At 38.5% G+C, this 72,089-nt stretch overlaps 1 protein-coding gene across 1 annotated transcript; it reads left to right on the top strand.

Moving 5' to 3' along the window:
* Nucleotides 1-34,873: 34,873 nt before the first annotated feature.
* PLSCR4 (phospholipid scramblase 4) lies at nucleotides 34,874-63,522 on the top strand (the record flags this gene model as incomplete). The annotated part of the gene is made up of 9 exons (XM_079704489.1): nucleotides 34,874-34,943; nucleotides 45,948-45,974; nucleotides 47,134-47,238; nucleotides 54,536-54,771; nucleotides 57,940-57,982; nucleotides 58,911-59,137; nucleotides 60,920-61,081; nucleotides 62,439-62,597; nucleotides 63,469-63,522. The coding sequence occupies 9 exons, from the start codon at nucleotides 34,874-34,876 to the stop codon at nucleotides 63,520-63,522; spliced, it is 1,083 nt and encodes a 360-aa protein (XP_079560615.1).
* Nucleotides 63,523-72,089: the final 8,567 nt, after the last annotated feature.

Raw genomic sequence — 72,089 nt, 5'->3', positions numbered from 1 at the left:
CATACAATCTTCCAAGACTGAATCAAGAAGAAATAAATAATTTGAACAGACAGATTATTAGAATTAAAATTGAATCAGCAATCATAAAATTCCCCAAAAACAAAAGCTTAGGACCAGACCACTTTAGAGGGGAATTCTACCAAATATAAAGAAGTGTTAATACCTATCTGTCTCAAACTATTCCAAAAAATTCAAAAGGAGGGAACATTTGAAAACTCATTATATGAGGCCACCATTACCCTGGTACCAAAACCAGACAAAGACACTACAAAACAAGAAAATTACAGGCCAATATCTCTAATGAATATAGATGCAAAAATCCTCAACAAAATATTAGCTAGCTGAATTCAGCTATATTTTATAAAAGGATCATACACCACAATCAAGTGGGATTTATTCCAGGGAAGCAAGCATGGTTCAATATTCACAAATCAATCAATGTGATGCACCACATTAACAAAAGCAAGATAAAAATCACATGATCATCTCAGTAGATGCAGAAAAAGCACTTTACAAAATTCAGCATCGATTCATGACAAAAACTCTCATCAAAGTGGGCATAGAGGGAACACATCTCAACATAATAAAGGCCATCTATGACAAACCCACTGCTAACATCATACTCACTTGTGAAAACTAAAAGCTTTTCCTCTAAAATCAGGAACAAGGATGCACATTCTTGCTGTTTCTATTTAACATGTTATTGTAAGTCTATCCACAACAATAAGACAAGAAAAAGAAATAAACGGTATCCAAGTTGGAATGGAAAAAGTAAAACTTTCACTATTTATAGATGACATAACACTATATGTAAAATACCCTAATGTCTCCACACACACAAAAAAACTATTAGAACTAATAAATGAATTCAGTAAAGTTGCAGCATACAAGATTAATTACAAGAAATCCACTGCTTTTCTATACACTAATAATGAAATATTAAAAGTTTAATTTTAAATTTGCATCAAAAAGAATAAAACACCTAGGAATAAACTTAACCAAGGAGGTGAAAGGCCTGTACTCTGAAAACTATAAAACATTGATGAAGCAAACTGAAGATGATAAAAAGAAATGGAAAGATATTCCATGCTCTTGGATTGGAAGAATTAATATTATTAAAATGGCCATACTTCTCAAAGCAATCTACAGATTTAATGCAAACCCTATCAAAATACCCATGACATTATTCACAGAACTAGAAAAAGTAATTTTAAACTTTTTGGAACCACAAAGAACCCTAAATAGCCAAAGCAATCTTGAGAAAAAAGAACAAAGCCAGAGGTATCATGCTCCCTGACTTCTGACATACTACAAAGCTACAGTAATCAAAACAGCATGGCATTTGCAGAAAAACAGACATATAGATCAATGGAACAGAACAGAGAGCCCAGAAAGAAACCTATGCTCATGTGGTCAATTAATCTATGACAAAGGAGGCAAAAATATTCAATGAGGAAAAGATAGTCTCTTCAATATGTAGTGTTGGGGAAATTGGACAGCTACATGTAAAAGAATGAAATTAGAACTTTTTCTTACAATATATACAAACATAAACTCAAAATGGATTGAAGACCTAAATTTGAGACCAGAAACCAAAAAACTCCAAGAAGAAAACATAGGCACTACTTTCTTTGACAGAAATTATAACAATATTTTTTGGATCTGTCTCCTCAGGCAAGGGAATCAAAAGCAAAAATAAACAAATGGGACCAAATCAAACTTAAAAGCTTTTGCACATCAGAGGAAACCATCAACAAAATGAAAAGACAACTTACTGAATGGGAGAAGATGTTTGCAAATGATATACCTGCTAGGGTGTTTTAATATCTAAAATATAGAAAGGCTCATACAACACAATATCAAAAAACAAACAAAAACCTGACCAAAAACTGAGCAGAAAACCTGAAGAGACATTTTTCCAAAAAAGACACACAGATAGCCAACAGGCACATGAAAAGATGGTCATCATCACTAATCATCAGAGAAATGTAAATCAAAACCACAATATCACCTCACACCCGTCAGAATGGCTATCATCAAAATGTCTACAAATAACAAGTGTTGGCAAGGATATGGAGAAAAGAGAACACTTGTGAACTATTGGTGGGAATGTAAATTGGTAGAGCCACTATGGAAAACAGTATGGAGTTTCCTCAAAAAATTAAAAATATAACTACCATATGATCCAGCAATACCACTTCTGGATATTGTATTCTAAGGAAACAAAAACAGTAACACTAATGTTCATAGCAGCATTATTTACAATTGCCAAGATATGGAAGCAACCTAAGTGTCCATCAACAGAGGAATGAATAAAGAAGATGTGGTATAGGGAGTTCCCTGGCGGTCCAGTGGTTGGGACTTAGTGCTCTCACTGTGGTGGCCTAGGTTCAACACCTGGTCTGGGAACTAGGATCCCACAAGCCGCACAGCGCAACTGAATTAAAAAAAAAAAAAGGAAGAAGGAGTTGTGGTATATATATACATATATACAATGAAATATTACTCAGCCATAAAAGGAATGAAGTTTTGCCATTTGCATTGCAATAACATAGATGGATCTGGAAGGTGTTATGCTTAGTGAAGTAAGTCAGATACAAATAGTGTGTATTTTAACTTATATGTTGAATCTAAAAAAAGAAGAATGAATATAACAGAACAGAAACAGATTCACAGTTACAGAGAACAAACTAGTGGTTACCAGTGGGGAGATGGGTAGGTGAGGGGCACGATGGGGAAGGGGATTAAGAGGTACAAACCACTAGATATAAAATAAATAAGCTACAAGGATATAATGTACAGCACAGGGAATATGGCCAATATTTTATAGTAACTTTAAATGGAGTATAATCTATAAAAATATCAAATCACTATGTTGTACACCCAAAACATATAATAAATAAACTATACTTCAATAAAAAATATTAAAAAATAAGTAAAAGGATCTGGGTCAGAAAAAAAGGATAATGAATAAAGAAATTGTAATATATTCATAAATGGAAAACTTCATAGCAATAAAAGGAATGAACTACTGGTATATACAACAGCATGGACAAATCTCATAAATATTCTGCTGAGCGAAAAAATCTGCACACCTAGAGTACATACTGGTTCCGTTTATAGCATCTATAAACAGGCAAAAATTTCTATGGTAAGAAAAAAATCAGAACAGTTGTTGCCTATAATTAGTGGAGTGGGGGTTTGCTTGAAAGGGGCATGAGGAAGCTTTCTGGACTGCGGCTAGTATTTAGCATCTTGATAATGGGCTAGGTTACCATGTGGCATTCCAAGCAACTGCACTTTCTCTGAGGCCCTTGAGGCCAGCCCTGCCCAGCAGGCAGTATCACTTTACATATTGAAGCAAGCTAAATATTTTCCATTTCTGTCTGGTACTGGAAATTATTGGTTTACAATGTTGCAGATGCAGATGTGAGTCCTGGCTCTGTCATATATCACCTGTTGGATTTGGGGCAAGTTATTTTCAGTTTCCTCTCCGAAATGTGGCCATGCAAATTAAATTTCCATTGCGAGTTCCAACATCACATATGAATTACACATGTGAATTTTATTCTAGTGAATTTACATAACTGAATGTATTATAAAGGTTATAAAAATTAGTGACTTTAAAATCTTGCTATTAGTGTTAGAACAAGAATTACATTAATTAAAACAATCTTTTGCTTTTCTCCCCTACAATCCTTGGGGTCCCTTTTCCCAGTTGTGCACTATCAGTCATAAGTAAAGCTCATTTTAAAATCAGAAATGCTTATTATTTAAACAAAGTTATATATTTAGGATTAAGAACATAATATCGTGTGCACAATATAGTCAACATATGGTATTCTTCATTGTAATCTTTTGCCATGACTTTTTGGTATTCGTAAGTAGAATAATTTACATAGTGCTTAACAATTCTAAAAATCTGTTTACTTACATTTTATCTTTTACTCTTGTACTGAAAAACAGGAGTGCTGGTTCTTGACTGTGGACCTCTCTCTGTGGGTGGCCAGGTCACTTCCTTCACCATCTCCAGGTACTAGAGAGCTGGCTTTTTCCAGTACACCTTTAAAAAACTAGCATCAAAGCTCAAAGCGTCCGTTCCCCAAAGGCATATCACTGTTACGCACTCCCCATTAAAAAGAGAAAACAGGGGCTTCCCTGGTGGCGCAGTGGTTGAGAGTCCGCCTGCCGATGCAGGGGACGCGGGTTCATGCCCCGGTCCGGGAAGATCCCACATGCCGCGGAGCGGCTGGGCCCGTGAGCCATGGCCGCTGAGCCTGCGCGTCCAGAGCCTTGCTCCACAACGGGAGAGGCCACAACAGTGAGAGGCCCGCGTACTGCAAAAAAAAAAAGAGAGAGAGAGAGAAAACAGCAGGAGGAAAAGTACCTCTGCCAGCACCCAGCCCTATGCCCCAAACACATCTCTCCAGGAAATTGTAAAAGCAAGGGTCTCTTGCTCCTGCTGGCACTCACCTGTGAGTTCCTGCCTGCATTATGTGGTGCTTGCTGCTGTGTGCCCTGACCCTTTGCAAGATAACCTTTAAGTCATTGTAGGACAAATAGGGGCAGGAATTATTCACCTCATTTTACAGTAAGAAGCACAAAGTCAGATGGATAAAGTGAAATGCTCAAGGTCACATATCTTGATTGATGTGGAATTTGACCTTCCTATGCCAGGATAAGTCATCAGTGATGTAGGCTTCTTGATAATAATAGCTAACATATTACTTACTCTATACCAGATCCTCTCACAAGCACTTTATACTTATTGACACATTTAATCCTACAACAAACCTCTAGGATAGGGACCTATATTACCCCATTTTTACAGAGGGAGAAACTGAGGCAAGAGAAAGTTTGGTGTTTTCCTCGAGGTCTTAACTGATAGTAAGTTGCAAAGCTGTAGTTCAGATCTACACGGTCTGGGTGCAGAGTCCACGCTCTTATTCTGGCCCTGGAACACTTTCGCAGTGCTGGAGCTGTCCAACCATAGCTCTTCCTGGGCCTCATAACCAGCTTATTCTGAGAAAAAGGAAAAGAAATATCTCCCTGTCAGAGGTCAGGTTGGTGTTCAGGGCAGCCCCAGGAGGGCAGCGCAGGGTTTGTGGCCCATGTCACTGGTTAGGGCAGGGTGTAAGACCAAAGGCAGAGGACATGTAGAGAGCTGATGGGATAGGTCAGTAGTCTTCGCCCATTCAGACTCATTCAACACTTGATAACACCTATTTTTTCATGTCTCCCATTAGGCATTCAAAGTCATGAAGGACACTAAAAAATACTCTTTGTGCAGGGCTGCCCTATGTCCTGCAGGAAGTTCAACATCTATGGTCCCTGTCCTTTCAATGCCAGTAATGTCCCTATCAAAGTGACAGCCATAAATGCTCCCTCACATACTCTCCCACTCCCAATATGAACTCTGAGACGTGGTGCATTCTGTGCTGAGAATCACCCGTGTATATCTGTGCAAAGCCTTCAGGGATGATCTAGACTCAGGAGCCACAGCCAACTCATCTGCACCTCCCTGGGGTATATATACCTCATACCTTTATGTACCTGGCCTAGAAGCAATTCCCAATTCCTGGGGATGCCCTAAATTTCTCCTCAACAAGATCTCTACTTTTCTTCACCTCTTGTTTCACAAGCAGTATATATCAAGAGATTCTGGGCTCATCCATGTTGTTAGAGCTTCATTGAAGACAGAGTCCCAAGAAACAAAAATTGGAAGCAAAATGTTTGTATGACCCTCTTACAGGAAATAGTTAACTGGCTGGAGTGTTGGGGTGGGCTATAACCATGAACAGATTTTTAAAGAACAGCTAAGGCAGGAGCACCCCGGGAGGTAACCAAAATGAGAGAGCTGGTGAGTCGCTGTATGCCAAAGTTCTTGAAGACTGTCAGAAATCAGAGACAAAATATAAATGCCAAATCTCCAGGGCAGAAGCAAGCGTTACATGAGAAAAAGGATCAAAAAGTCAGGAAACAGATGGAGATGGAATTTAAGAGTGAGCAGGCCAGGAACATAAGAGTAGGGATGGTCTGGGATGGCAGCCAGACTATTGTGTGTTTTGGGCTCATTATTATTGCTTGGTGGTGATTGTTGCACAACTCTCTGAATATACCAAAAAATACTGAACAGTACATTTTGAAAGGGTAAGTGTTACTGTATGTGAATTATATCTAAATAAATCTGTTTTTTAAAAGTATATGATTGAAATAGATTTTTAAAAATCAAGAAGAAAGAATGTGGCAGGAAACTGTTTACCTAGTAATCCTAAAATCCTTAGATGTTAACACAAAATCTTTTGTGGATACATGGAACTGAAGGTGAAATGGCACCTCTAGCCAGGGCTTCTAGAAGTCACAAGTCATGACATCACAGATCTAAGAGAGCAGCAGAGGATTATGTGAACTAGTTTTCTTCATCTGAAAAGCAGGATGTTATCACCCTCTGGTATGTGAAAGTAAGGAGTTAATTTTCTACTCTGTGGTATTCAGAGTTATCAGGAATATCAAATAAGTATTAAAAATCATATTTTATGCAGTTAATGATATGATTCATATAAAATGCTTTCTTTAAATCATCTAAAATATGTTCTTATTCTACAATTATTTTTAAACACATATGTGGTATAGTTGATATCTCTCCATTGGCTTTTACTTTTTTCTTACCCGTATGAAAGTCAGTCATGTCTCAGTGTACTAAAGCCAATCATTTAAGACTTGGCTCAGGTCTAGCAGAGCACAAATAAATATTAAAATGTAAAATAAACACATAATGGATATTATTAGATCATGTTTAGCTCATGTCTAATTTTGCGGTACATTGTATCGTATTTGTTCTTGTGTCCAAGAACATTTTAAGTTTGTTGAAAACCTCTGCAGAGTAAAGGAATGGGAATGTGTAAACATGGATAAATAAAACAATGATTGTAACATCCTCTTTGGATGTGTACCAGTGAAATGGAGAAAAAATTACAACTGTCATCGAAACGTTTAATTTAACAAGTAGGTATTCAGTATATTATTAATTTGTTTTCAAGATGCATTTTCAAATGTTCTTGAATCTTAATATAATTCAAATTAGGTGAAAATCAGAAAAATAGAACAAACAATATGTCTTTGGCCAAAATGCCTGTGCTATTTTCCATTTAGTTGGCACTCTCTAAGGGACTATTCAAGAATTCTAGTAAAAGATACAATGCATTTGTCCATTAAAAATATGTATTGAATCCAATCACATGCCAACTACTGTGCTAAGACCTGGGGTTATACAGGTGCCAACTTGTACACAGTCTTTGCCCCCATTGGGCTGTTAGTCTGTTGGGAAGGCAATACATGAACCTACAAAGCTAATTGTAACATACTGTGTGAGGTTGATGATAGGGAGAGGCATTGGAAAGTCCATAGAAAGAGTATTTAACACAATGGGGTGAAAAAAGAATAGCAAGAAGACTTAGAAGGACTTTGGGAGTAAGGCCTGAGCCAAGTTTTACATAGGAATTACCCAGGTAAAGAGCAGATATGGGAGCTCACAACAGGAAAGGATTCCAGAACAAAGGGATGAAATTAAACAAGGAGCAGAAATGACAAATAGCATAATGAATGGGGAGTTTGCTAGCAACTGGATTATGATAAACACAGTGTTGGGAAGTGATGGGAGAGAGGGTGACAGAGGCAGAGGGGCCATGTGTGCACTCTAAGAGGTTGGGCTTTAGCCTGAATGTGTTAATAAGGGACTGAAAGATGTCAACAGTTGACTAATGTGGTTTGAATTGTATTTTGGTTACATCTTTATGACTGTGTATAGAAAGCAGATAGTTTAAGTACATTAGTGGTACTAAGGAAGAAAATAGGAAAATTATTTGAGAAATATTTGGGTTGTAAGATCTATACGTAGAGCAATTGATTAGAAGTGAGTTAGTGAAAGATATTTTTTATCTATGTCATTGGTACATCTTTTTATTTTTTCATTGCAGTATGGTTGATTTACATTATAATAGTTTCAATAATACAGCATAGTGATTCAGTATTTTAACAGATTGTACCCCATTAAAAGTTATTATAAGATAATGGCTATAATTCTCTGTGCTATACAACGTATCCTTGTTGCTTATCTATTTTATACATAGTAGTTTGTATCTTTTAATCCCATACCTCTAGCTTTCCCCTTGCTCCTTCCCTCTCCCCACTGGTAACCACAAGTTTGTTTTCTATATTCGTGACTCCTTCTGTTTTGCTATACACATCCCTCGTATTATTTTTAGATTCCACATATAAGTGTTATCATACAGTATTGTGTCTTTCTCTGTCTGACATTTCGTTAAGCATAATGTTCTCTAGGTCCACCCACATTGCTGCAAATGGCAAAATTTCATATATACACACATATGCACCACATCTTCTTAATCCATTTGTCTGTTTATGGATACTTGGGTTGCTTCCATATCTCAGCTATTGTAAATAGTGCTGAAATGAACGTTGGAGTGCATGTATATTTGCGAATAAGTGTTTTCATTTTTTTCTGTATATATACCAAGGAGTGAAATTGTTGGATCAGTTCTATATTTGTCTTTTTGAGAAACCTCCATACTGTTTTCCACATTGGCTGCACCAATTTACATTTTCACCAACAGTGTACAAGGGTTGCCTTTTTTCCACATCCTTGCCAACACTTGTTCTTTGTAGACTTTTTGATGATAGCCATTATGACAGGTGTGAGGTGATATCTAATTGTTTTGGTTTGCATTTCTCTAATAATTACTGATATTGAGCAACTTTTCATGTGCCTGTTAATCATTAGTATGTCTTTTTTGGAAAAATGTCTATTCAGGTCACTGACCAATTTTATGATTGGATTCTTTTTTTCATATTGAGTTGTTTGAGCTGTTTATATATTTTGGATATTAACCCCTTGTTGGTCATATCATTTGCAAATATTTTATCCCATTCTGGAAGTTGTCTTTTGATTTTGTCATTTGTTTCCTTTGCAGTGCAAAAGCATTTAAGTTTAATTAGGTCCCATTTGTTTATTTTTGCTTTTATTTCTTTTTCCTTAGGAGACAGATCAAAAAAAATATTGCTATAATTTATGTCAAAGAATGTCTTTCCTGTGTCCTTGTCTAGGATTTTTATGGTTTCATGTCTTACATTTAAGTCTTTACTCCATTTTGAGTTTATTTTTGTATATGGTGTGAGGAAATGTTCTAATCTCATTGTTTTACCCATAACTGTCCAGTTTTCCCAGTGCCACTTATTAAAGAGACTGTCTTTTCTCCATTGCATATTCTTGCCTCATTTATCATTGATTAATTGACCATAGGGTGCATGGGCTATTTCTGGGCTCTCTGTTCTGTTTCATTGATCTATATGTCTGTTTTTGTGCCAATACCATGCTGTTTTGATTACTGTAGCATTGTCATATAGTCTGACATCTGGAAATGTGATGTCTCTGGCTTTGTTCATTTTTCTCAGGATTGCTTTGGCAATTTGGGGTCTTTTGTGGTGCCATATGAATTTTACGATTATTTGTTCTAGTTCTGTGAATAATGTCATGGGTATTTTAATAGGGATTGCATTAAATCTGCAGACTGCTTTGGGAAGTATGGCCATTTTAATAATATTAATTCTTCCAATCCAAGAGCATGGAATATATTTCCATTTCTTTTTATCATCTTCAGTGTGCTTCATCAATGTTTTATTGTTTTCAGAGTATAGGCTTTTCACCTCCTTGATTACGTTTATTCCTAGGTATTTTATTCTTTATTGATGCAGTTTCAAATGGGATTGTTTTTTTCACTTTCTCTTTCTGTATTTCACTATTAGTGTATAGAAAAGTCATAAATTCTGTATATTAATCTTGTATTGTACAATTTTACTGAATTCATTTATTGGTTCTAATAGCTTTTTGTTAGAGGCTTTAGAGTTTTCTTTTTTTTTCCAGTTTCATATTTATTTATTATTTTTAAATTTATTTTTATTTATTTTTTGCCTGCGTCGGGTCTTTGTTGCTACACGTGGGCTTTCTCTAGTTGTGGTGAGCGGGGGCTACTCTTCATTGCGATGTGTGGGCTTCTCATTGAAGTAGCTTCTCTTGTTGTGGACCACAGGCTCTAGGCACACAGGCTTCAGTAGTTGTGGCACATGGGCTCAGTAGCTGCGGCTCATGGGCTCTAGAGCACAGGCTCAGCAGTTGTCGCACACAGACCCAGTTGCTCCACGGCACATGGGACCTTCCCAGACCAGGGCTCGAACCTGTGTCCCTGCACTGGCAGGTGGATTCTTAACCACTGTGCCACCAGAGAAGTCCCCTAGAGTTCTCTATATAAAGTATCATGAATCATGACATCTGCAAATAGTAATGGTTTTTCTTCTTCCCTTCCAATTTGGATGCCTTTTATTTCTTTTTCTTGTCTTATTGTTGTGGATAGGACTTTCAATACTATGTTAAATAGAAGTGGTGAGAGTGGACCTCCTTGTCATGTTCCTGAATTTAGAGGAAACACTTTCAGCTTTTCACTGTTGAGTATGATGTTAGCTGAGAGCTTGTTATAAATGGCCTTTATTATGTTGAGCTATGTTCCTTCTGTTCCCACTTTTATAAGAGTTTTTATCATGAATGGATGTTGAATTTTGTAAAATGCTTTTTCTGCATCTACTGAGATGATCATGTGAGTTTTATCCTGCTTTTGTTAATGTGGTGTATCACAATGATTGATTTGTGAATATTGAACCATTCTTGCGTTCTCGGAACAAAACCAACTTGATCGTGATGTATGATCCTTTTTATATATTGTTGGATTCTTTTTGTTGAGGAGTTTTGCATCTATATGCATCTAAGACGTTGGCCTGTGATTTTGTTTTGTAGTGTCTTTTTCTGGGTTTGTTATTAGGGTAGTACTGGACTCAGAGAATGAATTTGGGATTATTCCATCCTCTTCAATTTTGGGGAGTATTTTGAGAAGAATAGGTATTACTTCTTTATATGTTTGGGAGAATTCCCCAGTGAAGCCATCCAGTCCTGGACTTTTGCTTGCTGAGTCTTTTTTTCTTTTAATTACAAATTTAATTTCACTACTAGTGATCAGTCTGTTCAAATTGTCTGTTTCTTCTTGACTCAGTTTTAGCCAGTTGTATGTTTCTAGAAATTTCTTAATTTCTTCTAGGTTGTCCAATTTGTTGGCATATAACTGTTTGTAGTAATCTCACGATTTTTTTTGTATCTCTGTGGTATCGGTTGTTATTTCTTCTCTTTCCTTTCTTATTTTGTTTATTTGGGTCCTCTCTCTTTTCTTCTTGGTGAGCCTGGCCAAAGGATTATCACTTTTTTTACCTTTACAAAAAAATCAGCTCTTGATTTCATTGATCTTTTCTGTTTTTTAAAAATCTCCATTTCATTTATTTCCTCTCTGATCTTTATTGTTTCCTTCCTTCTGCTGAAGTTGAGCTTTGTTTGTTCTTTTTTTTCTAATTCTTTCAAGAGGTAGGTTAGAGTACTTATTTGACATTTTTCTTGTTTGTTGGTTGAGGAAGCCCTGTATTGCTATGAACTTTCCTTTTAAAACTGCTCCTGGGAGCCGGAGGAAGATGGCGGAAGAGTAAGACGCGGAGATCACCTTCCTCCCCACAGATACATCAGAAATTCATCTACACGTGGAACAACTCCAACAGAACACCTACTGAACGCTGACAGAAGACCTCAGACCCCCCAAAACGCAAGAAACTCCCCACATACCTGGGTAGGTCAAAAGAAAAAAGAATAAACAGAGACAATAGGATATGGACGGGACCTGCACCAGTGGGAGGGAGCCGTGAAGGAGGGAAGGTTTCTACACACTACAAGCCCCTTCGCGGGCGGAGACTGCAGGTGGCGGAGGGGGAAAGCTTCGGAGTAGCGGCGGAGAGCACAGCAACAGGGGTGCGGAGGGCAAAGCGGAGAGATTCTGGCACAGAGGATCGGTGCCCTCAGGCACACACCAGCCCGAGAGGCTTGTCTGCTCGGCCGCCGGGGCGGGCGGGGCTGGGAGCTGAGGCTCGGGTATCGGCTTTCAGTCAGAGCGTAGGGAGAGGACTGGGGCTGGCGGCAGGAAGAGAGCCTGAAGGGGTTAGTGCACCACGGCTAGCCCGGAGGGAGTCCGGGGAAAGGGTCTGGAGCTACCGGAGAGGCAAGAGACTTTTTTCCCTTTTGTTGCCTGGTGCGCGAGGAGAGGGCATTAAGAGGGCTGCTTGGGGAGGCGCCGGAGACAGGCGCGAGCCGCGGGTAAGGCACGGACCTCGGAGACGGGCGTGGGACGCTGGGGCTGCCGCCGCTGCCCGCCGGCCGCCGCCGCCCGCCGCCGCTGCCGCGGGGCCTATGTGCGAGCGCGGGTCACTGTCCGCCCCGCCTTCCGGGGGGCCTGTGCACCCCGCCACTGCCCGGGTCCCAGGACCCGGGGACGGCTTTCCCGGGAGGGCGCACGGAACGCCACGGGCTGCTGCAACGTCACGCCGGCCTCTGCCGCCGCAGGCCCGCCCCACACTGCGCGCCCCTCCCTCCCCTCTGCCTGACTGAGCCAGAGCCCCCGAATCAGCGGCTCCTTTAAACCCGTCCTGTCTGAGCGAAGAACGGACGCCCTCCGGCGACCTACGCGCAGAGGCGGGGCCAGGTCCAAGGCTGAGACCCAGGAGTTTTGAGAGCAGAGACAGGGAAATCTCTCTGTGCAGCCTCGGAGGCAGCGGATTAAAGCTCCACGGTCCATTTGATGTGCCCTGCGTCTGTGGAGTGCATGAATGGACAGCGAATCAACCCAAATTGAGGAAGTGGACTTTGAGGACAAGATTTAAGACTTTCCCCCCTTTTTCCTCTTTTTACAACGAATTATCCCAAATTAAGGAGGTGGACTTAGCAAGATTTCAGACTTCTCGCCCTTTTCCTCTTTTTACAATGAATTATCCCAAATTGAGGAGTTGGACTTGGAGAGCAAGATTTTTGATTTTTCCCCCTGCTCTCTTTTTGTGAATGTGTATGTGTAATCGTCTGTGTAAGATTCTCTCTGTATAGCTTTGCTTCCACCATATGTCTCAGGGTTCTATCGGTCCGTGTTTTTTTTCAATAATTACTTTTTAATTTTAATAACGCTACTATATTTCATACTTTATTCTATTTTACTTTACCTGCTCTTTCTTTTTTTCCTACCTTCCCTTCCTCCGTCCCTCCCTCCTCTCCTCCATTCCTTCTTTCTTTTTCTTTCCTCCATCCCTTCCTCCCACCCTTCTTCTTTCCACTTTCTTTTTCTTTACTTCCTCCCTCCCTCCCTCCTGTCTTTCTTTCTTTCTTTCCTTCCTCCCTCCCTCCCTCCCTTCTTCCATTCACTCTTCCTTTTGCTTTCATTCCTCCCTCCCTCCCTCCTTTCTTTCCTTCTTTCTTTCCATCCTTCCTCCCTCCCTCCCTCCTTTCTTTCTTTCTTCCTTCCTTCCTTCCTTTCTTCCCTTCTTCCTTTCTTTCCCTCTCTCTTTCTTTCTTCTACTAATTCTTTCTTTCTACTTTTTCTCACTGTTATTCTGAGCCAGGTGGATGAAAGGCTCTTGGTGCTGCAGCCAGGAGTCAGTGCTGTGCCTCTGAAGTGGGAGAGCCAACTTCAGGACACGGGTCCACAAGAGACCTCCCAGCTCCACATAATATCAAGCAGCGAAAATCTCCCAGGGATCTCCATCTCAACACCAGCACCCAGCTTCAGTCAACGACCAGCAAGCTACAGTGCTGGTCACCCTATGCCAAGCAACTAGCAAGGCAGGAACACAACCCCACCCATTAGCAGAGAGGATACCTAAAAACATAATAAGGCCACAGGCACCCCAAAACACACCACCAGACGTGGACCTGTCCACCAGAAAGACAAGATCGAGCCTCAACCACCAGAACACAGGCATTAGTCCCCCCCACCAGGAAGCCTACACAACCTACTGAAACAACCTTAGCCACGGGGGACAGACACCAAAAACAATGGGAACTACGAATCTGCAGCCTGCAAAAAGGAGACCCCAAACACAGTAACATAAGCAAAATGAGAAAGCAGAAAAACACACAGCAGGTGGAGGAGCAAGATAAAAACCTACCAGACCTAATAAATGAAGAGTTAATAGGCAGTCTACCTGAAAAAGAATTCAGAATAATGATAGTAAAGATGATCCAAGATTCTATTTCCAAGATCCAAAATCTTGGAAATAGGATAGACAATATGCAAGAAACAGTTAACAAGGACCTAGAAGAACTAAAGATGAATCAAGCATCGATTAAAAACACAATAAATGAAATAAAAAATACTCTAGATGGGATCAATAGCAGAATAACTGAGGCAGAAGAACGGATAAGAGAGGTGGAAGATAAAATAGTGGAAATAACCGATGCAGAGCAAAATAAAGAAAAAAGAATGAAAAGAACAGAGGACAGTCTCAGAGACCTCTGGGACAACATTAAATGCACCAACATTCGAATTATAGGGGTTCCAGAAGAAGAAGAGAAAAAGAAAGGGACTGAGAGAATATTTGAAGAGATTATAGTTGAAAACTTCCCTAATATGGGAAAGGAAATAGTTAATCAAGTCCAGGAGGCACAGAGAGTCCCATACAGAATAAATCCAAGGAGAAATACGCCAAGACACATATTAATCAAACTGTCAAAAATTAAACACAAAGAAATCATATTAAAAGCAGCAAGGGAAAAACAACAAATAACACATAAGGGAATCCCCATCAGGTTAACAGCTGATCTCTCAGCAGAAACTCTACAAGCCAAAAGGGAGTGGCAGGACATAATTAAAGTGATGAAGGAGAGAAACCTGCAACCAAGATTACTCTACACAGCAAGGATCTCATTCAGATTTGATGGAGAAATTAAAACGTTTACAGACAAGCAAAAGCTGAGAGAGTTCAGCACCACCAAACCAGCTTTACAACAAATGCTAAAGGAACTTCTCTAGGCAAGAAACACAACAGAAGGAATATACCTACAATAACGAACCCAAAGCAATTAAGGAAATGGGAATAGGAACATACATATCAATAATTACCTTAAATGTAAATGGACTAAATGCTCCCACCAAAAGACACAGAGTGGCTGAATGGATACAAAAACAAGACCCATATATATGCTGTCTACAAGAGACCCACTTCAGACCTAGAGACACATGCAGATTGAAAGTAAGGGGATGGAAAAAGATATTCCATGCAAATGGAAATCAAAAGAAAGCTGGAGTAGCAATTCTTATATCAGACAAAATAGACTTTAAAATAAAGACTATTAGAAGAGACAAAGAAGGACACTACATAACGATAAAGGGATCGATCCAAGAAGAAGATATAACAATTGTAAATATTTATGCACCCAACATAGGAGCACCTCAATACATAAGGCAAATAATAACAGCCATAAAAGGGGAAATCGACAGTAACACAATCATAGTAGGGGACTTTAACACCCCACTTTCACCAATGGACAGATCATCCAAAATGAAAATAAATAAGGAAACACAAGCTTTAAATGATACATTAAACAAGATGGACTTAGTTGATATTTATAGGACATTCCATCCAAAAACAACAGAATACACATTTTTCTCAAGTGCTTATGGAACATTCTTCAGGATAGATCATATCTTGGGTCACAAATCAAGCCTTGGTAAATTTAAGAAAATTGAAATTGTATCAAGTATCTTTTCCGACCACAATGCTATGAGACTAGACATCAATTACAGGAAAAGATCTGTAAAAAATACAAACACATGGAGGCTAAACAATACACTACTCAATAACGAAGTGATCACTGAAGAAATCAAAGAGGAAATTAAAAAATACCTAGAAACAAATGACAATGGAGACACGACGACCCAAAACCTATGGGACGCAGCAAAAGCAGTTCTAAGGGGGAAGTTTATAGCAATACAATCCCACCTTAAGAAACAGGAAACATTTCGAGTAAACAACCTGACCCTGCACCTAAAGCAATTAGATAAAGAAGAACAAAAAACCCCCAAAGTTAGCAGAAGGAAAGAAATCATAAAGATCAGATCAGAAATAAATGAAAAAGAAATGAAGGAAACGATAGCAAAGATCAACCAAACTAAAAGCTGGTTCTTTGAGAAGATAAACAAAATTGACAAACCATTAGCCAGACTCATCAAGAAAAGAAGGGAGAAGACTCAAATCAATAGAATTAGAAATGAAAAAGGAGAAGTAACAACTGACACTGCAGAAATACAAAAGATCATGAGAGATTACTATAAGCAACTCTATGCCAATAAAATGGACAACCTGGAAGAAATGGACAAATTCTTAGATATGCACAACCTGCCAAGAGTGACTCAGGAAGAAATAGAAAATATGAATAGACCAATCACAAGCACTGAAATTGAAACTGTGATTAAAAATCTTCCAACAAACAAAAGCCCTGGACCAGATGGCTTCACAGGCGAATTCTATCAAACATTTAGAGAAGAGCTAACACCCATCCTTCTCAAACACTTCCAAACAATATCAGAGGAAGGAACACTCCCAAACTCATTCTACGAGGCCACCATCACCTTGATACCAAAACCAGGCAAGGATGTCACAAAGAAAGAAAACTACAGGCCAATATCACTGATGAACATAGATGCAAAAATCCTCAACAAAATACTAGCAAACAGAATCCAACAGCACATTCAAAGGATCATACACCATGATCAAGTGGGGTTTATTCCAGGAATGCAAGGATTCTTCAATATACGCAAATCAATCAATGTGATACACCATATTAACAAGTTGAAGGAGAAAAACCATATGATCATCTCAATAGATGCAGAGAAAGCTTTCGAAAAATTCAACACCCAATTATGATAAAAACCCTGCAGAAAGTAGGCATAGAGGGAACTTTCCTCAACATAATAAAGGCCATATATGACAAACCCACAGCCAACATTGTCCTCAATGGTGAAAAACTGAAACCATTCCCACTAAGTTCAGGAACAAGACAAGGCTGCCCACTCTCACCACTCTTATTCAACATAGTTTTGGAAGTTTTAGCCACAACAATCAGAGAAGAAAAGGAAATAAAAGGAATCCAAATTGGAAAAGAAGAAGTAATGCTGTCACTGTTTGCAGATGACATGATACTATACATAGAGAATCCTAAAGATGCTACCGAAAAACTACTAGAGCTAATCAATGAATTTGGTAAAGTAGCAGGATACAAAATTAATGCACAGAAATCTCTGGCATTCCTGTACACTAATGATGAAAAATCTGAAAATGAAATCAAGAAAACACTCCCATTTACCATTGCAACAAAAAGAATAAAATATCTAGGAATAAACCTACCTAAGGAGACAAAAGACCTGTATGCAGAAAATTATAAGACACTGATGAAAGAAATTAAAGATGATACAAATAGATGGAGAGATATACCATGCTCCTGGATTGGAAGAATCAATATTGTGAAAATGACTCTACTACCCAAAGCAATCTACAGATTCAATGCAATCCCTATCAAACTACCACTGGCATTTTTCACAGAACTAGAACAAAAAATTTCAAAATTTGTTTGGAAAAACAAAAGACCCCGAATAGCCAAAGCAATCTTGAGAACGAAAAATGGAGCTGGAGGAATCAGGCTCCCTGACTTCAGACTATACTACAAAGCTACAGTAATTAAGACAGTGTGGTACTGGCATAAAAACAGAAAGATAGATCAGTGGATCAGGATAGAATTCCCAGAGATAAACCCACGCACATATGGCCAACTTATCTTTGATAAAGGAGGCAGGAATGTACAGTGGAGAAAGGACAGCCTCTTCAATAAGTGGTGCTGGGAAAACTGGACAGGGACATGTAAAAGTATGAGATTAGATCATTCCCTAACACCATACACAAAAATAAGCTCAAAATGGATTAAAGACCTTAATGTAAGGCCAGAAACTATCAAACTCTTAGAGGAAAACATAGGTAGATCACTCTATGACATAAATCACAGCAAGATCCTTTTGGACCCACCTCCTAGAGAAATGGAACTAAAAACAAAGATAAACAAATGGGACCTAATGAAACTTCAAAGCTTTTGCACAGCAAAGGAAACCATAAACAAGACCAAAAGACAACCCTCAGAATGGGAGAAAATATTTGCAAATGAAGCAACTGACAAAGGATTAATCTCCAAAATTTATAAACAGCTCATGCAGCTCAATAGCAAAAAAAAACCCAATCCAAAAATGGGCAGAAGACTTAAATAGGCATTTCTCCAAAGAAGATATACAGACTGCCAACAAACACATGAAAGAATGCTCAACATCATTAATCATTAGAGAAATGCAAATCAAAACTACAATGAGATATCATCTCACACCAGTCAGAATGGCCATCATCAAGAAATCTAGAAACAATAAATGCTGGATGGGGTGTGGAGAAAAGGGAACACTCTTGCACTGCTGGTGGGAATGTGCATTGGTACAGCCACTATGGAGAACAGTATGGAGGTTCCTTAAAAAACTAAAAATAGAACTACCATATGACCCAGCAATCCCACTACTAGGCATATACCCTGAGAAAACCATAATTCAAAAAGAGACATGTACCAAAATGTTCATTGCAGCTCTATTCACAATAGCCCGGAGCTGGAAACAACCTAAGTGTCCATCATCGGATGAATGGATAAAGAAGATGTGGCACATATATACAATGGAATATTACTCAGCCATAAAAAGAAATGAAACTGAGCTATTTGTAATGAGGTGGATAGACCTAGAGTCTGTCATACAGAGTGAAGTAAGTCAGAAAGAGAAAGACAAATACCATATGCTAACACATATATATGGAATTTAATTAAAAAAATGTCATGAAGAACCTAGGGGTAAAACGGGAATAAAGACACAGACGTACTTGAGAATGGACTTGAGGATATGGGGAGGGGGAAGGGTAAGCTGTGACAAAGCGAAAGAGAGGCATGGACATATATACACTACCAAACGTAAGGTAGATAGATAGTGGGAAGCAGCCGCAGAGCACAGGGAGATCAGCTCGGTGCTTTGTGACCGCCTGGAGGGGTGGGATGGGGAGGGTGGGAGGGAGGGAGATGCATGAGGGAAGGGATGTGGGAACAGATATATATGTATGACTGATTCACTTTGTTATAAAGCAGAAACTAATTAAAAAAAAAACTGCTTCTGCTGCATCCTATAGATTTTAGAGTGTTGTGTTTCCATTTTCATTTGTTGTGAGGTATTTTCTGATTTCTTCTTTGAATTTACTGTTGACCCTGTGGTTTTTTAGTATCATGTTGTTTAGTCTCCACGTGTTTGTTCTTTTTCCATTTTTCTTCCTGTAATTGATTTCTAGTTTCATACCATTGTGATCAGAAAAATGCTTGAAATAATTTGTCTTCTTAAATTTGTTGAGATGTGTTTTGCGGCATAGCATGTGATCTATCCTGTACAACAATCCAAGTGCACTTGAAAAGAATGTGTATTCTGCTTATTTTGGATGGAATGTCCTGTAGATATTTATTGTGCATTTAAGACCACTCTTTCATTATTGATTTTCTGTCTGAATTATCTGTCCATTGATGTAACTAGGGTGTTAAAGTCCCACACTATTATTGTATTATTGTCATTTTCTCCTTTCATGTCTGTTGATATCTCCTTTATATATTTAGGTGCTTCTGTACTGGGTGCAAATATGTTTACAAATGTTATAACCTCTTCTTATATTGATCCCTTTATCATTATATAATGCACTTCTTCATCTTTTGTTATAGCCTTTGTGTTAAAGTCTGTTTTGTCTGATATGAGTCTTGTACCTCCACTTTCTTCTTATTTCTGTTTGCATGATATATCTTTTTCTATCCCTCCATTTTCAGTCTGTGTGTGTCTTTAGCTCTGAAGTTAATATCTTGCAGGCAGCTTATATGTGGATCTTGTTTTTTATTCAATCCACCACCACATGTCTTTTGATTGGAGCATTTAATCATTGACATGTAAAGTAATTATTGATAGGTATGTACTTAATGCCATTTTATAACTTTCCAGTTGTTTTTGTTGTTCTTCTCTGTTTATTTATTCTTTCTGTTTCTTCCCTTGTGGTTCTACTAGTATGATTGTGTTCCTCTCTTTTTAGTTTTTGTGAACCTATTGTAGGTTTCTGACTTGCGTTTACCTTGGGGTTCATATATGTTGACCTATATTTACTTGTTTTAAACTGTTAGTCACATAAGTTCAAGCACATTCAGGAAGATCACATTTTTTACTCCTCTCCCCCACATTTTGTGTTTTTGATCTCATGTTTTACATCTTCATGTTTTTCCCTTAACTTTTAATCTTCATACTGGCTTGTTTAAGTGGTTGATCCTCAGTCATGACTATATATTTGCCTTTCCTAGTGGGATTTTCCATTTCCTATAGATTCTTGCTTCTTTTCCACTTAGAGAAGATGCTTTCATCTTTCCTTTAGGGTAGGTTTAGTACTGATGAACTCTTTTGTTTTTCTTTTTCTGAGAAGTTCATTATCTCTCCTTCCATTCTAAATAATAATCTTGCTAGGTAGAGCATCCTAGATTGCATGTTTTTCCCTTTTATCACTCTGAATATATCATGTCACTCCCTTCTTTCCTGCCAAGTTTCTGCAGAGAAATCAGCTGATAGCCTTATGGGGATTCCCTTGTATATGACTCTTTGTTTCTGTCTTGTTGTCTTTAAAATTCTCTTTAACTTTTGCTATTTTACTTATGATGTGTTTTGATGTGGGTCGGCCTGGGTTCATCTTGTTTGGGACCCTCTATGATTCCTGTACCTGAGTATCTGTTTCCTTCTTCAGGTTTGGGAAGTGTTCAGCTATACTTTATTCAAATACATTTTCATTCCCCTTCTCTCTCTTCTGGGAGAATGTTGAGTGTGAATTTTGAGTTGCGAATATTGGTACGATTAATGTTATCCCAGAGATCTCTAAATTGCTTTTATTTCTTAAAATTTGTTTTTCTTTTTGCTGTACCGATTGGGTGATTTCCATTATTCTATCCTCCAGATGACTTATGCATTCTTCTGTATCACTTAGTCTGCTGTTCATTCCTTCTAGTTTGTTTTTTATTTCAGCTACTGAATTCTTCATTTCTGATTAGGTCTTTTTATTTTCTAGTTCCTCATTAAAGTGTTCAATGTTTATATCAATTCTTTTCCCTAATCCAGTTAATGTTTTTTTATTACCAATGCTTTGAATTCTTTATCTGGTAAATTGTTTATTTCTGTTCCGTTATTTATTTTTTCAGATGTTTTTCTCTTGCTCTTTCAAACGTGAGTAGTTCCTCTGCCTTTTCATTTTGCTTAACTTTCTCTGCCTCTATGAATTTAGGTGAAACAGTTAAGTATTGCAGTCTTGAAGAGGTGATCTTATGTGGGTGCATCCCTATACAGGCTGAATGTGCCCAGTGCCTTTGGTGGGAGAGCTAATTTGATGAGGACTCTAGGAACATCTTTTCTCAGGGAGTGCTGCCAGCTATCACCTTTTTGGGAAGTGGGGCTGGAGCTGGAGAGGCTAGAGCTGGCACCAGGTATGACTCAGGTCTTCCCATCTGCTCAGTGGCCAGCACCACCCTATTGGAGGAAGAGTCTGATCCCAAGTTGCTAGAGCAGAAGCCCTGTGGGTTGGGACCAAGCTTGCTGTGTTCCCTTTAAGTGTGTGTTTTTCCTTCTCCCTGTACCAGGACCCTTGTCCTGGAGAGGGAGAGTGTTGAAGCAATTGGGGTCCATGTGCAGACAGAGTACCAGTGCTCTGCCTGTGCAAGAACCTGCAGCTCTGCTCGGATGCAGCCTTGGATGCAAGCCCCCTTTGTCCCCCACAGCCTATGAGTGCCCCAGCCTCTGCCATCCCTGCCCTGTTGTGGAACTGCTCCACAGGGCAGGTGGGGCCTGCATGGATTCTTGGCATGTATACAAGGTAAGCTATGGTGGAGTAGCCACCATCAGAGATCTGGGCTGCTTCTGAGGCACTGCTTGAGCAAACACAAGCAATGGCCACCACCACCCCATGCAGCCTCTTACAGGGGCCTGTACGTTAGCCAAGGACAAAACTGCTAATATTTATACTGATAGGAGATATGTTTTTGGAGTAGCTCATCATTTTGGGGTGTTGTGGAAGCAACGTGGCTTCAATACTTCCAACAGAAATAAAATTTAAAATGGCCCCTATGTTCAGAAATGTTTGGTTGCAATTCTTTTAGCCATTACTTTAGCTATTATTAAGATTATGGGCATTGTAAACTTGACTCTCTAGAAGATATGGGAAACCATCTTGCTGATATTTCTGCAAGGAATGCTGCCCTTATTGGGACCAACAGAAGTCAAACCTCTGCCATGGTACAATTACAGAAAATATTGATGATTGATTTTCTGTCATTCTGGAGATTGGTCTCTAGTAGTGACCTATTAGATTCTTTATTTATCCCAACATTTGTGTCAGTGACATGAATGTAGACATAAAAGAACAGGATTATCAAATTTCACATGACAAAATCTACACAAAAACTAACATGATAGGTTAACAGAATACAGATTGAAATTAACCCTAATAGGCTACCTCTGATTTTAGTCATAACGTTGAGAAGCTAAATGGGCTTAATAAATGTTGAACTAAAACAAATAGACTGCTAGATATTTCTCCAACAAAGATGGGTTTATTTGGGATCACCAGAGAATTGCAATTTGGGATCTGTTACCATGGTGAGCCATGTGCAATTTCCCACACAAGGGAAGGGAAAATTTTTACAGAGGGAAAAAGGAAGTTTGGAGGGCTATAGTAAACCTTTGGCTTTTCAGGCTGAGTCCTTGCCAGGAAAGAAAAGGTTTTAGATTGAGTGGTATGAATGTTAATACTGTGACTAAAGACCTAAGACTTGACCATTATTCTTAAATGTGGATAAACAATTAATTAACTTACTAACAGAGTCTCTTTTCGTACATTGTCTGTATGCAAAGTCAATTATTTGCTGATTTAAAATTTGGGGACTGAATCAGCTACTGGTATTTAATATATTCAGGAATGTGAATTTGTGGGGTAAGTTGCAGAGCTTTTTTTTTAATAAGACTTTTTTTTTAGAGCAGTTTTAGGTTTAAGAAGGAGATACAGAGATTTCCCATATGCCCTCTGCCTCCTCAGATGCATAGCCTCCCCCATTATCAACATCACTCATCAGAATGGTAAATTTTTTTTACTAAGAAGGATAAACCTATATTGACACATCATAATCATCCAAAGTCCATAGTTTACTTTAGGGTTCATTCCTGGTATTATACATTCTGTGGGTTTGGACAAATAAATAATGACATACATTCATCTTTATAGTATCATACAGACTATTTTCACTGTTCTAAAAATCCTCTGTGCCTCTGCCTATTTACCTCTCCCCACACTCCTACTCCTTCCCTCAGCAACCACTAATCTTTTTTACTCTTTCTGCAGTTTTGCCTCTTTAGGAATGCCATATATTTGTGTGCAAGAATATGTTTAGTTTTTTAAGTGTAGTGTAAGCCCTGAGAGTTGGCTTTTCTTTCTGTAATATAAGTGCCTGTATTAAGCTCTGATTAAGAGGCATCCACTTCAAAGAGGCTATCTGGAATAAACATATTGCCAGCCACAAGACTAGTATTATTTTTAATAGCAAAACATTATAAAGATCTGAGGATTCATCAGTAGAGAGATGTAGAAATAAAGTGTGGTATAATATATCCACAAAATAGAATGGATGTTATAAAAATGTACTGACTTAGAAACTGCCTACTATAAATAAAGAAAAAAATAGCAAATTACAGAATGGTCTTATAAAAAAGAGGAAGCAAATAAACAAACACCCCTTCTCCCTAAGAAAACAAAAACAAGAACAAAAAACTCCTAAATTACACATATGTATACTTGTTTGTATAAACATAGAGAAAATTTTGGAAGAATATGATTAACTACTGGGGGATAGAATTGGAGGGAGGAAGAAACTTAATCCTTATATACCTTCGTATCGTTTAAATTTATTTTAACAAGAATTTGTTGCTTTTTATTACATGTAATAATATTTTTTTAAATGCTGGTACAAAGGTTAAGGAAAGCAAGCATTACAATTACTTTTTAGTAAACAGTTGTTATTTGCAAAAAGAGCTCCCTGAGCTGAGGAATGTCAGAGCTCCACTTAGCAAGAACACTCTAGGCACAGATGAACAAAACATTCCTTTTTCTATATGAGTTCAGCCAGGGAGTGAGGTAGCGTGAATCCTCCATGAGGAAAAGTGGAGTCATCAAGCCCTCCTGGCCTTTGAAGTCGAGAGGGGAACTGGCATATTTCTCTGAAATACAACTTTCTGGCCCCCATTTCAGTGAACTTTGAACTTCCTCATAATTCACAATCATTTATAATCTATAACTTCCATGTGAGGGGTAAAATTTTCTGTTTTACTGCCTAGTCTGAACTAGTTATAGAATGACTCCACTTTAAACCCAAGGTCTCATTTACATCTTGAAGCCCTAGCCTTTAAAACGGACAGACACTGGCAGAAAGAGAGAGAAGCCTAGGAAAGCATCCAGGATGGTGTGGAGTCTGGGGCGCCAGTCACTGCTCTCCCCATCCGGCTCATATTGTAAGGGTTGTATCAGGAGTGTGGAAGTCCTCTGTCTGCCTAGTACCTAACAGTTGACAAGACATCCCAGGTTTGCAAAGCTCTTCTGCCACGATATCTCAGCTGTCTCCCACAACAAGCCTGGGGGCCTAGGAGAGCTATATCAACCTCAGTTTACTGAAGAGGAAACCAAGACTTAGAGACACTAAAGCGATGACCCTCAAGTCACTCAGCAATTTGGTCACAAAGCTCAGGACAGAATCATGTCTCTTTATTCTGCTGTCTCCTTCAGCCAGAACTTCATTTTTATCTCTTTCACTGCTTCTGTTTCCAACGTAGATTTTGTTTGATAAAAAGAGGTCTGCTGCTTTAAAAAGTTTGAAAGCTAGGGCTTCCCTGGTGGCGCAGTGGTTGGGAGTTCGCCTGCCAATGCAGGGGACACAGGTTCGTGCCCCGGCCCGGGAGGATCCCACATGCCGCGGAGCGGCTGGGCCCGTGAGCCATGGCCGCTGAGCCTGCGCGTCCGGAGCCTGTGCTCTGCAACGGGAGAGGCCACAACAGTGAGAGGCCCGCGTACCGCAAAAAAAAAAAAAAAAAAAAAAAGTTTAAAAGCTAATGATCCAGGATGATGCTTCTCCCCAACTGACATTAACATTCATCATTCAGGAATGACAAATTGGAATTTCCAGAAATTCTCAGAAATTCCTGAAATAAAAAATTATTCCATATTTTTCGTAACATTTTATTAACATGCTTTCAAATAGTAAGTGGCCCTAGTAATAGTGAATAATTTTCTGTGGTGGTATGATGCTAAAAGTTTCAGCTGTTTTCAGTAAAAAGAATATGTTTTTATTATCTATTATTATTATGAACCAATATATCATGACAAGATTATTTCAATAGCATGTAAAAATGATCTCTATTTGATATGACACCAGATATAGAAAACATTTAAAAGAAGGGAATATTAACACAAAATAAATGCCAAATGAAATCACTTAAAACTTGAAAAAGAATACCACAAGTTTTTTATATTTAAAAGTTATTATTTTTAAATGAACTTTAAAAACACAAAGCATTAAATCGCTCCATCTGATAGCCTTGATCTTTGCTTTGTAACAAATATTCAAGACAGAAAACTTTCACTTTGCATTGATGGTTGAATTAAGAGTGTGCCCCTCACATCTTCAAGTTGGGTGTTAGGGTACTTGCTTCATAGAAGCTCAGGTCCTTTGAAACAAGTCTTGAACTGCTCTGCTTTGCTGTCTTAACAGGTCAACTGGAACTGAGGGTTTTGTAATATAGCTTTGGAAATGTTCTGTATAATTTAGATTTGGGTACTTCCACCCTTTTGGGTGTTTTTGTAAACAGCAAGTAGATGTTAGGTCCCCTGGATTTGGAGTCAGACGACCAGCCCTGCCACTTGACATATGTATATGTCTTCCTCAGTAATAATAAAATATTAGTAAAGCTTACCATCCTAAGTTGTTTGAAGGATTGAGGTAACCATACACATAAAGGATTTAACATAATACACAGTAAATAATAAGTGCCAAAAAGATATTAGTTGTTTTGATTATATTCATACTCATTGTTTCAAGCAAGTTATGTTTCCATAGTCATGGATAGCTCTGTGAAGAGTCCAACGACAGCTTTGTGGTATATAGCTAAGACTTTTTGGATTGTTGGTTTGTCAACTGTCTACAATAAAATATTGTTCTTTGAAAAATATCATCTGTTACACAAAATCAATTGTAAAATATATTAATGCTTGTAATAAATGCTATCTATTGGGATATAGAAATAGCTTCATTTTAATTTGTGAATTTTTATTTTATTATTTTCTTTGAGATATGGCAAAGTGAGAATGAAGAGATACTGTGGAATTTGACCAAGAAAAGTACAGTTTTGGCTTGTGGAGCAAGAATTCTGGGAAGCTGATGACAGGGAGATAGCTCTCTATCCTCCACCAATGACTCCTATGTGTCTGTTTCTCCTGAGTCAAATAGATGCTGATTCCCACAGGAGTCTGTGTGCAGGTGAGGCCACTGTGTTCCATGGTGGCCATGGTGTGGACAACTGATGCAGAACCATGAACTCTTGGGCTGGATTGGTCCCTGGAAGCCAGAATTCACATAGTGAAGCCAAGAAGAAACTGAACAGATCCTTCCTGCTCTATGTAGAAGTGATTAGGAGTATACTGGGTCATCAAGAGGTTTTCTCTAGCTGCCGCATTAAAGAACTATTGACTTGCTTGCTTTTATTCTATCAGTCTTCTCAGAGTCAAAGCCAACGACCTACGTGATCTGGCAACTCTGACTTCATCTCCCATTGCTCTCTCACTCTCTTGTTTTTACTCCAGTCACTGGCATCATTCTGATTCCTGAATATCAGTCACACTCCTACCTCAGGATCTTTGTAACTGTTGTACCCTCTATCTTTTTCAAGTACTATGGAATTACTTATTTTAACTTCTTATATCTATGAATGCATTTATTACATTTATTTTCTGCCTCTCTCAAGCAATATCATCTCCATCAGTCCTTAAAAAGGAAAGAGTTAAAAAAAAAATACTATGCACAGTGGAGACAACTTTGAAATTTAAGAATAAATTTAACAAAAAAATCGATAGGGCCTTCATGAAAAAGACTGAAATTTTAATGAATTCTGTAAAATATAGGATATATAAGCAATGCTTTTGGATGAGAAGAATCAATATTTTTAAAAATCAATACATTAAAAATTAATATATTAACAATACCAGACAATTTCTAACTTTCAAACAATTGGCTAAAATAATCTTTCAATATACAGGGGAAAAATAAATGTCCATGAATATATAAGGAAAATACTGGAAATGCATTATAATTTAGTATATAATTCACAGTAACAGGGCCATTGAATATTTTTTCCAATGATCCAATATGAAAAATGATTTTGCCAACCATGTCCATTAGCTTTCAAATCTGATTTATTTGTCAGCAACTCAATTATATATACTCACAAACATAATTATTAAAAGTCTTGCTAATCTATTTCTAGTCTTGTTTAAACCTCATAGTATATTTCTTCCTATCATAATTATACTGTGATGACTTTTAAATCTTAGGGACATAAGACTACCAGAAATAGGTTCTAAAAACAAATAATAAAGCATTTAAAAAATAAGTCTGGTAATTTCTAGTCAATATGTAGAATTAGTTTGCTTTCAATGTTTGTATATATTTTTTCTAAGTATGATACCTGTGGGTCTAGTACCTTCTTTTTTTTTTTTTTTTTTTTTTTTTGGTACGCGGGCCTCTCACTGTTGTGGCCTCTCCCGTTGCGGAGCACAGGCTCCGGACGCGCAGGCTCAACAGCCATGGCTCACGGGCCCAGCCGCTCCGCAGCATGTGGGATCTTCGCGGACCAGGGCACGAACCCGTGTCCCCTGCATCGGCAGGCGGACTCTCAACCACTGCGCCACCAGGGAAGCCCTCTAGTACCTTCTGAGTTAATGTAACAAGAAAGGAATTCTGTCCATTCCCCTCTCATTGAATTTAGTCAGATGTTTTCCTTCAATTTCTCTAGCCCATTGATTCTTGTTATGTTCATGGTAGCAACATTCTTAACATTTTTCTGATTGTGAAAATGATCCATATATATATTATGAAGACTCAAACATTACAGAAGAGAAGAAACACATACTCAAACACACACAAGTGCAGGATAGAAGAGAAAGTTAAATTCATTCTTAATTTCAATATTGTACTTACTGAATACAAAACAATTCCAGTCTGGGAATATGTGAAATTTAGGTGTGGTAGCCTGGTCTAGACAAATCCATCTTAACTAACCAACCTGTGTTGATGCACTGCCAACCTCTGGACCCTGAGCATATAGATATTTCCTTTCTGGATTGATAACATGAAACAGAAACCATCTGTCTTCCTCTTATCTCCTTTTCTTCTTCCTGGCAATTCCTCTGAATTTTCCACTCCTATCCCTTTGAAATGTCTACCTCCTATATCTTCAACTACTTTCTTTTTTGTTTTCTTTCCCTTAGCCAAAATTTAGGCTTATCCCTCCCATCCGAAAAAGTCAACTGTTGTCTCTACTTTTCCCTATATCCACTATAGAGTCTAAAAGCATTTCTACTATCTTATTTTCCATTTATTTCTCAATTACTTGCAATCTGGCTTGCTTTATCAACTCTCTATGGAAGTGATTCTGGCATAGTTCACCAATGACCTCTTTCACAATTCAGTGGAATTTCCAAATTCAGTGGAAACAACTTAGCTTTTATTTATTGATCCTCCATGGCTCTCTACTCCCTGATATCACATCCTTCTGGTTCTCATGCTTTTGCAGATATTTGTCTCTTTCACAACTTATATTTCCCACATAAACCTTAAATATCCTTGTTGCATAGGATACATTATGTAGCAAATCCTTATTTGCTAAAATGAGATGGATAATCTCATCTTTTAAAATGTTTTCAATGATTACCCACATATACAAAATTCCCCAAACTCTAGTTCCCACAGAGATCTCTGTCCTCAGCTACAGATTCACAAACTCAGTTCCCTACTGGACGTTTCCATCTGGGTATGACAGTGGCATCCCAAATTCAACAGATTTAAAACAAAACTGATTTTACCTTAGGCACCTTCTCGTATGCTCCCTGTCTTAACTGGTAGTACCACAATCCACTTAGCCAGAAACCAGTTTTTCTCAAAATGTCTCTGTCTTTCAGGGTTCAAATCAAGATGGCAGGGTAAGAGAACATGGAGCTCACCTAACAGTAAATTTTTCATCCCCTGAAGGATTTGAGTAGGAACATCACCAGATCAGGAATTTCATAGACCTAGGTTTGATCATTATTCTTCTCCTCAAAACTTGGGATTTGGGGCATATGAAATACTTTCAATCGTTTCTTTATCCCTCCCCAAAGCAATATGTTTCACAAGCCATGTTTTGCTCCTGAATTATTGGGGATCATTCATGTGATCATTTTGGATGTTTGCATTCATAAATTCAATCTCTGAATCACTCTCATGAATTTAAAACAAAGCTAATAAATAGTATCATATTTAGCTATAGTTTCGGCACTACTTCGTCTTATGCTTTCAATATAACATTATTTCAGTATTTGGGTAATGTCCCATGCAATTACTACTGAGACATGCAATATGAATTTTTAAAATCTATTTCACATACACAGTAGCAGATAGCATTCATAAGGGGAAAATGGAATATTCCAGAACTCCACTCCCATACGCCTTCCCCTATCCAAACTTCTCCCATAGTGGGGCACTGCCAAGTACTCTTCAGAACTTAATCTAATTTACTTCTGTCCAGTTCTGATTCTTTATAAGGTCAGAGATATCTAGATTCCCTCAGTTCCTGTCAGTGGGTTGTGTTCCTTCCCATGGACCACAGATCTAAACTTCATTAGTTTGAAATCAATACTTGTGCCTAACAACAGTAATTAACAAATGCCATTTTTCTCTCAGAAAACACAGGCAACCCAGCTCCCCGACTCCTCTTTTCTGGCACCCCTTCCTCCCTCCCTCCCTCCAACATCAAACTGGCCTCCTCCAATCCAGTGGAAAGGAAAACAAATGCCTGGGCCCCGCGCCTGAGTGTTTCCAGCCCGCATTGCAACGCCAACGCCCATTCTCCAAGCCAAGGGTCTGGGGGGTGGGACAGAGGCAAATTAACAGGGCTCTTACGAAAGGCTGGTTTCTTCTTTTCCTTTCTGGGCTCTTTAATCTCTGCCACGAAGCCCTGCCTCACAGGCTCTATAAAGTGCCTTTAGGATTAGAGGCAACCGTCGACTTGCTTTTATCTTTTTCTTCACCTCACATATGAGCGGTGACAACTAGTTTTCCCTCTTTTCCTGTCTCCTGTGCATTTTTACTGGAAAGCCGGCTTCAGCGGCGGCCCGCGCCTCCAGGGGCAGCGGACCCGCGGCGGCGGAGCTCCCAGCGCGGGGGCGGGGCGGGGAGACGGCGCCCCGGGGAGGGTCCCCGCCCGCGGGACCACGCCCCCGACCCTCCTCCCCCTCGCTCGCGGGGTTCTGTGTGGTTTTTCGTTGCAAAATCCTCATCTTCCTTCTCCATTTCCCCGCCCCGCCCCTTTCTCTTTCCTCCCTGGATAAACTCAGACCCCAGGCCTGGCGTCGCGGGCGCCGAGTGGACGGCTGGCCGGGCGGTGAGTGGGGCCGGGCGGTGAGTGGGGCCGGGCGGGCGGAGAGCCGGGTCGCGGGCGCCTCGAGGAGAGGCCCGAGGCCGGCGGACGCGGGGGCACGCGGTGTCCTGGGCTGGCTGCTCCCCGGCCCGCCGCGCCCCGCGCCGCATCCCCAGGTGGTTTCCGAAGTTTTGGGGCGCTCGGCGCACGTCTGCCAGGTGGACGCGTGGGCCTGGCTGGCAGCGAGCCGTCTCCGGCGCTGGGTGAGGTGTAGGGGCCCCCTGGATCTGAAGTCGGCGGTCGTGGCCCCGGGACGGAGGCTGTGTTGGGGAGAGCGTTCCGGCCGCGGAGAAGCGCGCCCCGGGGAGCGGGCTGCGCTGCCCGGCCGCGCTGCGCACCTTTCCCGCGTCTCCTGCCCCGGAGGCGGCTCCGCTGGCGTTTCTGGCGGGCGCTCGCTCAGCGCAGCTTTGCGGACCCGGGCCTGGCCGACTCGCAGGTAAAAGGGTTTGCAGCCACTTCTTGACGTGCTTTGCTGGCAGAGAGACGGGGGTTACAGGAGAGAACCCAACTCTCGCTTTAGCATTCAGGCAGACTTGGGAGGCGGGTGGTAATTTATTTCGGCGTACAGTTGGTTGGTTTCTATAAAATAAAACGTTTATGTTTTAAGACTTAGAATTTTCTTTCATTTGTTTTCTGGTCTTAGGACCTTCAATTTAGCTGAGTTTTTACTTTGTTGCGTATTTAGTGTGTTATCTACCCAAACTAGTACAGAGATGAAGATATGCACTAAGGTCCATTTCCCACCTAAAAGGGTAAAGCTTTAATATTTTATATTGGGTGTTACTACATTATGAGTAGGATACCCTCCATCTATCTTGCTCTCACGGTAAATCTTGGAACACTAGCATCACTTCCAGGAAATTTGGAAAAGCCAAGAATGCTCATCATCATACTCTATGACGTTGTTGAGTTGTATAGGCCAGTGAGGTAGGCAGGAGGAGACGTTAACATTCTGATTAGAAAAGAAGACACAACATTATCACTTTTTACACATAATACAATCGTGTACCTTGAGTATCAACAGAAAACAACTGAAAATCTCATAGAAAAAATAAGAGAATTTAGTGAAGTGTCTAATTGCATCTAACTGCAATTTACAGTTATCAATAGATGTTATATATATATATAAACTGGAAAACAGAACAAAAGAAACCATTCCGTTTGGCATGAAATAACTTGCAAAACGTATTTTAAAAAAGACGTAAAGCTCTAGGGACATAGATGAAAATATACTATATATGAGAACGTATAGATAAAAATACAATGAAATACATAACATTCTTCTAGACAAAGGTATCATTTCTCTAAAAGAACATATAAATTAAACAGAATTCTAACCGATTTTTTTTTGTTTGTTTTTAAAGCAACTGTTTAGCTCAAGTGGAAAAATAACTACTTGCCAGGAAGATTTCAATTCAAAGAAAAATGTACATATGTATACATATATATGGGGATTTTGCAATATAGTAAAAGGTCTTATAAAGCTGTAGTGATTAAAAGGCCACTAGGGAATAGATCTACTACCAGACAAATCAAAGAAACTGAAGAGACATTTAAGAATAAAAGGAAAGCTGACATTTGATAAGCATGCATTTAAAATAGGGAATGGAGAATAAATAACATTTAATCCATCATGTATGGACAATCAGGTGTTTATTTGGGAAACCTAATAATAAAACTTAAACTTTCCCTCACTCTTAACATACAAATGAAATCTAGATGATTTACTAATTAAGTTGAAATATATGAAACCTAAAAAAGAAGAAAAGCTGAATGAATGTGAGTGTACCATGTGGGAAAGCATTTTTGAGGTTGATAGAAAACCCTAAAGCCCATGTGGGGGCATGATTCTTAATATTTGCATGCAAGAAAAACAAAACAAAACAGATACAAATGGAAATCGTTAACAGAAAAAGAGCTAATTTTCTAATATGCCTAGAACTCTCATTAAGGACTTTTAAGATCAACCGTCCAATTTGAGAATAAAAAGTGTCAATTCAAAGTAAGAGAAACACAAATGATAAGAGGAATGAAGACTCAGCCACATTTTTAGAAAAATGCAATTAAAGTAAGACCATTTTTGCCTGTTTTACTGATTTTGAAAATGTGATAATGCTCAGTATTGTTGATAGTGTGGTGAGAGAAATATACTCTTACAAACTCTTAGTGGAAATGTATTGGTAAAACTTTTTTATGGTGATAACTTAAAAATTTTAATATTCATTCACTTAATGGAATTCATCACGCTCCTAAGCATGCAAATAAAAATCTGTGTCAAAGATGGTCACAGTAGGATTGTTTGTAATAGAAAACTTGGGAATAGTTTTGTAACCATTGATTGGAATTTGGTTACGTAATTAATTTGTACATCTACAATGGAATAATAATAGTTTAAAACATTTGATAGTTCTAAATGTTCTAAAGTGGAAGTATGTCCGAAGTATATTATAAATTGAAATGAAAACAAACAGAAACAAAAAACAAGTTGAACCACAGTATGTATAAATGTTTATGTATATAGGTGTGTATATATACATATATTTATATGTATATATGTGTATTTGCTTTATTGTGGTCTGGAACTGAACATGCAATAGCTCTGAGGTATGTATATACTATTATGTATATTCATGTTTTGTTCTTTAAATATATGCATATTTGTAAATAAAAAGTGATGTTTTTATAATAGGAAAAATAAAATAATAAATAATAAAGATCTTGAGATTGTAATTAGTAATTTAGGTATGTAATTCCTTTCTGGATATATTAGTTATCATTTCAGTGTAGAAGAAATATATTTTCTTTCACAGAGCTTTTCATATTGTTCACTTCATTTACTTTCTCTTTGAATGTTCTCTTTCAGCTTCTTTCTTTGAAAATCCCTTACTTTATCTACTTCCTTAGTATTGATTGCTATGATGTTTCCTATAGGCACACGACTGAAGTTTTGCTTGAGGGATTTCACAGCCTGTTAACTTTTTTATAAACAGAAAATACAGTGGTTTTTATACTCTTTATATATTTCAGTAACACTGTCCTAAAATCACTTTTATAGTACTCGTTCTTCAGGATGAGGGAGATGTTGTACTTCAAAAAGTTTGTAAGAGTATATTTCTCTCATCACATTATCAACACTACTGAGTATTATCACATTTTCAAAATCAGTAAAACAGGCAAAAATTAGACTACAAAAAAATCAAAAAGAATGCGTGGCAAAAATGTAAACATTCTTGACAAATTTGAGCAAAAATTCTTAACATAAAATGAAATTTTTTCTTATACAGCAGGTTCTTATTAGTTATACATTTTATACATATTAGTGTATATATGTCAATCCCAATTGCCCAATTCATCACACCACCATCCCCACCCCCCTGCCGCTTTCCCCCCTTGGTGTCCATACATTTGTTCCCTACATCTGTGTCTCAATTTCTGCCCTGCAAACTGGTTCATCTGTACCATTTTTCTAGGTTCCACATATATGCATTAATATACGATTTTGTTTTTCTCTTTCTGACTTACTTCACTCTGTATGACAGTCTGTGGATCCAGCCACATCTCTACAAATGACCCAGTTTTGTTCCTTTTTATGGCTGAGTAATATTCCATTGTATATATGTGCCACATCTTCTTTATCCATTCGTCTGTCAATGGACATTTAGGTTGCTTCCATGACCTGGCTATTGTAAATAGTGCTGCAATGAACATTGGGGTGCATGTGTCTTTTTCAATTATGGTTTTCTCTGGGTATATGCTCAGTAGTGAGATTGCTGGGTCATATGGTAATTCTATTTTTAGGTTTTTAAGGAACCTCCTTACTGTTCTCCATAGTGGCTATATCAATTTACATTCCCACCAACAGTGCAAGAGGGTTCCCTTTTCTCCACACCCTCTCCAGCATTTGTTGTTTGTAGATTTTCTGATGATGCCTATTCTAACTGGTGTGAGGTGATACCTCATTGTAGTTTTGATTTGCATTTCTAATAATTAGTGATGTTGAGCAGCTTGAAAAGAAACTTTTTAAAAAACCTAGCAAACAGAAAAATGGGCACATGACAAACAGGCAGTTCACAGAAATGGAGCTGAAAATGACTTTTAAGCAAAGAGTAAAAACTGCTCAAGGTATGGAAAATAAAACTGAAATGTTTTCACTTTTCAGATTGACAATGACAAAATTTTGATAAAACATAGTGTTAGGAATGTAACACATTTTTGTCTGGTATGTGAGTTGATTCAGATTCTTGGCGAAGAGTTTGACAATATATGTCAAAATAAAAATGTTCAAAACTTTTATCCAGCAATTCTGCTTCCAGGGATGAAATACACTGGTGCATAAAATATGTAAATTTATTTCAGCATCGTTTGTAATGGCATACATTTGGGAACAATTTAAATTTTCATCAAGCAGCCAGTTGAACTGTGGTGCAGCCTTTAAAAATAATAAGGTTATATGAACTGAAATGTAATCAACATCAAAGAATTTTAATAAATGAAAAAACAAGATACAAAACAGTATATAGGAAACTGCCGTTTGTATTAAAAGGCATATATGTTAGTTTGTGTTTGCTTAGAAAACCTCTTGAAAGACAAAAAATCTAGTATCTGTGGCTGCCTTTTGAGAAGGGAAATGGGGATCTAGGTAGGAAGGATCCTTTCTGTGATATAAATATATGTACTTTTGCAGATAACACATTTTAAAATGTAAGGTTTCTTATCAAAATGATTTAATTGTAGGTCACCTGACATCCTGTTTACAGTTTTTTTTTTTGCTGCACGCGGGCCTCTCACTGTCGTGGCCTCTCCCGTTGCGGAGCACAGGCTCCAGACGCGCAGGCTCAGCGGCCATGGCTCACGGGCCCAGCCGCTCCGCGGCATGTGGGATCCTCCCAGACCGGGGCATGAACCCGCGTCCCCTGCATCGGCAGGGGGACTCTCAACCACTGTGCCACCAGGGAAGCCCCTGTTACAGTTTTTAATACTAGAAGACTAGCCAGAAAATGACACAATAAGGCATTATCTGGCAATCTTTTAGATATCATGATTGTCATGGTAGTGTTTCCTAAAATGTATTATATAAGCATCATGATTGTATTATTCTTCTGGAATTTTTTGTACTCCAGGTAACAAAAACATGCCTCCTCTGAAAGCTAAAATGGAGAGACCTGATATTCTCTTTTAAAAAATTAAGCTAATGCGTTTAATAAAAGTTATCTATCAACTGTGACTATCAGTTTGCTCCCATTTAATCTAATTCTTTTGTTTTTAAGTAAAACTGAATAACCAACCTCCTGCTAAAAAGAAGGAAATGTCCCACCATAGACCTTTTGTTTGGAAGGAACCATAGTGTGACTAAAATAAGAAAAATGTTTATATAAATTATAAAAACAATATAAATTGATTAGATTTTGCCAACATTTTCATTTGTTCATAGTGAAAATTAGTCACCATTTCTCTCAACTTTCTTATAGGAATAATTTCATGCAAATATATAATTAAATATATATTCCATGTATTGTTCTAATGAAAGATTCCATGTGTCTCTGGGTTACTTCTACTGCATGTTTTATTTCAAAGTAACAGACCTAAATTTATCTTGTTAGTGCAGGCCTCTGTAATTGCTTTTTGAGTAGCATAGTTTCTTAATTCCAGCCCATGTAACAGCAACCTATTAAGTTGCCAAGGTGTGGAACAGGAATGACAGAATCCTTCACAATCATCAGACTTTAATCCATTCATACTGAGCCCACTCAACTATCTAGTTCCCTGGTGACTAGGAAACCCATAAAACTAACACAATACACCACAGGAGCCAAGATTTTGGCTTCAAGTCTGTAAAGAGAATTGTGCTTGGAAGGGTGTGTAAAGTTTTCATCTTTTATAGACCTCAGGTCTTTTTAGTTAAATTCACTATAAGAGTCTAGATTGTCAGTTCTATTTCTATTATTTTTTTCATTTCAGATTATAAAATCTATTATACTTTTTTTTTTTTTTTTTTTTTTGCGGTACGCGGGCCTCTCACTGTTGTGGCCTCTCCCGTTGGGGAACACAGGCTCCGGATACGCAGGCTCAGCGGCCATGGCTCACGGGCCCAGCCGCTCCGCGGCATCTGGGATCTTCCCAGACCGGGGCAGGAACCCGTGTCGCTTGCATAGGCAGGCGGACTCTCAACCACTGCGCCACCAGGGAAGCCCTATTATACATTTCTTATAGAAAATTTGAAAAGGAAATATTATTTATACTTTAGCATATTCTCTAGGTTTTAAATACTTTTAAAAACAAAACGTTCCATATTATAATTATGCAGATTATTGTAAGCATTTTAATTATTTTTACAAAATTATTGTGACCATATTTTTAAAGGAATATGATTTTATAACATTTCACTATAATGTGTTTTCTTATATGTGTTAGATATTTATGTAGTTTACAGTTACTACTGTTTCATTCTGTACTCCTTCTCTGAGAATGAGAATGTATCACTTAAAACAAAAATCTTACAACGTATTTTGGATTTCTCTTGAACTTTAGAGGAAGTTTACCTTGGTTTACAAATGAGGTTTGAGGAAAAAATTTAGGTAGGTATTATATTAGTAAATTGAAGGTTTAATTGAATTTATTAAGATAAGGTTCTTTTATAAGTCAGAAGGAGAAAAATACCGTATGCTAATGCATATATATGGAATCTGTAAAAATGGTACTGATGGACCTAGTGGCAGGGCAGGAATAAAGACACAGATGTAGAGAACAGACTTGAGGACACAGCAGGGGAGGGGAAGCTGGGACGAAGTGAGAGAGCAGCACTGACATATATACACTACCAGATGTAAAATAGCTAGCTAGTGGGAAGCTGCTGCATAGCACAGGGAGATCAACTCCATGCTTTGTGATGACCTAGAGGGATGGGATAGAGAGGGTGGGAGGGAGACGCAAGAGGGAGGGGATATGGGATATATGCATACATATAGCTGATTCACTTTGTTATACAGCAGAAATTAACACAACACTAAAGCAATTATTCTCCAATAAAGATGCAAAAAAGAAAAAGATGTGATTCTTTTAGAAGATGGCTTTTTTTTGAGTGAGGAATGGATGTTATCCGAGGTTGGGCGTGTGTTGGGGGGGTGAGGGGTATGTCAGAATTGCTTGGAAAATGGTTTCAAACCTCATAAACTTTGTGAAAGAAGTTCTCTAGACTAGTGGTTCTCAGAGTGAACTAGCAGCATCAGCCTCACCTGGTCTGATATGCTCTAAGTCCTATTTGGAATAGTTCTAGATTTCTTTTATACAACTACCCGCCTCCTCCTTGAGAATCATCATATTTGATTGCTGAGCTGTAGGATTTTTGTGCAGGAAGGAGCTTTGGAAATCAATTTGTTCAAACTTTTATGCAGGTATACTTAACGTATACTTGTCTGGGTGTGTTCTGTGTGTGACTGAAACTCTCTATGAAACTTATGCGTTGTTTTTCTTCAGTGTCAACGTGATGAAAATTTCATAATTTTTACACTCATGAGAACAAACTGAACCATATTATTTAGTAATATATGTAGCAAATTGACTTTCTTAAATATTCTTGGTAAGAGTGGAGTGTTAAAGACATATCTACAATCATTTTGGAAGTGGTAACATCAAATGATGAGCTAATATTTGGAAAATCCTTGTAGGAACATTGCATATCCTATTAATCATTCTTTTGCAAATTTCTGCTATGCTAAGTACCCTTGAATAGTACTATAACAGAAAATTTTTAAAAGACACCTGATTTAATGTCATAATCTAAAAAATATTTATGTATTAAAAAAAATCCTTTAGCAACTTGATCCAATTTAAAAATCTATACGAAATAACCCCTTCAGATTTGGCTACAGAAGGTGTTAATTTTTATTTTAAATTTATTGTCTCAGTTGTTTTTGAATTGTTTTAATGTTGGACATTTATGTACTTATAAAAGTTTTCAGAGAAGTTTTCTCAATAGAAAAGAAGTAAAACATCTGCAAATTTGATCATGTTCCTGATTTTTGGAATCATTTTCTTAGTTCTTTATAATAGGTACATAAATATATGTTTCAGTACTTGAATAATTAAATATGCACAGTAGAAAAAATATTTAATTCCTTTACTTAAAAACTGTATTTTCTTCCCCAACATGAGGGAGTGGAGAAAATGAGAAAATATTGGGGAATTCTGCAACTCTTTCTGAGCTGCAGGGATTCCCCTTTCCCTCTGCTTAAGCCAGGACCAGAGGGCTTCTCCTGATCGCTCTGCGTCTGGCACTTGCTACTGTGTGTCAGGCTGCCTTGAAATAGTGTCATGCTAGAGATACCAGAGAAAAATTAGGAAACTGATTCAGGTTTGATAGTGTTTCCTATTCTGGACTTCTTCTCCCATGCTCTTGCTACTGTTTAATTTTCAGGTCCTTCAGATGCCCAATCATTTTTTCTACATTAATTGCATTCAGTTGTGTAGATTTACTGAATCTGACTCAGAACTGGAACCTGTGACCTCTTATGAATTTTTTTCCTCCTGGTTCATGGATAATTTCTCTCCCAATTATACATATATTTCAAAAATCTTACAAAAGGGAAGTTGAAAGGGAGTTCAGTAGAAAAGTCTATTTTCATTTTAGAGGATAGAGTACAGTAATAATAGTGGGGAGAGCTGGAGAGGGCAGCAAGGTGCAGAAGGTAATTTTCAGTGGCATTTAGAATACTAACCTGGCCTCTGCTGATGGTGTTTTGAACTACTCTTTCCCCAGTTTATAGAACTGTGACCTTGAACAGATTATTTAAACTCTGTGGGCTTCTGTTTCCTTACCTGTGTAATGAAAATTGTAATATCCACCTCAATCAACATATACAAAGTTCCAGGAACCTCATAGATAATTAATAATTGATATCTAAAACTGAAATCCAATGACATTGAGTGTTTTATGCATATTATATCAGTTCATTTGAAAAATTAATTCATTAATTAATCAGTAGGTAACTCCTCAGCTCTTTATAGCTAACTGCTCCTTTAAAAAATACTTTAGGGCTTCCCTGGTGGCGCAGTGGTTGAGAGTCCGCCGATGCAGGGGACACGGGTTCGTGCCCCGGTCCAGGAGGATCCCACATGCCGCGGAGTGGCTGGGCCCGTGAGCCATGACCACTGAGCCTGCGCGTCCGGAGCCTGTGCTCCGCAACGGGAGAGGCCACAACAGTGAGAGGCCCGCGTACCGCAAAAAAAAAAAAGTTATCTGTAAACTGGGCATTGTGATTTAAATGGGGTGAGGGTAGGGACGGATCAGTGGGTTGGGCAGGAGGTGTAGCTTAGGTGGTCTTCCCACCCCCTTGGTGGTGCTGTGTGCAGGGACCATGCACAGGACCCTGCTTTTACTCTCGGCACCTCAGAAATGGCAGTTGGTTTGTGACCTTGTATCTTATTGCTCATAATTGCCCCACTGTGCATGCGTGTAGTTATTTTCAGTCCCTTATAGTTTCTTTGTATTATGTTGCTCGAGGAGACGAGGGTCCCAGGTCCCAGCCCATCTCTTGGTGTCAGCTTGGAACCCAGCATAAAGTCTTACACATAGATGCTCAGTAATACATGTTAAATGACTGGCAGCATTTTTTCTAATACTACATTTGAATACCCAAATAGCGAACTGTGGTAGATGGACTGGGACTTTGCAAGAACTAGCTGTATTTCCTGCCCCTGCTAAGGAGCTGAAGGAATTATATGGACAGGGACCTCTTGCTTTCTTTTCTCTCCTCTCACAGCTGAAGGCACTGGAAACAGGCAGAGCCCAAGGTTTGAGATTTCACATGCAGGTTTCCAAGCCTTGTGCCTAAAGAACGGCAAGATTCTCATGTGCCCAGAGTCTCTCTTGCCAAGAGACCAGGACAGATTCTAGTAAATATTCAACTGCAAAGAGCTGATCGTCATTTTCAGTTTTGTGATTGAATATCCATGGTATGGTTCAAGGACTTGCGGTTTTATTGAACTTTGCTAGTGTGTCACTATTTACAAAGGTGAAATTGCAGCTTGAGCATATAACACAGCTGCAATGTTTGTTGCAGCAAGTGGTATCCGGGTAAATGCTCTCTTGCTGTGGGATGCCGTTTAAGATACCAGGGCTGCCTTGCACAGCCACAAACCACAGCTTCCCCAACCTCATGCTATCTCGCCCATGTCTCCCTTCCCTCTTAATTACACTTCAGTTGGCTTAGATTCCCCTGTATGTAGCCTAAGCCTTGAAAATGCGAAGGCCTCTGCAATTGAGTTCTCTAGACCATGTGATGCTAACCTATTACGGAGACACAGCTCAGTTTTCTATCTGATTTCCCTTTGATAGAGAGCCAAAAGTCAGTCTTTCTTCAATGTATGGCACTTTCTGGCCTTGCTGAGTGAATGAGAAATCTGAAACAATCCATGAATGTTAAGGGAAGATTAAGTTAGAACATTCACGACTGTACCAATTGGACATTATCCTGCCTTATATAACATTTGTTGATAAAGCTATATTGTAAAATTTTTAAGAACGGGGAGAGAATTTAGAGTGGTGAAAAAAAAAAGAAACCAGTGGCTCAAAGGAGGGAGGACTAAACAAATTCCATGAGCACCTGCAGCTTGTTAGGCAATGTGTAGGTGCATTTTACTTTAAATTCATTGATATTAGTTACTTTAAAAAACATTCTTATAGATTTAAAATTTTTTCAAAATTGTTTTATTTTTTTCAAGGTGTTTTTCAATTGCTGGAATCACATTTGAATGCTAATTTCTGCCTGGCATGGTTGAGAACTGTTATTTTTCTTTACACTATATCAGTCCAAACATGCCTGATCAAAATCATCACCTGGGACTGTGTTAAAAGTATAGATTTCCAGGCCAGGACCCCAGTGGTATTATTTCACTTTTGGGGTCCAGAATTATGTACTTGTTTTCCTTCAAGTTTTTTTTTTTTGTAATAAAAATATTCAAATCTGTCTTCACTTAGCTTCAGCAGTTGTTAGCATTTGCCACTTTTGCACTATGCTGTACCATTTGCCACTCTAGATAGTTGGATGGATATATGGATGGATGAATGAATAGATGGATGGATAGATTGATAATTCGGCCCGTTTTTACTAAGGCACTCAATAATCTGTTCTAGTTACTTTCCATCACAGTTATTTGACAGTTTGCAATTCCCAGGCTTGATGTAGAAAGGAACAATAGATGTTTAGTTAGAAAGTTACACTAAACATAACTGTCAGATGGTTCTTTTTTATTGTGAAACAATGTCATACATATAAATATGCAGATATAAACATATATGTGCTCTTTAAAAACTAGTAACAACCCGTCACCCCTGTTTCACCACCCTATTAGAACTAGAACATTAGCAGGAACTTCAGGCCCCTTGAGGGCCAGAGCTAAACACTTTACCCACATCACTTCCACAGGTAACCATTTCCCTAAATTTTGTGTTATTAATTACCTAATTTTATTCTTTAAAGTTTCCCCCATACATGTATCAGAAAAAAAGCGTTTTGTCTCATTTCCTGCCTTTGAACATTCTTAAATGGACTCATATGTGTTCTCCTATGACTGCTTTTTTTTGGTACAGTGTTGTAATTTCGAGATTCATCTCTGTTGATGGGTATGGCTGTACTTTGTTTTCACTACAGTATGCTATTATATCATATAAATATACCAGAATATATTTATCCAGTGTACCACTGATGGGCACTGGAAATGTTTTTAGTTTCTTTTAGTATGAACAGTGTGTCAAGAACATTCTCGTATATAACCTGTGTGTACACATGCAGTCACTTGAGGGTACATTCCTAGGAATGTCCAGAATTTAAGGTTCTAGAAAGGTAGGGGCATTTTCCTAAACACCAGATATTACCATCATTAAAGGAATAGGACCAGTTCCTGGAACTCTTAGTTGGCCTGCAGTTGGGTCTGGATTTGTGGTGTGCTCCAGGGAGCTGTTTTTACTTTTAAGACACATAGGACGTTGTACAACTAACTCCAGCTCCAGAGAGGGAGAGGAAATGGTCCAAGACTGACGCAGGCTTGGCAGGAGGCTAGAATCTACATACTGGCTTATGCCATGGTGACATTCGCTGGGTCAACTCAGTCTGTATTGACTACTCACTCATATAGTGTTCTAGTGCTTCTTTGGCATACCTACCCTGTATTGGTGATTTCTACCCTACTGGAGCAACACAAATGACCACATTCTGTACTCTGATAAGCAGGACGACTCATTGGAAAGAACATGGACTGGGAATTTAGAAGTACCTGAGTTTAGCAGCATTGGCCATTTACGTATTAGATGTTTTTGTTTGTTTTTTTCACTATTACATTGTTTTATTTACTTTTTTCCAGTTTATTTACTTACTTATTTATTTATTTTTGGCTGCGTTGGGTCTTTGTTGCTGTGCGTGGGTTTTCTCTAGTTGTAGCGAGTGGGGGCTACTCTTCATTGAGGTGCATGGGCTTCTCATTGCGGTGGCTTCTCTTGTTGTGGAGCACAGGCTCTAGGCGTCCAGGCTCAGCAGTTGTGGCTCATTGGCTCTAGAGCGCAGGCTCAGTAGTTGTGGCACACAGGCCCAGTTGCCCCATGGCATGTGGGATCTTCCCGGACCAGGGCTCAAACCTGTGTCCCCTGCATTGGCAGGTGGATTCTTAAGCACTGCACTACCAGGGAAGTCCCTGTTTATTTTTTTGTGTGTGGTTTGTTTTTAATTTTTATTTTATATTGGAGTATAGTTGATTAACAATGTTGTGTTAGTTTCAGGTATACAGCAGAGTGATTCAGTTATACATATACATGTGTCTATTCTTTTTCAAATTCGTTTCTCATTTAGGTTATTACAGAGTATTAAGCAGAGGTCCCTGTGCTATACAGTAGGTCCTTGTTGGTTATCTACTTTAAATATAACAGTGTGTACATGTCAGTCCCAAACTTGCAATCTGTCTCTTCCCCCACCTTTCCCCCCCCGGTAGCCATACGTTCGTTCTCTATGTCTGTGAGTCTGTTTCTGTTTTGTAAATAACTTCATTTGTATCATTTTTTTTTCAGATTCCACATATAAGCGATACCATATTTGTCTTTCTCTGTCTGACCTACTTCACTTAGTATGATAATCTCCAGGTCCATCCATGTTGCTGCAAATGACATTATTTCATTTTTTTTAATAGTTGAATAATATTCCATTGTATATATGTACCACATCTTTTTTATCCATTCATCTGTCAATGAACATTTAGATTGCTTCCATGTCTTGGCTATTGTAAACAGTGCTGCAGTGAACATTGGGGTGCATGTATCCTTTCGAACCATGTTTTTCTCCAGATATATGCCCAGTAGTAGGATGGCTGGATCGTATGGTAGCTCTGTTTTTAGTTTTTTAAGGAACCTCCATACTCTTGTCTATAGGGGCTACACCAATTTACATTCCCACCAACAGTGTAGGAGGGTTCCCTTTTCTCCACACCCTCTTCAGCATTTATGGTTTGTAGACATCTTGATGATGGCCATTCTGACTGGTGTGAGGTGATATCTCATTGTAGTTTTGATTTGCATTTCTCTAATAATTAGTGATGTTGAGCATCTTTTCATGTGCCTCTTGGTCATCTGCATGTCTTCTTTGGATAAATGCCGATTTAGCTCTTTTGCCCATTTTTTGACTGGGTTGTTTGTTTTTTTGATATTGAGCTGCATGAGCTGTTTGTAAATTTTGGAGGTTAATCCCTTCTTGGTCGTATCATTTGCAAATATTTTCTCCCATTCTGCGGGTCATCTTTTCATTTTGTTCATGGTTACTTTGCTGTGCAAATTGGAGATAATATATGAAAAGTGCTGTGCCTTTTCCTGGCATTTGGTGAGCATTCAGTATATTATAGCTTTTGCTGATGTTTTCTCCTTGTTATTTGTCATCGCCCAGAACTCAGAAACCTGAAATACTGAAATTCCTTTCTCTAATAATCTTTTCCCCTTGTTTGAATTAATGAAATCAATGAACTCTCTCCCCAACCTCCACCCCTTGTTTCAAATATCATCCCAACTTCTAGATTACTTCTCTGAGTTACTCTCATAATGTTCACATATACATGTTTTTTATTTAAATGTTTAACATGTCTTCTCTTGGACTCTTCTTAAACATAACATGTCCCGATTTAAACTTTTGATTCCTGCCCTCCCCAGTCCCAACATTTTCCCACCATCTTCCTCTCTAGTTCAGCTAATGGCATCACCATCAGCTCGGGTACCCTGGCTTAAAAAGTGAGACTCATCCTCGACTCCTCTCTTTACTTAGTCCATCAGCAACTCCTGTGGGTTCTGCTTCCAAATCTTGTTAGGCATCTGACAGCATCTGACCCTCTCTCGTGTCACCTCCCCAGTCTAAGCCAGCGTCAGCTCCCACTGGGATTACTGCTGTCAGACCTCCCCCACTGCTTCTACTCCCGCCCCTCAAGATAAAGTTTCAATCAGATCTGGTCACTCCACTGATTAAAATCTTCCAAAGACCCCCAGCTGCAATTACAACAGATTCCAAACATTTTGCCTTGAGTTTCAGGTATGATCAGACCTATGTCTCCATCTCTGACCTCAGTTCTCTTCTTTCCCTGTGTTCCAGTCACACCTGACCTCTTTCTCTCCCTTGCTCATTGCCCAAGCTCATTGCCATCTCAAGGCCTTTACACTTACTTTCTTGTCTTTTGGGAACTCTCTTCCTGCATTTTTAGTATAATGCTTTCTGTCATAGTTCACATAGCTGAAAGCTCACCTCCTGAGAGAGCCTTTCCCTGACCCTCCTCGAGCTCCTCATCCATGTTTTTCTTAATCTTCAACTTTGTTTTCTTCATAACTGTACTATCTAAATTTAATCTTAAATATTTCTTGATATGTTTCACTCCACTAGAATGTAATCCCCAGCAGAGTGTCCATCTGGTTTACTGCTGTATTTTCAACACCTATAATAGTCCCTGATACATAATAGATGCTCAGGAAATATTTGTTGAATTAATGAAGGAATGGAAGAAAGGTAACTGGGGACTAAAAGAATCACAGGACTTGCTACATGTATCACTAAGTAATAATACTAACTATATAAATATATTTTTAAAGGTATAAAATGTGTTTTTTTTCAGGATTAATTAGAATTCTTCAAATGTCAGGTAAGTTTTTGTGAATAAATTTTAATATGCTTTATTTTCAAATGTGAACTGTGTGATTCCTTTCCTTAAAAAATTGGAGTTTATTTCACTTTGAAGTCACTTGTTTAATATTTGAAGAATATATATATATATATATATACACTCATTTGTTCATTTATATATATGAACATTCCTCTTTATCTTTGACAGAAAAGGATTAAAAGGGTTTTATACTGGCATATAGGTACTGCAAAAATCTCTAAAGTGTGTGGGGGAAAGTTAGGTAAAGGAAAAATACAGGTAGGAGAGTAAATCTGCAAAGAGAGGTAATAGTAATAAAAAGCCTGTGATGGCAGCTTGCCTTTACAGAAGAAGGCTCAAAAGTAGCCCTGCTTTTTCAAGCAATGTAGGAGATGATACAAGGAGAGAAACACCACATCTGTGGGATTTGTGTTTCTTATGAGATAAAAGTCAACCAGTTAAGAGATTCAGGACTACCTTCTAGTGAGTAATTTCTCTAATTTCAACAAGAGGATAAGCTATAACATAACAAAAGTGACTTCAGTACCTCCCTTGCAGCAATTACAATGATCTAGGTTGCTTTTAGGCAGAATATGGTAAAAATGTGACTCACTGGAGATGAAGACTGAACCACCTCCAGCTGAGTTGTGTGTAGCATTACTGCTGTTTAAAGTATTAAGTATTCATTGTTATGTCTTAAATTTATTAAGTATTTATCGTGTTGTGCTTTGAATTTATTTAAACACAGCCATTTTCCAAAAAGGATTCGGGAATAAATCAGATGCACTCTATAAATGACTGTACTCTCCCTATTATATAATAGGAGAAAGAAGTTTTGCTACTGTGCAAGGAGTTTATGTAGGTAGGAATGAGCATCAAGTCAGCTGAACACTAGCATGAAAGCTTGTTGCTTTGATCATAACAATATAACTGCTTAGTTTTATTTTTAAGTCCATATTCAGGCTAAAAATTCATCAAATATATTAATAGACTGATGTCTAATATACATAATGAATTGTTTTTTTTTATAAAAAATGAGTGTATGTCATGTTGGTTATATTCATTGATGCATACCAAAATTTAAAAAATGAATATCTTCTGTAATCATATTATCATTCCTATTGTAAATCAGGTCCCCTTTCTCTCCCCCAAAATATAGTCCCCACAGGCCCTGAACAACCTGCAGATGAAATGGAGAATCAAATAAAATCACCTGATCCAAGGCCTGTTGCCCCTCCTGAGTACAATTCCCATTTTGTACCAGGTAGGTTAAATATTCAGAAAGAATCTTTCCCCTCTCCAGAAAACCATACTCATAGTTAAGATTGCTTTTAAAATTAACTAATTAATTAATGCAATGATTCAGTAAATAAATACTGGATGCCTGCAGCGTGCCGAGTAGTTTACTAGATGTTAATTAGAATGATATTCCTGTCTTAGGAAGGAAGTTGTGCAAACATTGATGGCATTCTCTTTGCTTGAATGTGAAGAGATCCTTGTCCTGTGAAGAGCACAGAGGGCAGTAACTGTCTCTACTGGGGATTTGAGGGAAGCACTAACTGAGGAAATCAAGTTTCACTGGCACGTGAGGAATTTATCGCTCGAAGGAAAGGGGGAAAGGGCCATACCTTGCAGAAAGAATAATATGTCCAAAAGCTCGGGGTCATGAAAGTCTGGTTGGGACAAACGGCAGGAGACGTGCAGAAAAATGGAAGTGAATGGCTTTGAGTTCTGATTCAGGAGCTTGTAGTAAGGCAAATATTTTTTGAAGTCTGAATACACAACTCATACTGTACTCAGGGACTCAGGAAAAGAAATACTCCTACGTATTGGGGCAATATGTAAGTTCTTTAAAATTAAAAATACTCTTACTTTTTCACTTGGTCATGGCTAAAAATAAACAAACACAGTATTTTTCTCGAATGAACATGCTTATGATAGATTTCTTTTTTTCCCAGAGAACAGCAAAACATCCACAGCAAAGCCAAGCTGTTGAAACTTAACCTTAATCCTGACTTGAAGTGGAAGCTTTTAAAAAATCTTCTCTTGCTTTTCTACTAAGTTCTAGCTACTGTTGTCTTTGCTGCTGCTTTTTCTGCCTAGATCTCATATTCAAAGATGCCTATGGGTTTAATTATATGCAAATTGCAGGTTATTATTTTTAGAGACACACAGACACACAGCATGGAGGGTGGGTGGAGCCCTCTAGGTGCTGAATTTGGATCCTTTGCAAGATGACAGCAGTGGGGTCTTCTGGATTCTGCAGCCTTTAAGTCAGGTCACCACCGACCGTGTTGTGATGTTCCAGACTAAAAGGCAAACTGGAGATATTTCTTTATACTGTTATTCTCATAAAGAGATAAAAGTGACATACTATATGTTTATATAGCAAGGTCTGTTTTTAATAGCAAATAGTTTCTATCTCTATGCATTTATATCTCTGTGCCTTTGTATTTCTAATAATACGGTTCTTGTTGGTATATATATGTTGAGACTTTGAGAATGTTAGGATCCTTGACCTTGTGCATTAGAGTGTTACGTTCTCAACAGCTGTGCGCCTCCCCTTCCCCCACCCCTCTCCCTTTTTAAGCTGCTTCACAAGATTTGGAGGCTCCCTGATTCACTTATACTTTCCTTTCAGTGGGTAGAAGAACAGTTGGTTGGTTGGTTGCTTGCTTGCTTACTTGGTTGGTTCTTTGTTTTTCAGTTATGCTGTTAAACTAAAAATCTCTGTTAAACTCCCTTACTGTTCATGTGACTGTTCTCTTTACGGTGTCTTTGTTTTTGTTTTTGTTTTCTCTCAAGAGGTAGATTGGAGTCACCTTTTTTTTTTTTTACAACTTTATTGGAGTATAATTGCTTCACAGTGGGTGTTAGTTTCTGCTTTATAACAAAGTGAATCAGTCATACATATACATCTGTTCCCATATCCCTTCCCTCTTGCGTCTCCCTCCCTCCAACCCTCTCTATCCCACCCCTCCAGGCGGTCACAAAACACCGATTTGATCTCCCTGTACTATGCGGCTGCTTCCCACTAGCTATCTACCTTACGTTTGGTAGTGTATATATGTCCATGCCTCTCTCTCTTTATGGTGTTTGACCAGTGATGCCGTGAGTTCAGGAAGAACTTCGCTGAACAGTCTTTTCCCCTATTGTTCATCCATTGTCAGTGTTTTATGTTGACCGTGTGAAGGACATTAAAGTCCTAAAACATCTTAAAAAAAAAAAAAACTCTTACTTTTGACTAAGGAAATAGTTTTAATCAGGATTATATTCAAATACATTTTAGTGATTTAGAAAATGATAAAGTGTAGTCATATTTCTTTAAATATATATTTAAGTGTTTGTTTAGAGGCAGAAACCAGTGAGTTAGGCTGTGAAAGAGCAGAAGAAACCCCAGTATCCACAGGATGATGGCAAGGATGTTGTCTTGGCTCCAGACATATGATTCATGGAGCTCAGGTAGCCTTTGGCCGTGCAGTGTTTTCTGAAAACAGGGCTTCCTTTTCCTCTTTCCCTCATGTGTATGCATGTTGTGTGAATCTGATCCAGTATGACCCCTCATTATGGCTTAACCCCTGCTAAATCCAAGTTTTTGACAACCCTACATTGTAATATCACTATATATACATTTCTCTATGTTTTACTTCAGTGGCTATCAACATTATCTACGTAATCTATCTTAGATCCACCAATCACTCTATATCTAAGAACCTAGGTTCCAGTAGAACAGAAACTCCACCGTTTCTAAGAAGTAAACATTGGTTATAAATCATGTTCTGCTCATCTGGGAAAGTGTCTGTCTCTTCCTTTCTGTATCAAAAAAATAGCACAACTAATGAATTTTCAGTTATGAAAATCAGCAACAAAAATTCACTGTGATCACCATCTAGTGGCTGAACTATATACTTATTTATACTGATGCAAATTGTGTGCCCTTGATTCACATTAAGGAACTTGAAATACTATACTTGAAATTTTAGCTTTAATGAATTTCTTTAAATTCAATTATATAATTCCATTTGCATTACATTACTGGATATTTGTTACCATTGAAAATAATTTTGGGCCAAATATGTTTAAAAACATAGTTAATAAAGAAACCTTTGTTATATGTAGTTTATTTAAAGAGGAAAATGACATACTTTTTTGAAATAAAAAAGGATGATAATATTCAAAATAACTAAGAAAACACAAATCCCATAAAGCAGTATTTCTCACACTAGCATTGGTAGGAAAATGCTCCATAACAGAGTTCTTTATTTAAATAAGTGTGGGATACTATAGTTACACAAAGTTAAACATGTTTCGTTGTGTTTTCCTGCAGAACAATCAGAACCCTTAACGGCAATTTTAAAGCTTAAAAGAGAGTATAAAACATACACCATTTCCCACACGTAATTAGATTATGTTTTTTTCTTCACTTCTCTTAACATCTCTGAATAATACATACTTATAATAAAAATCATTTGATTACATACATTTGTATGCAATTTTTTTAGAAGTATAGTCTCTAAACTGAATAGCACCATAATCTAAATTGTAATTTCCTTTCTAATTTATTGATCCTCAAATTTCGTTCCATGACGTACTTTTATCTTAAAATCACATGGTTAATACCAGAAGAATTAATCATCAACTCATTGAAATGATATAACAATTAGTATTTTTGAGATAGTTTATGTGACTTTTTAGGTGCATTGTATGCTTTTTAATAATAGTTCTAAAAAAAAGATGAGCGGGATATCCGATTTCCAATCCAATTTGGGTACTCTTAAACAGCTCTTAAAGGAATTAAAGTCTATTCTTCACAACAAACTGAAACATGTAATTTCCTCCATTTTTTCTAAAGACATTAGCACTTTTTTTTCTCACTTAGCTCTAATTTAACATTGTTTCTAGTTACCATTATTTTTCCATTTGTCTCTCCTGACTCCTGGTCTCTGTCAAGAGGTCTGTGTTCTCTACCCTTAAAAACCGGTATTCCCCAGAGGTCCTTGGGCCACTCCCCTGTCCAGCCCTGCCCTGCCCTGTCCTCTCTCTCACCTCTTCCATTCACCTGTCCTTTTACACTCTCCTAAGTTATACTGGGAATACCCCATATGGTTTCATTTGCCTTTAACCACTTACGAATCCCTTAGCCCCTACCCACATCAGTCTCCTCTGCTCTAAACTTGCATTTCCACCTGCCTGTAGACCACTTGCCCTGGGTGACCCAGGATCTCAGACTCAGTGATTCCTCAGTGCATCTTGGGCATCTTGCTCCGCAACACGTGCCCTCTGTTCTTTCTCTACACTGGAGGCCTGCAGGGACCCACGTCAGAAACTTGAGAATCTTTCCTCATATCCAGTCTATTACCAACACAATAAGTCTCTTAAATGTCGATTATTATTTCTCCACTTTCTACTCTTTTCATTACAATTAAACTTCCTTACCTCACATCTAGACTCCTGCAGGCACCTCCTTCCTAATCTAACCTTCTCATTCCTAAAGGTTCTAAATGTAAAACTGGTCACTCCACTTTACATTTTACCAGCATAAAGTTCAGGTTCTTTGCACAGAGCATAGGTCTTTCATAATCGTCACTTCCTCCCCACCTTCCTTCCTGTTTTGTTTGCTAAATCTCTATATATGCATGGCCTTTACTCCTGTGGTACTGAGCTTCCCCTGTGCAGCTGCTCATTTTGTACCTGCTGTATCTAAAACCTTTGCTCATCGTAAAGGTGCTGGCTGGGTCTAATGTGTCAGCACTTACATCACAGGGTATCTCTTCTGCCTAGGTTAGTTGCCCCTCCTCTCTAATCCCTTCACATACTATGCGTCTACCAGTGAATATGTTACAGACCCAGGTCCTTGGACAATTTAATCAACAGAAATTGTTAAGAGGCCAGATGAGAAGTTCAAACAGGGCTTTATTGGGATTCCTGCTACAGCAGAGGGAGCGAGAACAAGAAGCAGGTGGCCTTGCTTACTCCCCGAGGCAGGGGCTGAGCTGGTTCCTTAAATGGGGTGAGGGTAGGGACGGATCAGTGGGTTGGGCAGGAGGCGTAGCTTAGGTGGTCTTCCCACCCCCTCGGTGGTGCCGTGTGCAGGGACCATGCACAGGACCTTGCTTTTGCATACAACTGTTCATAATATTTCCTTATGATTGATGCATTTTAATTTCTGGAAGAGTTTAGTGATGTCCCCATTTTCACCCCTGTGTTTAATAATTGAAGTCTATTTTTGTTTTTCTTGGTTAGTCTGGCTTAAGGTTTCTCAATTTTGTTGATCTTTTAAAAGAACCTACTTCTGGTTTTGCTGATTTTTTTAAAATTAATTAATTTATTTATTTTTGGCTGTGTTGGGTCTTCGTTTCTGTGCGAGGGCTTTCTCTAGTTGTGGCAAGCGGGGGCCACTCTTCATTGCGGTGCGCGGGCCTCTCACTATCGTGGCCTCTCTTGTTGCGGAGCACAGGCTCCAGACACGCAGGCTCAGTAATTGTAGCTCACGGGCCCAGTTGCTCCGCGGCATGTGGGATCTTCCCAGACCAGGGCTCAAACCCGTGTCCCCTGCATTGGCAGGCAGATTCTCAACCACTGCGCCACCAGGGAAGCCCGGTTTTGCTGATTTTTGTCTATTGTTTTTCCTGTTTCATTTCACTCACTTCTACTTCAGTGTTTATTATTTCCTCCTGCTTGCTTTGGGTTTGGTTTATTTCTAAGGCGGAAAGTTGGGTTACTGATTTGAGATATTTCTTTTTTAGTGTAGGTGTTTACAGCTGTCAGCTTCCGTCTAAGCATTGTTTTAACTGCATCCCTTAAGCTTTGGTATGTTGTGCTTTTGTTTCATTCATCTCAAAATATTTTCTCATTTCTCTCATGATTTCTTTTTACCTCTTTGTTTATTTAAGAGTGTATTGTTTTATTTCCTCATATTTGTGATTTCCAAAATTTCTTCTATTATTATTGATTTCTGGTTTTATTCCATTGTAATAGAATATACTCTGTATGATTTCAGGTATCTTAAATTTGTTGAGACTTGTTTTATGGCCAACCAGTAGGTCTATCCTGGAGAAGGTTCTATGTGCATTTGAGAAGAATGTTTAGCCTGTTGTTGTGGGTAGAGTGTTCTATACATGCCTGTTATGTATTGTTTCATTTATAGTGTTGTTCATGCTTCTATTTCCTTTTTGATCTTCTGCTTAGGTGTTCTATCCCTTATTGTGAGTGGGGTATTGCAGCCTCCAACTATTGTTCGTTGGATTGCCTATTTCACTTTTTTAGTGTGTCAGTTTTTGCTTCATGTATTTTGAAGCTCTGTTTTTAGGTGTATATAATTGTTATGTCTTCTTGACGGATTGACACTTCTGTTATTATAATAAAATGTCCTTTACCTCTAGTAACAGTTTTTGTCTTAAAGTATATTTTGTCTGACATGAGTATTGTTATTTCACTAGTTTTTATTAATGAAGTACTAATGCAAAGTTCAAGGATGAACCTTGAAAACCTGCCAAGTAAAAGAAACCAGATACAAAGGCTATGTCACATGATTTTATTTATATGAAATGTCCGGATTAGGCAAATCTATAGAGATAGCGGTTTCCAGGGAATGGGGGAAAAGATGGGGAATGACCGCTAATGGGTATGGGATTTTTTGGGACAGGTGATGAAACTGTTCTGGAGTTAGATAGCAGTCATTAAAAGAACCCCTTTGGGGGGCTTCCCTGGTGGCACAGTGGTTGAGAGTCCGCCTGCCGATGCAGGGGACACGGGTTCGTGCCCCAGTCTGGGAAGATCCCACATGCCGCGGAGCGGCTGGGCCCGTGAGCCATGGCCGCTCTGGAGCCTGTGCTCCACAACGGGAGAGGCCACAACAGTGAGAGGCCCGTGTACCACCAAAAAAAAAAAAAAAAAAAAAAGAACCCCTTTGAAGTTAAATAGACCTTACTATCTTTATGCCCTTAAACAATAATAACAGTAAACATAGTAACAAAAAATTAACCATGCTAATTATATGCTAGGCCTTGCGCTAATCCTACTATAACCTAATGAAGTAGGTATATTATTATCTCCAAAGAAGGAAGCTAATGCCTAGAGGCTAACATGTTAACTTGATATTTCAGCCTTACTTCTGTACCTCTGAAATGGAAATAATTGTCTCATAAGGCTTAAGAGGATTAAATGAGTTCATGTGTAAATCCCCTTAGTACATTTTGGTACATCCTACTTGTAAAATGGAACACCTTTTTTTTTTTTTTTTTTTGCATTACGCAGGCCTCTCACTGTTGTGGTCTCTCGCATTGCGGAACACAGGCTCCGGACACGCAGGCTTAGCGGCCATGGCTCACGGGCCCAGCTGCTCCGCGGCATGTGGGATCTTCCCGGACCGGGGCACGAACCCATGTCCCCTGCATCGGCAGGCGGATTCTCAACCACTGTGCCACCAGGGAAGCCCACACCTTGTTATTTTTAAGTGGAGGTTGTGTGATCCATATCATCTCCATGTAAAAAGTTATGCTAATTTCCAGTATATTGTAGTGTTTATAATGTATAACACTTTCATTTGTTTTTGAACGCAGGGCCCCCTGGACCAGCTGTCCCTCCTCCTGCAGTCCCCCCAGAAGGCTTGCCTGTGGGATACTACAGTCCACATCAGCCCAGTACCTTCCCCTTGTACATGCAAACTGGTGGTAGCCATCCTATCCAGTACCAGCCTGGAAAATATCCTGCACCACAACATTCTGCTCCAATAGTATGGATGCCAATGCCAACTGTTATGCCAAACTGTCCTCCAGGTCTGGAATATTTAGCCCAGGTACTCCACACAAATCCAAATTATTTTCTTACAAAGTATGACTGGATAGAGTGGATAAAGGTGATGGGTCAGTGATGACAGATGTTTGTGAGACTATAGGAGTGGTAGTGCTAATTTCAGAAATGTGAATGGGGAACAAAGAAGATAGGGATATTTTTGGTGGGATGATATGGTTTTTGTGAAGGTTGTATATTGAATTTTAAGACATTCAAGATGTCCTATCGAAGGCAGTTTAAAAACAAGGAATTGGAATAGAAGAAAAATTACCAAAGATGTTAATTGGAGTGTCATTTGCTTAGAAGTAAAGGCTGAATGTCAAGAAAAGCAACATTACAAAGAACAGAACAGAACGGTAGACAGTGAGTAAATCACTCAGTGCCTCAGGCCATTGCTATTTCTCACCACCCATAGTTTTCATCAACCAGTCCTGTCACCTCCCAAAGCATACAAGGTAAATAAAAATAGAGGACCTCCAATGATACTGTTTCAGGTCAAGTTCCAGAGAACCCCTTTCCACAACACAGAGACTCCCTAATTTTTATCTATATGGACATTCTAGGACCGGGCCACCCATTTCAGAAACTGGGGCAACATGCCCACAGGTTTGTGTACCACCAAATGGTATTTAAAAACCCATGTCAGAAATAAAAATGTTGCTTAATGGAAATAAGATAAACCTAGTATTGCAAATCCCCTAGAAACTACTAAATCATGTTTCACTTTTAGAAAAAGCAAGTGTTGGAATATTGATACATTATAAACAAGGCACTTGCCAATTCTCAATACATGTCTCCCCACTGTAGTCAACCAAATGTTCCTTGGAGTTGACATGTTTCTCTTTTCAGTTTTATATACTGACTGTTAATCCTGTGCATTGAAAACCATTGTTACAAAGTTATAGTGTTGATCTTGGCAAGTAATACAGTTGGATCAGGAAAATTTGGATTTTACATAAACCAAAAACTTTATTAACCTCTTGTTTGGCAAAATATTGACAAAGCCAGTCATTCAGGTGCAGTGCTAGAGTAACCCCTACATTATTTTGGAAGCTTATAAAATGCTTATAAGTTAACCAAGTTTAGAAAGTTTATTTTTTTACTTGATGATAAATATAGAAAATTTCCTTAGAAATCCAATATCTGGAGTCATTTCTTTTTAAAAATGTATAGCTTTAATATTGTTCATTTAAATATTAAAAAAACTTTTCTTAATTTCTTCTATTACTTTCAGTGAAGTTAAATGGGCATATTTTATGAATTCTATTTTCCCTTTCAGTAATGTTTTTAGTTAAAAAAAAATTGAAAAAGAAACAAAACAGGTTTAGAGCCAGACAAACCTGGGTTTTAATTCTAGCTCTACTCTCTCCTCACTCTACTACTTGAGTAAATTTTCTAACCTCTTGGTGCTTGAATTTCATCATCTATAAAATAGTGCTAGTGATGCCTACCCTATTGGGTTGTTAGGAGAATTTTTAATGAGATAAGGTTTGTAACGTGCCTAATATTTTTGGCACATGGGACCCACCCAGTGAATAATAGCTGTGTGGATGTTTTTAGTTGAAACACCTTGTATGTAGGTGGAAGACACAGAGCCAGGCATCCAAGCATTTTCTTCATTCTAGCCTTTTATTTTTTATTTTTGGCTGTACCTTAGTTCCCTGACCAGGGATTGAACCCATGCCTCCTGCAGTGGAAGTGTGGAGTCTTTAACCACTGGACCGCCAGGGAAGTCCCTATCATAGTCTTTTTGCCATCTCGTGTGCAAATTACATGAATCATTATCAGGACTATCCTGACACTTTAACACCCAGAGTAGCAAGTTTACATTATTTCTAGAATATTGGCTTGGCCAGTGACTCCACACTTTGTTAGAACTGCTTCTTAACAACCGTAGTATCTTATTGGGTAAACTTCTTTCACAGTAACAGGCATTTCTTTAGAATATTTTGCTCAGCAGTAGAAGCTCTTACCAAGCAGTGAATATTTTTAGTTTTTAGTTACAGATGTTTAAGAGTCCCTAGAGTTTTTCAAAGGGACTGTAAACCACCCTAGTGGCCACTTTTGATAATTTTGTAAGACATGTTTAGGCCCTCTCACCTGATTGTGTTTTCATAAAGGAAAAATTTTTTGATGAAAGAAAGATTGTATCCTCTCTATACCTCCTGTAATGGATCACACCACAAAACGTTTATGTCAGGTTACATTATTTTAAATTTTATTTATTACCACAGTAATGTAGTGTTCATTAATTAATGTATTCAACAAACATTTGGTAAAATATGGCATTTCAGGCAATGTTCTGGGCTCAGGCATTAGGAATCATCTAATGATCTAAATTATCTAAAATTAGATAGATATGAGTAGTCTGTCCTTAAGGGGGTTTCTTTTCTGCTAGGATGTTCTCAAGTATAACAGATGATGGGCCAAAGTGTTTATCTTTACAGTGATTCCTCAGTAAAGTTAAGGTAGAAGTTGGTCTAATGGTATTACCAACCTCCCTTTTCAAGGGATTCCATCCTTGGAGAATGTTTCCTCTTCTTTGCCCTAATCCTATTCACATGCTTCCAGCTCTCTTGGATCTTCCCCTATTAAAGCCTGCACTTAGAGAAGACCCTGGCATCAGCAGCCCAAGTGAATGGAAGTCAGTGTGTTAACCTCTTTCAGAGGTGCTGTGAAGTAATATGAGATCGGACATTCCTGTGCAAGGTCCACCCTGCCTCATTCACTCTCCCTAAGCCACTGAAAACATTGGCTTCTCTGTGGCTGGTCCATGTTAAACTGTCCCGAACCTCCTGACAACTCCAGTCTGTGGGTGACATATCAGAGAGACCAATGAGTAGGAACTGAACTAGGCAACATAGCTTCTTCTAGGTGCTGTTACTGAAGCAGGAAGATGATTTTCTGATATTTTAGAGAATTGTTTCAATATTTTACAGTGGACCTGGAGGAAAGTGTTCTATCTGGACAGCTCTGCTAATAACCATCTGATCAGGTGCAGATGGGCTGATTTTGCTTTACAGAAATGTTTTTGATTCCATTCAGTTTCAGAAAGATATTTTTGTATCAATTGATACATTTAATTTCTGTCTCATCAGGTTTTTTTCTAATACTGGTTTGATTTGATTCTGTTATTTCTCTCTCTCCTAATTGCTTTGTTCTATCCCAACAGTTGGACAACATACATGTTCTTCAGCATTTTGAACCCCTGGAAAGTATGTATAATTTTGTAGTGTCCAGCAATATTTGAATCAGGTGAAAATTTGCATTATCCAATGTCTAGTTCCTTATTTATATTGATCATTTTTTAGTGGTTCAAAGAGAAAAGACTATCCTCTATTACCCTATCTTCAAGAAAGTAATAAAGGGACTTAACTTTGTATAATTTTATCTGTTTACATATCATACATGAGCTCTTAGATTTCAAAAGGACTTCACATTTTTACTTGGTTGAACCCCCTATCCTTTACCCATCTCAACTCCTCCAATATTCACTTTTCATGGACAAGGGAAAGAAGGAGCAAAAAGACTAGATGAGCTAGTCAAGGGCACCCTAGTCAGCTAATCAATGGCAGAGCTGGAAATAGAGTCTCAGTCTGCTGAGTCCTAAGTCCAATGCTGTGGAAGTAAGAAAAAATCACGGTAAACACAATGCCCGTTCTCAGTTCCCCTCACTGTATCAGATCTACACCGTCATTTCATTCATTTTACCTCCACATAGAGCCTTTGACTTTTCCTGGTTGGTTTGCTTATTTGCAATTAGTAATGACCCTAATCCTCTCGGCATATTTCATAAGCTGATTCATTCATGGTCTGGTGTATAATTTCCTTTAAATGTTTTTATAATTAAAGTTTTCTTAATTCAAGTACTCCAGGAATATTGTTTCCAATCTTTGCTTCTATGTGGAAAAGTTTTAAAAATCATTTTACACTGAACTTCTTAAAAGAAATGTTTTAAAATTTCAAAATTACTTATATACTTATAGGGCATATGAATTACAATGGCATTCTAATAATTGCATATTTTTCACCTGAAATTTTTTAAAAAGCTCTTTTGCTTTAGGCCCCTGTGAAATACTACAAAAGGACTTCTTGAGGCCCATTTTAACTGCTTCTAAAATAAGATGGCTCTCTTGTTTTTAGCGATAACAGATTTTGAAACTAATAATACATATGATATTAAAAACAACCTGGGCCAGATGGTTTACTTTGTGACCGAAGACACAGATGACTACACCAGGAATGCTTATCGGACACTGAGGCCCTTTGTGCTCCGGGTCACTGACTGTATGGGCCGAGAGATCATGACAATGCAGAGACCTTTCAGATGCACCTGCTGCTGCTTCTGTTGCCCCTCCACCAGGCAAGAGGTAAGAGGACAGAAATCTCATCCGTTGTTTCTTCCTGATCCAACTCTTCCCTGCACGGTTGTGCTCCTTCCAAAGCTACACAGGAGGGGACTTTCATGGCACAGGCAGAATAGAAGGAGATAGTAGGGGGGCGCGAAGGAAGCCAAATGCCAAATTGTCTTACCTATGGAAAAACCACAGAGACATTTTTCATGTGGTTTCATGTCTTCGGGTGCTAGTTGGGGGGGTCAAGCACAAATGAGGGTTATTTAGTCAGTGATCGCAATTCTATCAGTTGTGTCTACTGAATTAGAAATTAGTCTGTTACCTAGAACACACATTTGTCTAAATATTCCTACATATCCCCAAATAAGGTCACAGTAAATGTAGACATGCTTTTAAATAGAATCGGAAGAAACTTCAGATACTTTTACTCTACCCATCGTAATCTCCACCTTGTTACAGATAAAGAAAGGGTGGCTAAAAAAGAATAAGTGGCTGAGAATGGTGTTACACTTGGTAGATGCTGGAACTAGAAAGCATATGTGCCAAGTTACAGTTTGGTTGCTCTTCTATAATCTGTGCTGCCCTAGGAAAATTGTTTGCTACAGGGGAAAGAAGAGTTTTAGAGAGAGATCCAAGAGAATTTGAATTTCAGATATGCCACCTACTTAAAAGTGGGCAATTTACTTAACCTGTTTTACCCTCAGTGTTCTTAATACATTAACTGGGCAGAAAAAAATACCTCCTAGGATTACTGGGATTTTAATTATATGTTAAGTACCAGCATTTTCAATAGAATTTACTTATAACCTCTGTGCCTTGATTTATTCACCTATAAAATGGAGATATTAATAGTACCTATCTCATAGGATGGTTATTTTGAGGATTATATAGTAAATAAATGTCAACTGTGTTAGCATAGTGCCTGGCAAATAGTTTAGTGCTCAGTGAATATTAGCAATTGTCAGATAGCTTACTCCTTTGTCATTACTGTCTTTATGTAATAACAGTCTTAAATTTGAGATGAATCTCCACTTCATCCTATACTTATACACACATTCTGTTGTCTTCACAACATATAGTTTTCAGAATGCCTCTTTTCTCTTTTGTTTCCTATTACAATTGTCATGTCTGAGATGTCAGTCTAAGAAGCTAGCATGTTACTTTTTCATGGATTGTGCCAGAAGACATGAGACCCCTAGGTCAGGGGCAAAGAACTTTATTACAGCACAGTAAGCAGCATGAGCTCCAGCACGTGTGCGTAGGTCCCCTCATCCCCAAGTTCTACAGGGGTGACTCAGAGGATCCCAGGTAGATGTGCTACATATGCAGCTGAGGGACATGGAGCTTGGAGAACTGACCTTTTTTTTTGGTGGTACGCAGACCTCTCACTGCTATGGCCTCTCCCGTTGCGGAGCACAGGCTCCGGACGCGCAGGCTCAGCAGCCATGGCTCACGGGCCCAGCCGCTCTGCAGCATGTGGGATCCTCCCGGACCGGGGCACGAACCCGTGTCCCCTGCATCGGCAGGTGGACTCTCAACCACTGCGCCACCAGGGAAACCCCTGACCATTTTATAACAAGCAGTAATTTTGTCCCAAACGGAACATGACTTCATCTCTCAAGGCTGTTCACTGAAATACAACCCTAAGAAATAGCCTGGGGATAATGGAAGACTCTTTCCCAGTGACAGTTTCCCTAGTTCTTGAATGAATTAGGAACATACCTAGGTTGTGTGTATCTGTGTACGTGTATACCTATACATGTAGCATCTTCGCCTCTGTCACTGCTTCATTTGCAGCTGGAGGTGCAGTGTCCTCCTGGTGTCACCATTGGCTTTGTTGCCGATCACTGGAACCTGTGCAGGGCAGTGTACAGCATCCAAAACGAGAAGAAAGAAGATATGATGGGAGTGCTTGGGCCATGCTCAACCTATGGCTGTGGTTCAGATTCTGTTTTTGAGGTAAACAAATATAAAAATAAATGTTTCTACTATTTTTTCTACATCTACTAACGGACCTCAGAATGATGTGCTTTTAGATGATTTTTTTGTGTGTGAATGAATAAAGTAATGTGAGGAAAGAGTTAACTAACCAGTTGACATTGAAAAATTTTCAAATTATCATTAGGGGATTGCTTAATGTTTTCCACAATGCGAGCTTCTTTTGCATGATTTCAGTGTTTGATAAAGATAAGAAGAAACCATTTAAAACATTTAACCTGAGAGTAAATAGCCTAACCTAATCCATCTATTTTATTCTTGGGTGTATTTCACTAACCATTTTTACCAAAGATTTCCAGGAACAGAATATAGGTCCTGAGTAATGAAAAGGCCCCACAGATCACAGAACCAATAGAGCACCCCTGAGGTTGTGCAAATTGCTTATTTGCAAGATAGAAGTCTGTCTGCATCCTCAAGAAACAAGACAACACTCATAAACAAGGATAAATCTTATAGTGGATTATAACATTTTCTGTAAGAAGGAAAATCCTTCTGTTTTGCCTTCATCCCAATGGCCACAAAATGATAGCTTATTACTCTTAACAGTTGTGACAAAGGGGATTCCTGGGCTTCTTAAAGAGTTCTTTCTAAATGCCTCTCAATTCAACAAAATTGATAATCCAAAATTGCTCATTCAAGTATTGTCTATGACACCCGATAAACTTTCCTTAGTTCTCATTTTACATAACCGTATCATCAACCATTACTTATTTATTAAAAGGCCGTTATAGATAGATAGAAAATGTAGATAAGCCAGATTTCGAGGGCAGGGTGTGTGGATCATTTTAATCACCAAAATGTAGTGTTTGGGTATTATCCTTGTGGCAAGTGCCTTCTAGAAGCTGAAGCCCTTTGGGATTCTGACATACTTTAAGAAGACAGGGCCCACAAAAGTCTGAGTGATCATACGGATTTTGTGAAGAGAAAAGAACCATACCACCTTGCTTTTGCTAACATGTTTCCCTCGACTGGGAAAGACTCCCTCCCAATCCCCAATTCCCACCCTTTGCTGTATGAAAAAGAATTTCAAAATCAGTTTAAATCATACCTCCTCTGACAGGCTTCCCTAATAACTCATTTGAGGGTGAAGAAAGAACACTGGCCTGAGAATTGTAAGATACTCCCCAGCTTGGTTGTCAACCAGTTGCAAGGCACTTAACCCTTCTTGGCCATAATTCCCTATTTGAAACTATATTATTACTATAGTCATTTCCTGCACCATATTTATACTACTTCAGTGTAAACTGCTTATAAACAGGAGAATAAAGCATGTAGTTTAACACCTTTCAATCATAAAGTCACATTCTTGTCTTTCTAGGTCATATCCCTTGATGGTGTATCCAGTATCGGCAGTATTACTCGGAAGTGGAATGGTGTGTTATCTGCAATGAGCGATGCTGACCACTTTGAAATTCACTTCCCATTAGACCTGGATGTGACAATGAAAGCCATGATTTTTGGAGCTTGCTTCCTCATTGTAAGCCTTTTGCTTCTGAGTTATCCTGAGAGAATTATTCTTTCTGATGAGGAGCAGTGTAGTGCAGTAGAAAGGCAATAAGATTTGAAGCTGTCTCTGCCACTTACTAGTTATATGTCTTGCAAAGTGTTTAACACTTGCAAGCCTCAGTTTCCTTATTTGTAAAATGGAAATGAAAATACTTACATATATATATTTCAGGGTTATGAGTACTAGCTATCATATGAATAAAGGGGCCAGGAGAGTGCTTGAAAGATAATAGGCATCCAGTGGGTGTAATTGTCATCATTTCATGTTACTTATCGTTCTCACCACTTAAAGATGCCTGTTCTTTGATTTCTTAGTGAAATAAAGTAACTCTAAAGCCGATGTTCTTTCCCTTCATCTATTACCTCTTTGTCAATATACACCTTGGTGTTGTACCATCCTAGATTTATTAGGTACAATTTCCTTGCTGTATTCCTGTCTGATTAGTGGCTAATATTCATAAGTAAAGCATAGAAATAAAATTGATAGCATTTACCTTAAAAACCTAATTAGCATATTGCAATTGGTATATTTAACATTTTTAATATTGATTATCAAGTTTTTCCTCCTTTCAGCAATGAAAATTTAGTTAATTGGTACCCCAAATGGAAAACTTATTGACTACCCACAGTTTCAGATTTGCAATTGCTGTTCTTCATATTAGGTTATCTTCATGAAGATTTCATTAGCTTGATTTATTCTTAACTGGAATGAGATCACTTGATAAATTATGAAGATAACATTTTGTGCATTGCACCTAATTATCTATTTACCTTCTTTATGTATATAATTATTTATCTATCTAATTTGATATTTATACATATAATTCTTTTTCCAATTTCAGGACTTCATGTATTTTGAAAGCTCTCCACCACAACGTTCATCCACTCATAATTGATGGATACCGCAAATCAGCAATTCTGATTAATGAAAAAAATTTAGAAAAGTTGGTTGGGCTTACAGTCGGCCCTCAGTTATTCACAAATATATGTATCTGCTCTTGCACATTATTGTTATTGGGTATTAGCTTTGACAGGTAGGCTGAGAGTGTAAGTGCAAGAACACCTCTAAACGTGTTTCAATTGAGTATCTGTCTACCCGTCTACTTGGTAGACTAGGAGTTTACCTGGAAAAGTTATGACCCATTAACCAAGTAAACATATATATAGTGAACTTGAAAACACTTTAAACATGAGATGAGGGAAAATGAATCCCAAAGCTTTCACATTAATTGATAGTAAAATGGTGGGCTTTTTAGAGCAATCTTTGTTGAGATAGAGTAATATAGCTTCTAACTCTGACCTTCTCCTCTCCATCAACATGTCCAGTTACTGAAGACAAATTTGATTCCAGGTGAAAATACTGGTACTTTTCATTATTAAAAATAAAACGGAAGGCAGAGAGAAATACTATGTTTTATTGCACAAGGAAAATTTTACTTGTGCAAATGTATCAGAACTTTATTTTGCAAACTTCATAAAAGTTTCAATGGAAATTTTTATTTTATTACAAAGTAAAACATGCTTTTCATATCATAAGGTTATATTTTCCATGCCTCATTTACTAGCATACACAATCAGGGGATGCCTCTGTATGAAGATAGAGTCAGACTACCAGGGCCATTAACCAATCTAGATCTCTGAGCAATTTAGAGACATCAGTGCCCTTATGAGAAGCTTGTATTTAATACATTTAACCTCTCTTGGTTATAGATGTCTTACATGTAAAATAGGTTTGGTCGAATCTCTAGGATTGCCTATTTTTTTGAACCTGTGTCTCATTTGATATGACACAGAGGAGATGATTTTTTTTTTTCTTACAAGAAGAACCCTGATTTGAACTGTGCTGTTTAAATTGCAAGAGTTGGAGTTTTGTTTTTAAATTTTGAAATGTGACATTCTGCGTAGCACTTTGTAAAAGCAAAAATTACAAATGCAGACACTGCTTAATATTGTTTTGCTGTTTTTTATTTAAATGATAGATAAATCTGTATCTATGCAAAGAAAATGATAAAACATAGCAAACATGCTGCTTCTCTGGGATCTATAGCTTATCAGTAAAGATTATTTGGATTAACATAGTAAAAGTATAAATTACACTTGTTTGTATTAACTAGTTAAAATCACAGTGTATTAGTGAATACACTCTGATAAATTAACTTGCCTCTGCTGCACTTTAGCTTCCTATCTGGACCTGAACTGTGTTCTTTCAACACAGCCAGTACATAGTATGGAATGTATTCTTCCACTGCTCTTTATTAAAAGAAGCAAGACTGAGTGTTCTTCAGTATGAGATGAAGGCCTTCACCCACAGTTCCTACTGAAGTGAAAGAAAGGTGCCTCATTTTAAAATTATATTCATCTTTTCATGGTAAATGTTGTTTTACCCAGTTTCTTGTAATGTTCATTTTTATATGCTACTACTACTTTCTAAAAAAATGTAAAAACTGCTTGTTTCTAAAATAATAATTACCTTATATTTAAGGCAATTGTAGTCTTAAGCGGGCAGATATATTATTTCTTATAATGATGTCTGATATTTGATATAGCAAATCAGAAAATAGCATTCAGAAAGTTTACTATATAAACTTTAAATTTTTACTTGCCTACATCCCTACATTCTAAGACCTGATACATAATACTAAGAAATAATTATTTCTAGCATGACATTTTAAATTTCTGTTTAAAGTTGTGATATTAACATGTCTCTTACAATTTATTTCTTTAAAAATAATACTATGTTTCTTAGATTTTTATACTACAGTTTATATTATAATTTTTATGTTTCTTAACGATATTTCATTGTGTAAAACTGATCAGATTGATTAACAAAACAAGCCATTCTCTGAAATGTGTGTGTTTTCATGTTTCATCATATTGTTTTTGGCTTCTAAATAAATATAATATAGTTTATAGTAAAATACTGTTTTATTTTTATTTTTATTTTTTATTTATTTATTTTTTTTTTCGGTACGTGGGCCTCTCACTGTTGTGGCCTCTCCCGCTGCGGAGCACAGGCTCCGGACGCGCAGGCTCAGCTGCCATGGCTCACGGGCCCAGCCGCTCCGCGGCATGTGGGATCTTCCCGGTCCGGGGCACGAACCCGTGGCCCCTGCATCGGCAGGCGGACTCTCAACCACTGCGCCACCAAGGAAGCCCTGTTTTATTTTTGACTTGTGATTCAGGCTTTGCAATAGACTGGATGTTTGTATTCCGCCCCCCACCTCAAATTTATGAATTACCCGTGTGACGGTATTTGGAGTGGAGCCTTTGGGAGGTGATAGGTCATGTAGGTGGAGCCCTCATGAATGGGATTAGTGCCCTTATTATCTGCCAGCCTTGATCTTGGAATGCCCATCCTCCAGAGTTAAATGTTTGTTGTTTAAGCCACTCAGCCTGCAGTATTTTTTTTTATAGCAGCCCAAACAGACTGACAGAAATTGGTACCGAGAAATGGGGATGCTGCATAACAAGTATGTGAAAATGTGGCACTGGCTTTGGCACTGGGTGAGGAATAGAGGCTGGAAGTTTTAAGGTGCATACTGGTAAAAGCCTATATTGACATGAACAGAATTTTAAAGATAATTCTGATGAGAGCTTAGGAAGAAAAGAGGCAAACTGTAGAGAAAACCTCAGTCTTCTTAGAGAATACCTAATTAAACATGAACAGGATATTGGTAGAAATATGGACAATGAAGACCAGGATGGAAATGAGGAACATGTTATTGAAAACTGTAGGAGAAGTGAACCTTATCGTAAAGTGGCCAAGAACTCTGGCAGACTTGTGTCCATGTTCTAGTGTTTTGTGGAAGGTAGAACTTGCAAGTGGTGAAATGGGATACCTAGCTGAAACAATTTCTAATCAAAGTGTTGAAGTGCAGCTTGGCTCCTCCTGACTGCTTACAGTAAAATTCAACCTGAGAGAATGGACATAAAGATGGGATTGTTAAGCAACAAGGAAGCAGAATTTATTTATTTATTTAGAATTTTATTTTATTTATTTTTTTATACAACAGGTTCTTATTAGTCATCCATTTTATACATATTAGTGTATACATGTCAATCCCAATCTCCCAGTTCATCTCACCACCACCACCCCACCACTTTCCCCCCTTGGTGTCCATACGTTTGTTCTCTACATCTGTGTCTCTATTTCTGTCCTGCAAACTGGTTCATCTGTACCATTTTTCTAGGTTCCACATATATGTGTTAATATATGATATTTGTTTTCCTCTTTCTGACTTATTTCACTCTGTATCACAGTCTCTAGATCCATCCACGTCTCTACAAATGACCCAATTTCGTTCCTTTTTATGGCTGAGTAATATTCCGTTGTATATATATGTACCATATCTTCTTTATCCATTCGTCTGTCGATGGGCATTTAGGTTGCTCCCATGACCTGGCTATTGTAAATAGTGCTGCAGTGAACATTGGGGTGCATGTGTCTTTTTGAATTATGGTTTTCTCTGGGTGTATGCCCAGTAGTGGGATTGCTGGGTCATATGGTAACTCTATTTTTAGTTTTTTAAGGAACCTCCATACTGTTCTCCATAGTGGCTGTATCAATTTACATTCCCACCAACAGTGCAAGAGTGTTCCCTTTTCTCCACACCCTCTCCAGCATTTGTTGTTTGTAGATTTTCTGATGATGCCCATTCTAACTGGTGTGAGGTGATACCTCATTGTAGTTTTGATTTGCATTTCTCTAATAATTAGTTGAGCAGCTTTTCATGTGCTTCTTGGACACCTGTATGTCTTCTCTGGCAAAATGTCTATTTAGTACTTCTGCCCATTTTTTGATTGGGTTGTTTGTTTTTTTAATATTGAACTGCATGAGCTGTTTATATATTTTGGAGATTAATCCTTTGTCCGTTGATTTGTTGGCAAATATTTTCTCCCATTCTGAGGGTTGTGTTTTTGTCTTGTTTGTAGTTTCCTTTGCTTTGCAAAAGGTTTTAAGTTTCATTAGGTCCCATTTATTTATTTTTGTTTTTATTTCCATTACTCTAGGAGGTGGATCGGAAAAGATCTTGCTGTGATTTATGTCAAAGAGTGTTCTTCCTATGTTTTCCTCTAAGTGTTTTATAGTCTCCAGTCTTACATTAAGGTCTCTAGTCCATTTTGAGTTTATTTTTGTGTATGGTGTTAGGGAGCGTTCTAATTTCATTCTTTTACATGTAGCTGTCCAGTTCTCCCAGCACCACTTATTGAAGAGACTGTCTTTTCTCCATTGTATATCCTTGCCTCCTTTGTCGTAGATTAGTTGACCATAGGTGCATGGGTTTATCTCTGGGCTTTCTATCCTGTTCCATTGATCTATATTTCTGTTTTTGTGCCAGTACCATATTGTCTTGATTACTGTAGCTTTGTAGTATAGTCTGAAGTCAGGGAGTTTGATTCCTCCAGCTCCGTTTTTTTCCCTAAAGACTGGGAAGCAGAACTTAAGATTAGGAAAATTCTCAGCCTATCCATATTGCAAAAAATGAGAACACTAAAGGCGTGGTCAAGTGACTGATAAGGAAATTAGTATGGATCAGCCGTCTGATCAGAAGCCAGGCACTATTCTCCAAGGCAATGAAGAACGACCCCCAAAGGGGATTCAGAGATCAACAGAGCTGCCACTCCCATCACAGGCCCTTAGTGCAAGGGCCTGGGGAGCAGAGTGGTTCAAAGAAGGGACCACCAGCACCTGTGAGACCTTTGTGCCAGCTGTATGGTGCCATCTCACATGTAGGGCTCTGATCTCTGTAGTCTGTGCCACACTCCTCCAACACCCCAGATGAAGCTCTGGTAGACCCCCAGTGTAGCACGGGCCTCAGTGGTTGCCCTTCCAAAGGGCACAGGCAGCAAACTTTGATGATGACCATACGACCCTGTCTCCATTGGCACAGGTCTGGCGGGGCATGGCTGCCTTTATCTAAATTTCAGAGGATGGGGCCACCTGGGAGACTCATGGGCCAAGGACCCCAGACCCAGAGAGCCACGGAGCCCAGGCAGAGAGTCGCTACAGGCCTTCCTGCTGAGCTCTTGAGTGATATTGCCATCCCAGTGGGTCTATAAGGCATATCATTGAGTCAAAGAAGATTATTCTTGAGCCTTAAGGTTTAACGTTGTTTGTCCTGTTCGGTCTTAGACATACCTGGGAACTGTCCTCCTTTATTCTTTCCTGTTTTACCCTTTTGGAATGGAGATGTCTATCCTATGCCTCCCCCACCATTGTATTTTGGAAGCACACAACTTGTTTGGTTTCACAGGTTCACAGCTGGAGAACAATTTGCCTCAGGATAAATCACACCTTGCGTCTCACCCATAGCTGACATGGACAATACTTAAATAAGACTTTGGACTTTGTAGGAATAACTAGCTTTCTGATATAACCAAGTTATTTATAAGTGCTTATTTGTAATTCACTTATTTAAGACACATTTAAATTTTAAGTATGGTTTCAATGCCAGTATATCATGCAGAAAAGCTGCTAGAATTTCTAACTGTTGGTGAAGGGTACATTTCAAATATTTTTTTTTCTTAATGACAGATTTCCCAGAAATTTTATAAAAATCTAGTTACTAGACTAATTTACTAGCTGAATTTTCCAAACAACTAGATGTTAAATTAAGCTCAAGTCTAGAATTAGCCGTGATTCTGGGGAATGTCATCCTGCCTCTGATGGGACTGCTGGCTACTTTTCAGTCCTTTTTCCCCCCAGTAGTCAAAGTTTAATGTAATTTATACTGAAAGATGAAAGCTTGGGAAACCCATAAGTCCGGGTTTAATCAATGAATACCAAATTCAGCTTTTTGGCTGGTGATAGCTAATATTTAAAATGGATCTATTCCCATAAGTTGGTCCACCATTGCAGAATGCATTTCCCATTTGTCTCTAGCTTCCTAAATTGTAAAACCTAGAAAAGAGAAAAACAGAATGATACATTCCAAGTGTAGTCAGAATGAGGCAGCATAGTACGCTACATGATTATACGTAGTATGGTTAGTAATAGCACACGGTAGGCATTCACTCAGTAGACATTCACCTCTGCCTAACAAATAACAATAAAGTCAGTGGATATATTTTTGCAATATTTGTTATAGTAGCCTGTAAAATGTTTTAACATCCTCTCCACTATTTCACTCTATCAATCATTACTTTATTGAGCATCTTCTAAATTCAGACACTGAGCTACTTCTGAAGCAGAGGGAAGCACAAATGTGAAAAGTACATAATTACTACTCTCAGGGGCTCACAGGCTAGTGGATGAGACAGATTTTTAAACAAAATACACGTCTTTGAGGACCAGGGTGGACATGTGCTCAATGGGATGTTGGCATATTCAATAGAGGCCATGTCACTAGCACAATCTAAAGTGTTGGGTGATATATTTCTGTCCCATTTAATCAGACAGTCAGGCTGGCTGGTTGTGTCATAAGCTCAGGTAAACTTCCTGGCACAGCTGGAGATGAGTAGAATGCATTTTAAGTGTGTTGGCAAACTGAATACATGGTGGATGTAACTGAAATGGTCAATTTAGTAAATTTTCATCAAACAAAGCGGGGATTGATGGTTTATTACAGTAAACATAGAGCTCAAGACAGTTGTACATTTAAGATGCTCAATGAACATTTGTTATCTTTAAAAAATTTATTGATGTAAAATTGGCATATAATGTTATATTGGTTTCAGTTGTATAACACAATAATTTGATAATTGTATACTATGAAATGATCACCACAATAAATCTACAGGCATACCTTGGGATATTGCAGGCTCGGTTCCAGACCACCACAGTAAAGCAAATATTGTGATAAAGTGATTCACACAATTTTTTTTCTGTTTCCCAGTGCATGTAAAATTATGTGAATACTATACTGTAGTCTGTTAAGTGTAAAATAGCATTATGTCTATAAAAAAAAAAGTACACACCTTAATTTAAAAATAGTTTACTACGGGCTTCCCTGGTGGCGCAGTGGTTGAGAGTCCGCCTGCTGATGCAGGAGACACAGGTTCGTGCCCCGGTCTGGGAAGATCCCACATGCCGCGGAGCGGCTAGGCCCGTGAGCCATGGCTGTTGAGCCTGTGCGTCCGGAGCCTGTGCTCCGCAATGGGAGAGGCCACAACAGTGAGAGGCCCTCATACCGGAAAAAAAAAAAAAAATAGTTTACTGCTAAAAAATGCTGTAGTTTGAGCCTTTAGCAAGTTGTAGTAACATCAAAGATCACTGATCACAGATTGCCATACAAAGTATAATAATGTTGAAAAAGTGTGAAATATTGCAAGAATCACCAAAATGTGACACAGAGGCATGAAGCAAACAAACGCTTTTGGAAAAAATGGCACTGATGGACTTGCTCTACACAAGGTTGCCATAAACCTTCAATGTGTAAAAAACGTAGTACCTGCAAGCACAATAAAGTGAAGTGAAATAAAATGAGGTATACCTCTAGTTCCCATCTGTCACCATACAAAATTAACTTTTTGGCACCTTTCAAGTATGCTCTGCAATGTTACTGACTATAGTCACAATGCTGCACATTCCATCCCCATGACTTATTTATTCTATAAGTGGAAGTGTGTACATCTTGACTCCCTTTCACCCATTTGGCTCACTCCTCAACCCCCTTCCCCTCTGGCATACACCATTCTGTTCTCTGTACCTATGATTTTTGTCTTGTTTTTTAGATTCCACATATAAAGGAAATCATTCAGTATTTATCTTTATCTGTTTCCTGTAGCATAACTTCCTAAGGTCCATCCATATTTTCACAAATGGTAAGATTTCTTTCTATTTATGGCTGAGTAGTATTCCATTGTGTGTGTGTGGATAGATAGATAAATAGATAGACAGATAGATAGATAGATAGAGATAGATACATGTATATACAGATATACCACAATTTCTTTATCCATTCATCTTTTAGTAGACACTTAGGTTGTTTCCATATCTTGGCTATTGTAAATAATGCTGTAGTGAATATGAGGGTACATGTATCTGTTTGAATTAGTGTTTTTGTTTTCATAGGGTAAATACCCAGAAGTAGAATTGCTGGATTGTATGGCAGTTCTATTTTTACTTTTCTGAGGAACTTCCATAACATTTTCCATAGTGGCTGCACCAATTTACATTCCCGCCAATAGCGCACAAAGGACCCCTTTCCTCCACATCCTTGCCAACACTTGTTATTTCTTGTCGGTTTTTTTTTTTTTTTTTTTTTTTTGCGGTATGCGGGCCTCTCACTGTTGTGGCCTCTCCCGTTGCAGAGCACAGGTTCCGGACGCACAGGCCCAGCGGCCATGGGTCACAGGCCCAGCCGCTCCGCGGCATGTGGGATCCTCCCGGACCGGGGCACGAACCCGTGTCCCCTGCATCGGCAGGCGGACTCTCAACCACTGCGCCACCAGGGAAGCCCTATTTCTTGTCTTTTTGATGATGGCCATTCTGACAGGTGTGAGGTGATATCTCATTGTGGTT

The sequence above is a fragment of the Hyperoodon ampullatus genome, assembly GCF_949752795.1.
Source record: "Hyperoodon ampullatus genome assembly, chromosome: 5".
Taxonomy (NCBI): domain Eukaryota; kingdom Metazoa; phylum Chordata; class Mammalia; order Artiodactyla; family Ziphiidae; genus Hyperoodon; species Hyperoodon ampullatus.
Note: the sequence above shows the minus strand (reverse complement) of the source record. Positions and strands in the feature narration are given on the sequence as shown.